This window comes from Nicotiana tomentosiformis, chromosome 10, assembly GCF_000390325.3.
Source record: "Nicotiana tomentosiformis chromosome 10, ASM39032v3, whole genome shotgun sequence".
Classification (NCBI taxonomy): domain Eukaryota; kingdom Viridiplantae; phylum Streptophyta; class Magnoliopsida; order Solanales; family Solanaceae; genus Nicotiana; species Nicotiana tomentosiformis.
In genome coordinates, this window is record NC_090821.1 from 33472292 (window position 1) to 33544380 (window position 72089).

Sequence of the window (72089 nt, forward strand, 5' to 3'; positions counted from 1 at the left end):
TCGGATGGGCTACATGTCATTTCCTTCTATTTTTGAACTACTGAATCTGTCATCTAATTTTTCCTTAATCGCGTCCGCGTCATCTCCTTCGCGTTCGCGAAGAGTTATTGTGGAGGAGAAAGTATTTGTTCTACGCATTCGCGAACCTCCATACGCGATCGCAAAGGTCTGCCTTCCCCTTCATCGCGTTCGCAGCTCCACATTCGCGTTCACGTAGTGTTATTTTGGAAGGGGGATTATTTGTTCTTCGCGTTTGTGAGCTTACTTCTGGGATCGCGTATTTCTGCCTTTCCCTTATTCGCGTTCGCAGCTCTCTCTTCGCATTCTCGTAGAAGAAAATAGGAGCTGGGCACTGGTGACTACTTCCTCTTCGTGTTCGCGTCCTTCATTCCGCGTTCGCGAAGGTATGCCATCCCATTTTTCGCATTCGCGTACTATTTCCCGCGTTCGCGTAGGCCAGTCGTGAGCCATTAATTTTTCTTCTCCGCGTTCACGAGCGTGTTGTCGCGTTCGCAAAGCACAAGCTAGGCAACACTCTTTTCGTTCTTCGCGATCGCGTTTGATGTTCCGCGATCGCGATGCTTTGATGCCTAGGAAAAAATATTAAGTTCTGAAAATGGGACTTCGTCCTATTTTCCATTTTTGACGGATTGGAGCTCGGGAAGAGGCGATATTTGGGAGTTTTTCAAGGAAAATAACGGGGTAAGTGTTCTTAACTCAATATTGGATAATTACCCGAATCCATGGTTATTTTTAACATTTAATCGGTGAATTTAGTTGGAAAAATTGTGAAAACCCTCTTGGTTTAAATTTAAGAGTTGGAGGTCGATTTGTTATTGGAATTCGATAAAATTGGTATGGTTGAACTCGTATCGGAATGGGTGTTTAGATTTCATGAAAATTATGTCTAGTTCCGAGGGGCGGTCCCCGTGTTGACTTTTGTTGACTTTTTGGAATAAATTTTTAAGTCGACTTATTATTATCCGAAATTATTTCCGATGAATTTTAATGAAGTTATACAATTAATTTGGATAAATTTAAGCTGTCCAGAGGTCAATTCAAGCAAGAAGGCGATTTTTGGTATATCGGCATAACTTCAGAAAGGTAAGTGTCTTGCTTAACCTCGAGTGGGGGAATTACCCCTTAGGTATCGAGTCTTATGTGCCATTTGTAAAATGTGAAAAGCCGTGTATACGAGTTGACGAGTACGTACTCGGACTTATATGTTCAAAATTAATTCAGATAAAGTCTTAGGCATATTGTGTAGTAAATTGGATAATTATTGGCATATATTTAATCATCTATTTGTCGTGCCTAAATTCTTGTTGTTGAATCTGTTGTTATATGACAATTTGATGTGATTGTTACTTGATTATTTATGTAACTCCGCGAATTTATTGATTGATAATTCTTGGAACTTAATTTTCATTATGAATTTTCCCTATGCAAATAATTAATTAAGCAAGCTTAAGAAGATGTGCTAACATAATTATCTAAATTTGGATTATTGAAGGCTTTGCTTTATGCTGAATAATTTCTATCTTTATTGATTATTTTTGTGGTGTTATACACATTGTGTGGAGCCTTTGGCTATTTGTTGTGAAAGTAATTGATTTGGTTGTATCTTTGTAATTTTGGTTGTGGCCATTGGGCAAATTGTGATATGAATTGATTTTGTTATGATGCCGTGATAATTTTCCGTGTAAAATGTTGTGTTGTGTGAGTTATTATTTTGGGGAGATAAGGGCGGCATTTTACCGTTGATATTATGTGGGTATAAGGGTGGCATTTCACTGGTGTTCTGTTTGTTGGAATATTGTTTGGGTGGAGCGATAAGGGTGGCTATAGGAGCGATAAGGATGGAAATAACAGCGATAAGGGTGGCAATAGGAGTGATAAGGGCGGCTATTGTCAGGGACGATATGTGATGATGTGGAGTTGTGGTATTGGTGATTTTCATGTGATGTTGTGATTTTCTTGTGTTTATTTTATACCTTGTGCAATTTGTCTTGTTGTTGGTAAATCGATAACAATCTGATTTATGTTGAAATTGAGAGCCTGTGGCTATTGCCAGGCGGATTATAAAATGAAATGTGGGCACGAGGTGCCGTGAGTAAATAATGAAGAAATTGGCACGTGAATTGTCCGTGCAATTGTGATATGAAATGTGGGCACAAGGTGCTGTGATTAAATAATAATAATATGGGCACGTGAACTGTCTGTGTAGCTATGATATGAAAAGTGGGCACGAGGTGCCGAGGAACTATGATAATTTAATTATGGGCACGAAGTGCCGTGAAAATATGAAAATGGGCTGAGACCCGTGTTGACGAAAAATATGAAAATGGGCTGAGACCCGTATTTTTATGATTATGAAATGAGATGTCACATGGTGACTTTTTAATTGAAAGAATTTTATTCAAAATATTTATTTTGAAGGATTTTTATTCAAAAAGAATTATATGAAAGAATTGTATTTGAAAGATATTTATTTGAGGAAATTATATTTGAAAAAGAGTTTTATTCATAAGAATTATATGCGAAAAATATTTAATTGAAGAACTTGATTTAACTGGGTGTAATTGTATTTATCAATTTTTGAGCGATATTAATGGTGATTTTATTGTCTTACTGTGCATATTACTGGTTGTTTTATGTTGCCCTTGTTGTTATCTGCTTCCTATTATTTTGTATATTATATTGCACAAGCTATTAGACTAGTGAGTGTCTTGACTGTACCTCGTCTCTACTCCACTGAGGTTAGTATTTTTACTTACTGGGTACCGACCGTGGTGTACTCATACTACACTTCTGCACATTTTTGTGCAGAGCCAGGTATTGGAGATATCGGATTTGAGTAGAGTTAAAGCGGGATCTTAAGGATTCAAGGTAGAGCTGCTTGGTCGTCGCAGTCCCTTGGAGTCTTCTTATTTCATTCTACTGTTAAATTTGAATCAAACAGTATTGTATATACGGTCCACGTGATCATCCCATGTATTCATTTAGAGTTCTTGACTCAGTACTACCAGTCTTGGGAGGTTTTATTCATACTTGTTTCGCTGTTAGTTTTGATTACTTATTCATATTCAAAAAACAAAATGGCTTCAAAATGTAATGGAAATCGGCTTAACTAGTCTTAGAGACTAGGTGCCGTCACGACGCCTGTGGTGGGATTTTGGGTCGTGACAAGTTGGTATCAGAACTCTAGGTTCATAGGTTCTACGAGTCACGAACGAGTCTAGTAGAGTCTTGCGGATCGGTACGGAGACGCCTGTACTTATCTTCGAGAGGCTACAGAACTGTTAGGAAATTTCCACTTCTTTCATTCCTGTCATGCGAAATTTGTTGAATTTGAAATTTTGAGCCTTTGTATCTCTATTCTCTCACAGATGGTGAGGACACATGCTACCGGGTTAGCCGAGCAGGCATCCACACATACTGATAGGGCTGTAAGAGGCCGAGGCCGGGGTAGAGGCCGAGGCAGAGGTCGAGGAAGGGCACGTGTCGCGACTAGAGCACCTTTCAGAACAGCAGTTGAGGAGCCGCCAGTATCTCGAGTTGGGGGACAGGTATCAGAAACACCTATTGTTACCCCCGGACTTCAGGAGACTTTAGCACAGTTCCTGAGTATGTTTGGTACATTAACTCAGACGGGATTAATCTCTGTTGCACCGAATATTTCGCGGATTGGGGGAGTAGCTCAGACTCCTACCACAACTCCAGAGCAGCAGGTTCACGTTGGTCAGATTCCGGGTGTAGTACCGGTACAACCTATTATTCCGGTTCGTCCTAAGGTCAAGCCAGAGGCATCAGAAGAAGAACAAAAGAGACTTGAGAGGTTTAAGAGGTATAGTCCACCTACTTTCAGTGGCACAGCTACAGAGGATGCCCAATGATTTCTAGAAAATTGTCACCGTATTCTCTGCACCATGGGTATTGTGGAAGTGAGCGGAGTTGCCTTTACTACATTTCAACTATCAGGCGCAGCGTATCGGTGGTGGAAAATCTATGAAGAAGGTAGATCAGCCGATACAACACCACCAACTTGGGCTCAATTTTCGGAAATGTTCTTGGAAGAGTTTGTTCCCCAGACTCTCCGAGATGCATGGCGCACAGAGTTTGGACGGTTGCGTCAGGGCACTATGACAGTGTCAGAAAATGCTATCAGGTTCAGTAAGTTAGCCCGTCATGTACATATATTGGTTCCTACAGTCAGAAAACGGGTTCGCAGATTCATTGAGGGGCTTGATTATGATATTAAAATATGCATGGCTTGAGAGTTGCAAACTGATACTCCATTTCAACAAGTAGTGGAGATTGCAAGGAAGATTAAGAGTGTTTTAGGTGAGGAAAGGGAGTCTAAGGAGGCTAAAAGGTCTCGAAGATCTGGAGGGTTCAGTGGATTTTACTCTTCAGCTAGGACCCATTATAGCGGAGGCTCGAGAAGTCGGCCAGCTCAGTCCACACATCAGATTACTCGGAGTGCTCCAGTAAGTTCTTACGATGCACTACCGGCACAGGATTTCTATAATGGTTATTCCAGTTATAGGGGTTGTTATGAATGTGGTGATACTAGGCACATCATGAGAGATTGTCCCAGACTTGGTAGGGGTGGATTTCATCAGAACACTCAAGCTACAAGCTTTATTCCAGTTAATACTCCACGTACACAGTCAGTTAGAGGTGGAGGACATGCGAGTAGAGGGCGCCTAAGAGGTGGAGGCCCAACCCGTTGATATGATCGCTATGATTTGGCTGAGGCCAATATACCAGATGGTGTCGTTATAGGTACGATCCTAATTCTGTGATAAAAAGATATTTTTCCTTTAATTTGATTCGGTTATGAATATTGAGGTGAGCCCTCCTATTATGCTCCGCTTATGGGTGAGCTTCATAATATTTGTGACCCACTTATATGTTTATCCCTGTTGGGAGATTTGAAGATGTGAGCTCATGTCTGTCATTTTATTTTTTTACACCATTGATGGCTATAAGTTCAAAAGTAATTTTTATTATTCATTACAGTGGGTTTAATGTGTTTTGGAATAATTGATTCCAATTTTTATGAATTATATGCCCTACCGGTATGAGGGTTCATTATGTGCTGTGAAAATTGTTTATGAAATATATTGAAAAGAAGAAAGAAAGGAAATTAAAATTTCAGTTGGCACAATATGCAAAATACTTATTATTCGGAGTTGAGGACGAGATCCTCGCATTTTTATATGATGTGAAATATTTAAACCGGGCTACAAGCCGATGTGGAAGTTATATAAGGACGAGGTCCTTGTGGTGAAATATTTATGAGTTTAATCCTTATCCTTGAATAGAGTTGAGTTTCCTAGGATGCTATCTTTCTCCTCTTCTTGAAGAAAATTCGTCCTCGAATTTGGACCTTGCAATAAAAAGAAGACACGCACTAGTAAGTATCATCCACTAATATGAAAAAGTGATAGGAATAAAACAAGATAGTGACCCTGTGTCCACTTAAGGAATAAAACAAGATAGTGACCCTGTGTCCACTTAATCCAATTAAGCCTAATAGGTATAAATACTCCCTTATCAAGCATATGAACATCATCATCCCAATAAAATTTATGCCTAGTTAGATTAGTACAATAAAAACATCTCTTAGATGCACTATGAAAGGAAACTTTCAATTCAAACTCGTCAATAAGGTAGTCCAAAAATATGCATAACAAAGAAATTACAAAAGATTGATAATGCATCCATTTAAAATAAGTATCTCTACCACACGTATCAAATAAAACACTTTTATGATATAGCCAAGTATCAATTACAAATCCCACGGATTCTTCTACATGTAAGTTATTCAAAGAAGTACATAAATTCTCAAGAATGTTAGAAGAATCCATAATTCCCAAAATGAAAGTTTCAATTCATTCAAGCTCATGATTATAACTTTCCCTTATAATATTCCCAACATCAATGGATTTTAAACAATTGCTTAAACTGTCACGGAAAGAGTCATAGATAAGCTCATGCAAGAGTATTTGATCACTAACGTCACAATAATCATGCATAGCCTCTTTACTAGTAGCAAACACTTTTGCAGGCTCACAATCAATATGATTGGAAGAATAACTTCCCATCACACAACAAAAATCACATTCTAATAATTTATCACATGAAAACTCATTAGACACTTGAATAGGAGATGAAAGAACATTTAACTCCTTCGCAAACCTCTTCTCATAAATTTTATGCCTCTTCGCACCAAGTTGGAATACATAATCATCTATATCATACTGAATTTCGAAAGGAAGTAAATTACTCTTGCACTTGAACTTAGATATTATAGTTAATGACTTGATATGCATCAAAATATCATCATCCACAAAAATAATAAAGTCACCAATATAAGAAATAAGAGTATAGTTCATTAGCTCCAAATATAGCTTAGGTGTTCTAGAAAGGCCAAAAATACGAATAAACTAATATACCTATCATACTTGGGATTTATTTACCAATGGAACATCATCACCTTGTATTCTCTTATGCAATGGCCCCAACTTAGCAAAGCCTTTAGTGAACTTCAGTTCATAAACCTCTAAATAAGGATCAAAACAATCAAAAGGTTCAACAACAAAGAAATTAACCAAGCTTCCACCATCAAGCAAGAATTGATTTTTCCAAATTCATCTTGGAATCCAATTTAATCCTTTGCCACCATCTCTCACACCTCATATCCCCTTTCAAAAGGTCTTTCAACATTTGGTTGTACAAAATCACAAGAACTAATACAAGAAATAGTTAATGGGTTAGGAAGTAAAGAAAATTATTTCTTGCTTACACTCTCTTTGGCTTTTATCACAAGACTAACTTCTCCCACACCCTTAGCCTCTTTTCTCCCACTAAAGTTTTTTTTCTTTTTCTTCACTTAAACCTCTTGTTTTTGTCTTTCTACCTCGCTGACTTTTTTTTATCTCATTGCAAACTCACTCTTTTTCTCCCTTGACATCCTATTCTATTTTCTCAATACAACCTCTCCTTTCTCATCTCTTGGGATGTGAGGGAGTCAAAGGACCAAGAATGAGTTTCTTCCCATTAACCTCAAAAGAGTATCTATTTCTTCCATGCTATATGAAGCTCTTCTATAGACATACCATGGCTTTCCCAACAAGACATGAAAACTATTCATGGGCACGACACCAGATCACATCCTCATACCTTCCAATAGAAAATGGCAATGACACTCTTTTATCTATATTTAATCCTTTCAATATGTAGGGTTCAATATGCTCCACACAAGATAAGTTCAATTTCTCAACAATACAAGTGCTAATTAAGTTATAGCCAAACTCTTTGTCAATTCTAAGGGCACATATCTTAGATAGCACTTTCGCTCTAGTTTGAAAAATAACTTTTCCATTGTCTTCCTTCCATTCGGCATACTGAAAGTTCGACTTCAATTTGTTGAGTCATAGTTCACCTCCTTTCTTTATAACTACCTGTTTGAGATATCTTGAACAAAGATTAGAAGAAATATGTTATCACGACCCTAAACCGACCCGTCGTAATGGCATCTATCATGGTACTAGGAAAGCCAACTATTCAGACATTTCCAACATTTTAAATCTTTGAAATATACTAAAACAGTTTAAATAACGGAAAATCTCTTAAAACAGGATAAGAAATCACAATTCAATACATAATTCTTCCCAAAACCGGGGTGTCACTGAGTACATGAGCATCTGTGAATTTACAAGGTCTAGTACACTGTCTGGAAGTAACAACAGAATAAATAAACTTAAAGATAAGGGAGGAGAGTCAAGGTCTGCGAATGCCAAGCAGCTATCTCGATGATCTCTGAAGGTCTGGCCTCTGCAAATCAACAACCACCGAAATCGGAAACATCTGGATCTGCACACGAGGTGTAGGGTGTAGCGTGAGTACAACCAACTCAATAAGTAACAAATCTAACCTTTGGACTGAAAGTAGTGACAAGTTAAATTATTACGGTATGCTTTCAATATTTAACATTACAGACAGTTACAGAAAATATAACAATGACATCTCAGATATTTATATTCTACAAGTGAAGGTGCAAGAAATTTAGACATGCTTTCAACAAGAACATATACATGCTTTCATATTTCACAACAAAACTTAACACCTAACAGGGCAGATCCAGCCCAGGGTAGATCCAGCCCACATGCAAATAAAACGGGGCAGATCCAGCCCAAATGCAAGTAAACAGGGCAGATCTAGCCCAAATGTCATGACTGCTAGCATTGCACCCACTGTGGGTGCCCAGACTCCGGAGGGAATGATCCAGCCCAAGCGCTATAATAAGCCAAATCCTGGCATCAATTAATAAAGCCTGCTGCGACGTGCAGCCCGATCCCATAAATATCACTCATAATAGGCCCTCAACCCCACTCAGTCAATAACCTCTCCAGTGTCTCGGGCTCACCAGAATCATGATAATCAGCCCAACAGATACTGAGACATATTATGCAAGTTATAACTATGACTGAGTACAAATTGACAGATTAAACAATTAGTTCTACAACAAAGAACGACCACTGTGGGTCCCAATAGTACCATCATATAGTCTAAGCAGGGTTTCTAACATGACTGACAGCTCAATAGATCTAGCACATGGTGAAAATACGGGTAACAACAAGATTTAACAACTATTCAATTCCATGGAATCGAACAAGTCACAATTCTTATGGTATACGCCTACATGCCCGTCACTTAGCACATGCGTCACCTCAACACCAATCACCTAATACAAAGTTTGGGGTTTCATATACTCAAAACTAAGCTTAGAAGTGTTACTTACCTCAAACCATGCAACTCTCTACTCCAACACGCCCTTGCCTCGCGAATCGACCTCCAAATGCCTCAAATCTAGCCACAAATAGTTCGATACAATTAACACGGGCTAAAGGAATCAATTTAATAAGAAAATACTAAGTTATTAATCAAAAGTCAAAAGTCGACTCAACAGCCGGTGCCTGGGCTCACATCTCGGAATCCGATAAAAGTCACAAAACCTGAAAGCCCATTCAACCACGAGTCCAACCATACCAAATTTACTAAATTCCGACACCAAATCGTCACCCAAATTCCCAAATTCCACCCTCCAAATCCCTACCCTCAAACTCCTAAATTCTACCTTAAATACATACAAACTAGGTGGGGAAATCCAATGGGGAAATAAGATTATTGATTAAAAATGAACACAAGAGACTTACCTCAAGAAACCCCTCGAAAATCCTCTAAACAATCGTCCAATCCCGAGCATAAAATGTTAAAAATGAAGAAAAACTGGAACCCTTGATTGGCCCTATTTTGCAAGCTCTGGTGGAAATTTAGAACTAAACCAACACTTTGGAGTTCATTCATGAGCCAAGCATATTGTAAAAAGATGAATGCAATGGGCGTGCCATAGAGAAATGGATCTCATATTTGGAGGAAAATGCTTGAATGTAGGGATGCAATTGAGCACAAATCATATGGCAAACAAGAATGGGCTCATCATTATTTTGGTTTGACAATTGGACAGGGTTGGGTGCTTTGAATTATACAACTCCTTCAGATTTTTATTATGATGAGTCAATCCATAATGTATATGATGTAGTCATGGAGGCTGCTTGGAATGAAGTCAGATTAATGCTGATTCTGCCTCAAGACTTAGCAGCTCATATCATTGACAACATCAAGCCTCCAGTACTTACTGATGAATTGGATAAGCCATTCTGGATGATGGAACCAAGAGGCAACTTTACTGTAAAATCAGCATGGGATTATTTACGAAGGAAGAGGGATCCTAATGTTGTGTTTACAAATATTTGGGTCAAGGGATTACCTTTCAAGATTACATTTTTCATGTGGAATATTTGGAAGCGCATGATACCATTCGATGATTTCTTTAGGAGGTTGGGATATTTTATGCCATCTAGGTGCTGGTGTTGTCGAGAGCCATATGAAGAAACTTTGTCGCATTTGTTTTTCAGATCATTTGCAGCACATACAGTGTGGTATTATTTCCTTGCAAATGCTGGAATCTCCATAGCTGGTTTGTCATTACAACAAGCAATTGTCAAATGCTGGACAGTGCAAGTTGTCCCTCGACTAAAACCTGCTTTTCAAGTATTGCCTTCGATCATTTTGTGGGAGTTGTGGAAGAGAAGAAATTGTTATAAACATGGGGAGGTTATTACTGTTAGTAGGGTGATATATCAGGTATCAACTACATTACAAGCTCAAGTCAAAACTAGAAAGCCAAGCTTACAAAATGTCCCACATAAATGGCCTGATCTGTTACATCTGTTAGAACATTATATGCCAATGTTGAATGTAACAAAGGTCTTGTGGGAGCTTCCTAAACAGGACTGGATAAAGGTAAACACGGATGGGGACTCAAGGGGTAATCTAGGTAGGAGTTCGATTGGTTATGTAATTAGAGATAGTGAGGGTGATGTGAGATATGCAAGGGGAAAGGAGATACAAGAGGTTACAAATGTTGAAGCTGAAGCTATTGCAATCCTGGAGGCAGTAAAATTTTGTGCGCAGTATGGTTACACAAATATCCTCATACAAACAGATTCTTTATTGATGAAGAATGTGGTCGATGGCACATGTGATTCATCTTGGAATGTAGATGTATATGTACAGGAGATTAGGGAATATATGAGGAGAAGTAACTGTATGATATCACACATCATGCGAAAAGGCAATAAATTGGCAGATTACTTAGCAAATTATGCATTGGATAATGGAGATTATGAGGCAAACAACTTTGCACAACTGGAGGTTCAAGGAAGGAGAATTGTTAATAGTGATAAGATGCAATGCCCATATTTACGTATAAGAGTGGACATGAGATAACGTGGAGTAAGGAGTGCATGAGCAGGGAAAGAATGATGGGGGATTACAAGAAAGTAGGAGAGAAAGGGGATGGAGAAAACTACAAGGAGAGCACTGCACACAACTATCATGATCAAATCCTTAGGGAGGAGAACATGATAATCTTTTATAATAACCATGGGTTCTTTTTTGCAGGGAACGTTACTGTAGCTATGCCTTATTCATTGACAAACCTTCAAATAGTGGTATTAGTACTTTGTACTCATTCCATTGAAGGGGAATCATGGATAAGCACATGCATAGCAATAAGGATAGCAAAGGGCAAATCAGGTTCCCAGTTATAATACATGGATGGCCACTCAAAGTACTGGATTGGAGAAGCTTTCTGGGCAAAATGGATGCATTGAGGAACAAATTCTCAGTGCAGCACTCAAAACCAACAACCTAGAAGCTAAACCATACAAAGGTCTCAACAAGAATCATAGGGACTACACACGAAATTGGATGCAAAAACAATGTACCTGAACACTGCTGGACAGGGTGGCTGTCATGGCCTTTTTTGCAATACATTTCGAATATATTGGACTCAAAGTGGGCTGATATCTCAATGCAGCATACTAGTAGGACAAACCAGGATGGAATTCATGCAGGGGTCTCAACAAATTACGTAAGGAGATCACACAAAAATGAGTGTAAAAACAGTGTACTCGGACAGTTCTGGCAGTACACTTCATCAAAATTATGAGAGGTTCAGATTACTATTACATATGCAAGTGTAATTGGGAGGAAATATTGGATAGCTGGAATGAAAAGGCACGAGGAAAGACATCACAAGTGCAAGGGAAGGAATTTTATATCACCATCATATGGACAGTGTTTACTTTGCAAAAAGAACTGGGTTATTTATGCAAACAGTGGAGTTGGGCAGTGATCTATACGGAACGAGGCTATTTGTGCAAGCAGCGTACAATGTTCATTAACACGGGCTATTTATGCAATAGTGGAGATGGACAACGCAAAAGAAATTGGCCTATTTGTGCACGCAGTGTCATATAGGATTGGACATAAAATGCTATGGACTTCGAGGGCAAGTTTTTATTTTTAATAACTACATTAGAACTCATGTACTATCATTGTTGAGTATCTTACTCAACTTTGATAATAGGATTGATGTAGTTACCATATTTTATTTCCTTCATCGTTTAGGACATCATGACACATTGTCTTTTATTTTATTATAAATATAAAAATAGCCCTAGGCACCTTGCCTAGTGGATTTGCTAAAAAATAAAAAAGGTTCTGTCCAGCCTTTTCGCTCCTGCGAAAACTTAACCGTATCTGCGGTTCCGCTTTTGCAGAAAATCCACCGCCTCCGGTCCTGCCGGGGCTCCACTGCCTCCGCTTTTAAGATCGTGCTTCCGCTTTTGCGGACTCGCTTCTGCGAGAAGCAGTCCGCTTCTGCGGACACCTGCGCTTTTGCGACCCCACGTCCACATCTGCGATCACGCAGGTACGGAATTGCCCTCGCACTTACGGCCACTGCCCTACTCACTCCTTTTTGCTTCTACGCTGCCATGATCACTTCTGCGAGCTCGCACCTGCGATAAAAAATCCGCAGGTGCGATTACACCAGCAGACCCCCATCTTCAATAATCATCCCAACTCCAAATTCGATCTGTTAACCATCCGAAATCAACCTGAGGCCCCCAGGACCTCAACCAAACATACCAACAAGTACTAAAACATGGTACAAACTTAGTCGAGCCCTCAAATCACCTTAAACAACATCAAAAACACGAATCACACCCTAATTCAAGCCTATTGAAACGAAGAAAATTCCAACTTCCACAAACGATGCCAAAACCTATCAACTCACGTCTGATTAACCCCAAATTTTGCACACAAGTCACAAATGACACAACGGACCTATTCCAACTCTCGGAACTCCAATACAAGCCCGGTAACTACAAAGTCCACTCTCGGTCAAATTTCCAACTTCCGTCATTTCAAGCATAATTCTACTACGGACCTCCAAATCAGAATCCAAACACGCTCCTAAGCACAAAATCACCCAACGGAGCTAACGGAACCATCAAAACTCCATTCCGAAGTCGTTTACACATAAGTCAATATCCAATCAACCTTTTTAACTTAAGCTTCCAACCTTGAGACTAAGTGTCTCAATTCATTCCAAAACCTCTTCGGACCCAAACCAACTACCCCCGACAAGTCACATAATAACTGTAAAGTAAACAATGAGCAGTAAATGAGGGAAACGGGGCTACAACTCTCAAAACGACCGGTCGGGTCGTTACATCCTCCCCCTTTTAAACAAACGTTCGTCCTCGAACGGGTCTAGAAACATACCTGGAGTCTCAAATAGGAGTGGATATCTGCTCCGTATCTCCCGCTCGATCTCCCAAGTAGCCTCCTCGACTGGTTGACCTTTCCACTGCACCTTCACTGAAGCTATGTTCTTTGACCTCAACTTTCGAACCTGCCGATCAAAAATGACCATCGGCTCCACATCGTAAGTCAAATCACCATCTAACTTAATCGTGCTGAAATCCAAAACATGAGGCAGATCGCCGACGTACTTCCGGAGCATAGAAACATGAAACACTGGATGCACACTCGACAAACTAGGTGGCAAGGCAAGCTTGTAAGCCACCTCTCCAATCCTGTGAAGTACCTCAAATGGCCCAATATACCGAGGGCTCAACTTGCCCTTCTTCCCGAACCTCATAACACCCTTCATGGGTGAAACCTTGAGAAGTACCTTCTCCCCAACCATGAAAGCAACATCACGAACCTTCCTATCGGTGTAGCTCTTCTGTCTGGATTGCGCCGTGCGAAGCCGATCATGAATCAATTTAACCTTGTCCAAAGCATCCTGAACCAAGTCAGTACACAATAGCCTAGCCTCCCCAAGCTCAAACCAATCCACCAGAGATCGACACAGTCTCCCATACAAAGCCTCATACAAAGCCATCTGAATTCTCGGTTGGTAGTTGTTGTAGGCAAACTCCGCGAGCGGCAAAAACTGATCCTAAGAATCCCTGAACTCAATGACACAAGTGTGTAGCATATCCTCCAATATCTGAATAGTGCCCTTGGTCTATCCGTCCGTCTGAGGGTGAAATGCTGTACTCAACTTAACCTGGGTGCCCAACTCTCACTGCACGGCTCTCCAAAGCTGTGATGTAAACTGTGTGCCCCGATCTGAAATGAGGGACACTGGTATACCGTGAAGGCGAACAATCTCGCGAATGTAAATCTCATCCAACCGCTCTGAAGAATAAGTAGTCCCAACTGGAATGAAGTGCGCAGACTTGGTTAGCCGATCCATAATCACCCAAATAGCATCGAACTTCCTCGAAGTCTGTGGGAGTCCAACTACAAAATCCATGGTGATCCGCTCCCATTTCCACTCTGGAATCTCAAGCCTCTGAAGCAATCCACCCGGTCTCTGATGCTCATACTTTACCTGCTGACAGTTAAGGAACCGAGCTACAAACCCCACTATATCCTTCTTCATTCTCCTCTACCAATATGCTACCTCAAGTCCTGGTACATCTTCGTGGTACCTGGATGAATGGAATACCGTGAACTGTGGGCTTCCTCAAGAATCAACTCACGTAGCCCATCTATGTTAGGCACACAAATTCGACCCTGCATCCTCAACACCCCATCATCCCTAATAGTAACATCCCTGGAATCACCGTGCTAAACCATGTCCTTAAGGACAAACAAACAGGGATCATCATACTGGCGCTTTCTGATGCGATCATATAAGGAAGACCGAAAAACCACACAAGCTAGAACCCGTCTGGGCTCCGAAACATCTAATCTCATGAACTGGTTGGCCAAGGCCTGAACATCAACTGCAAGCAATCTCTCACCAATAAGAATGAATGCAAGGCTACTCATACTCACCGTCTTTCTACTCAAGGCATCGGCCACCATATTGGCCTTCCCGGGATGATACAGAATAGTGATATCATAGTCCTTTAGCAGCTCCAACCATTTATGCTGCCTCAAATTTAGATCCTTTTGTTTGAACAAGTGTTACAGACTTTGATGATCCGTAAATACCTCACAAGACACACCGTAGAGATAATGCCTCCAAATCTTCAATGCATGAATGATGGTAGCCAACTCTAAATCATGAACAGGGTAGTTCTTCTCATGAGGCTTCAACTGACGCGAAGCATAAGCAATCACTCTACCTCCCTGCATCAAGACACACCCAATACCGATCCGAGAAGCATTACAATACACTGTATAAGAGCCTGAAGCTGAAGACAAAACTAGAACTGGAGCTGTGGTCAAGGCTATCTTGAGCTTCTGAAAGCTCTCCTTACACTCGTCCAACCACCGGAAAGGAGCACCCTTCTGGGTTAATTTGGTCAAAGGCGATGCGATAGATGAGAAACCCTTCATGAAGCGATGATAATAACCGGCCAAGCCGAGAAAGCTCCGAATCTCTTTAGCCGAGGATGGTCTGGGCCAACTCTAAACCGCCTCTATCTTTTTTGGATCCACCTGAATCCCCTCACTGGACACCACGTGCCCCAAGAACACCACTAAACTAAGACAAAACTCACACTTGGAGAACTTGACATAAAGCTTCTCATCCCTCAAATGTTGGGCATGCTCCTCCTGGCTATGAAAGTACACCAAGATGTCATCAATGAATACTATAACAAACGAGTCGAGATAAAGCTGAAATACATTATTCATCAGATGGATGAATGTTGCTGGGGTGTTGGTCAGCTAAAAGACATAACAAGGAACTCATAATGACCATAACGGGTTCTGAATGTTGTCTTTAGAATATTCGAGTCCCGAATCTTTAACTGGTGATACCTAGACCTCAAGTCAATCTTAGAGAACAACCTCGCTCCCTGAAGCTGGTCAAATAGATCATCAATGTGTGGCAAAGGATACTTGTTCTTGATTGTAACTTTGTTCAACGGCCTATAGTCGATGCATATCCGGTTAGTACCATCCTTCTTCTTCACAAACAAAACTGGTGCACCCCAAGGCGACACACTAGGAGTAATAAACCCCTTATCAAGAAGTTCCTGAAGTTGTTCTTTCAATTCCTCCAACTCAGTCGATGCCATACGATACGGAGGAATAGAAATGGGCTGAGTGTCCGACACCAAGTCAATATCCCTATCGGGTGGCATGCCCGACATGTCTACAGGAAACACATCCAGAAAGTCTCGTACCACCGGAACAGAATCAATAGTAGGGGTATCAGCACCAACATCCCTTACAAAGGCCAAATAAGATAAATGTGTCTCCCATGTGCTCCTACTTCCATCAGGATCAGAACTTTTGTGCCGTATATGAGAGAAAAATGTGTCTCCCATGTGCTCCTACTTTCATCGGGATCAGAACTTTTGTGCCTTATACGAGAGAAAAATGTGTCTCCCTTGTGCTCGACTTGGCCATCATCCGATATGCCCAGAGCACTCTCAGTAACTCTTCGGGTCACTTGCCCTTAGTTGTTTCCAACCTCTTTTGAGATTTTGAATAATCACCTTATTGGTTGACTCCGCCTACCCATTTGCGCTCAGATGGTATGGTGAAGATGTGATTCTTTTAATTTTCAGGTCTTCAAGAAATTTTGTGACTTTGGAGCCTATGAATTGTGGTTCATTGTCGCAGGCAATCTCCTTCGGGATTTTGAACCTGCAAATTATGTTTTCCCACGGGAAATTGACCACTTCGCGCTCACCGATCTTTTGGTAGGGACCTGCCTCAACCCATTTAGTAAAGTAATCAGTTAAAATTAAAAGAAATCTTACCTTCCCGGGACCCAGTGGCAGCGGCCCAACTATATCCATCCCCCATTTTATGAATGGCCATGGGGACAGTACCGAATGTAGGAGTTTTGCCGATTGGTGCACCAATTGTGCATGGCCAATAGTATCCTGCTCTAACTAACTTTAGTACCAACGAATCTGCAATGAAATGATTCCCACAGATCTCTTTATGAACCTCTCTCATGTCGTAATCTACCTCTGAAGCTCCTAAACATCAGGCCAATGGGCCTTGGAACGACCTTCTATATAGCTCCCCCCCCTCCCAAGAGACTGTAGTGAGCTGCTTTGGTGCAGAGTGCCCGTAATGCATTCGGGTCTTAGGGCAGCTTGCTATGCTGAAGGTAATCGATGAACTCATTCCTTCAGTCCTAGACTAGGTTGGTTGTATTTACTTCACAATAACCGTCCACATCCAGTATCGAATGCATAAGTTGCACAACAGTATCGGAATCTGATCCCTTCATCTATGTGGACAACCCCAAATTGGCTAATGCATCTACTTCTACATTTTCTTCTTTTGGAATATGGGTGATCGACTAATCCTTGAACCGTGTGAGCAAAGTTTGAAATTTAATCACATACTGTTGCATGCGTTCCTCCTTTGTGTCAAAGATCCCATAAAGTTGGTTTACCACTAACTGCGAATCACATTTGATCTCAATGATCTCGGAGCCAAGTCCCCGGTCCAATTCAAGTCCTGCAATCAATGCCTCATACTCGGATTCATTGTTAGTTAAAGGAACAGTTTTACGGTCTGCCTCAGGGTTTCTCCCGAGGGCGTGATTAAGATCATCCCGAGCCCGGACCCTTTCATATTGGAAGCTCTGTCCGTGAACAAGGTCCAAACTCCTTATGTCGTTTCCTATACCATCACCACTTCTTTTGCAGCCAAAGGCAATAGCACTGAGCTCGACCACAAAGTCGGCCAAAACCTGTGACTTGATCGCATTCCTAGGCTTATATTCAATATCAAATTCACTAATTTAAATTTCCCATTTGGCCAACTGACCTGAAAACTCAGGTTTGTGAAGGACATTTCGCAAGGTCACCACGACTATCGAGGACTGAAAATAAGGCCTAAGCTTTATAGAGGCGATTGCGAGATCTAAGGATAATTTTTCGAGGTACGGATAACGAGTTTCCGCACCCGACAAATTTTGCTAACATAATAGACATGATATTGCCTACCTTCATCCTCCCGGACTAGAACGACACTTACCGCTACCTCCGAGACCACTAAGTATATCAGCAACTGTTTGCCTTCCTCTGATTTTGATAGTAGTGGAGGGCTTGATAGATAATGTTTCAGGCCTTTTAAGGCCTTTTGGCATTCTGGAGTCCATTCGAAGTTCTTCTTCTTCTTTAGAAGTGAGAAGAAGTGATGACAATTTTTTGAAGACCGAGAAATAAACTTTTTAAGAGCGGCCAATCTTTCGATTAGCCTTTGGACTTCTTTCATGCTTGTTAGCTGGTCTGGGATGTCCTCGATGGCTTTGATCTTATTGGGATTTACCTCGATCCATCTTTGTGACACCAGGAAATCCAAGAATTTACCAGAGCGAACTCTGAATGTGCATTTTTCGGGGTTGAGCTTCATGTTGTGCTTCCTTAGGATATCAAAGGTTTCCTGGAGGTGTTTTAAATGGTCATCTGCATTTAAATACTTGACCAACATATCATCTATGTATACTTCGATTGTTTTACCTATTTGGTTTTCGAACATCTTGTTCACGAGCCTCTGATAAGTGGCTCCAGCATTTTTAAGACCGAAGGGCATTACATTATAACAATATGTGCCAAAGTTCGTTACGAACGAAGTTTTTTCTTGATCCTCGGGGGTTCATCTTAATTTGATTGTACCCAAAATAGGCATCAAGGAAACTCATTAGCGTGACTGGCCATGGTGTCAATCATTTGATCGATGTTCGGTAGTGGGAACGAGTCTTTCGGGAACGCCTTATTCAAGTCCTTATAATCTACGCACATTCAAAATTTATTATTCTTTTTCGGAACTACAACTACATTAGCTAGCCAGTCGGGATAATTTACCTCCCGGATTGAACCGATGTCAAGTAACTGAGTTACCTCTTCTTTGACAAACATGTTTCTGACCTCGGCTATTGGGCGCTTCTTCTGCCTTACCGGTGGGACGCTTGGGTCCAGGCTTAGCTTGTGCACAACCACTTCTAGTTAGATACATGTCATATCCGCGTGCGACCATGCAAAACAGTCAACTTTAGTTTTAAGGAAATCAATAAATCCTGACCTGAGCTCGGGGTTGAGCTTGTCCCCAAGTGAAATTTTCTCTCTAGGAATTTTTCGAACAAAGCCACTTGTTCGAGTCCTTCTATCGTGGACTTGGTCGCGTCTGTTTCTTCTGGTACCTGAAAATATCTTGGTACCTGGCGGGATTCCGACTCCTCCTCCCCTTTGTCATCTTCGCTCGGTTCGGGAGTAGGCATCGGTTCCTATACTTGCTATGTGTTGAGTTCCTTCCATTTACTGTTGGACACCGATATCGCATTCATTTCCATTGCTGCCGGTTGATCTCCTCTTATTTGCTTGATTCCCCCTGGGGTCGAGAATTTCAACAGTTGGTGATATGTCGATGGTATGGCCTTTATCTCATACAACCATGGTCTGTCGAGAATTATGTTGTATCCCATGTTGCCGTCCACCACTTCGAATAAGGTGGTCTTCGTGACTCCTACGGCATTCGTGGGAAGCAAGATCTCCCCCCGGGTTGTCACACTCGCTAAGTTGAACCAGGCGAGGACCTTTGTTGCCAATATGATGCTTCCAATTAGTTTGGCTTGTTCCAGCACTCTCCATTACATGATGTTGGCTGGACTTCCTAGGTCAACCAAAACACTTTTAATCTTGAAATCTAGAACGTTAAAAGAAATTATCAGGGCATCGTTGTGCGGCAGAAGAAGTCCATCGGTGTCTTCTTCTGTGAAGGTGATATCGTTTTCGGTGACTTCCCGGAGCCTCTTTCTATGAGTCACAGATACCTTTATCTTTTTGGCTGTCGAGAAGGTTATACCGTTGATCTCGCTCACCCCGAAAATCATGTTGATAGTTAGTCGAGGTGGGTCTTCCCTATCTTCGAGGGTTTTACGTTGTCTCGGTTGCGGTTGCAATTGTCCTTAGACTGATCGCTTAAGAATTCCCTGAGATGGTTCTTCAACAGCGTCGCCACCTTTTCGTGCAGATGTCGACAGTCCCCAGTTCAGTGGACATGAGTCCCATGATATTCACACCATAAATTAGGATCCTTCTGGCTGGGATCAGATCTGATCTGCCTCGGGAACCGTGCTTCCTTAATGTTTCTCATTACTGATACCAGCTCCACTACACTAACGTTGAAATTATACTCTGATAGCCTGGGATAAGTGGAATCCTGAGAGCTCGATACATCTTTGTCCTGCAACGGCCTGTTGTTTGGGCCGCGGTCAGTTCTTCTATCAGGGAGAACCTATCCGCTGACCGAAATCCTTTGCTATTGCGTCCTTCGGCCCTCTCGTAAGGAAATAATCGGCCCTTAGACGATCACCGATCTGCATCAAAATCATCTTTAGATTTATCCCTGGTCTTTTCTCGATCCCGGCCCTTGGTTGGTACCGGAAACCCGAGCTGATCATCTTCTATCCTTATCTTTGATTCATAACGGTTATGGAGATCCGCCCATGTGGGTGTTTGGAACTCGAGCATACTTTCTTTCAGTTTTCGAGAGGCATCGGAGCTCCTCGGGTTCAACCCCTTAGTAAATGCCTCAGCTTCCCATTCGTCTGGCACGGCCGGTAATAACATCCTTTCTTTCTGGAACCTGACCACAAATTCATGTAGCAATTCAGATTCTCCTTGCGAAATTCTGAATATGTCCGCCTTCCGGGCTTGGACCTTTCCGGCCCCGAAATGGCCTTGATGAAGGAATCTGCGAGCATCTCAAAAGAATTAATTGAATGTTCGGGTAAAAGCGAATACCATGTCAAGGCCCCCTTCGTGAGGGTTTCTCCGAATTTCTTCAGCAGGACTGACTCAATCTCTTGTTGGGCAAAGTCGTTTCCTTTCACCGTTGTTGTATAAGTTGTGATATGCTCCTGAGGGTCTGAAGTCCCATCATACTTCGGTATGTCTGGAATTTTGAACAGTTTCAGAATCACTTCTGGTCCTGCGCTCGGTTTGAACAGCAATTGGATGTACTTCTTCGAGTCCGGGCCCTTCAATACTTGTGGTGCGCCCGGAATTCGGTCCATTCGAGCGTGGAAATCCTTCGCGTTCTGATTCATCCGCTCATTCATTTCCCTCATGAATCTCATGAGTTCTGCTTTGAAGGGATCATTGTTGTTGTCGTTACCGGATCCGTTGCCGATCCCCCCTTCCCCGGCTTCGTCGAAGCCGACCTCACCCCTCCGGGTGTTGTTATCAACTCTTCAAACTGTTTGATTTGCGGGAGCGCCAGGAGGAACAAGGTCTCCTCCATTCGTGTTGTTGGAAGCGCCTGAGAATGCTTGCTTTAGTTTTGTCATGACCTGGTCTTACCTTGAGAGATGGCCCATGATGGCCTTTTGCTGCTCTCTCAAGATACTTACCATTTCCGCAATGTGCTCGTCCTCAACGTCATCAGGAGTTGTCTCTCGCATATGTCGGGGATATTGCCCGCCATTGACCGGAGTTGCTACGTCCCCCTCGTTGCGGGTGTCACTGATTGAATCCTCATGTTAAGGCAGATTTTCGTGTGCCTCAATGTTGTGTGTGATGTTGACATCATTAACTGCCATTTTTTCAATTTTGCTATGAAACAAAGAATAAAACAAGATAGTAATAGACGCAAGGATCAACTCAATTACGCAGCTGTATAAGCCCCACTGTGGGCGCCAAATTGTTTACCCGTAAAATAGTTAAATTTGTTGCGTGATTTATAGACAAGTGAACTGATTTGATCCCAAAATGATAAATAAATTAAATGAAATATAAGACTTAGCATTGAAATCGAAAGAAATAGCAAACCTGGTTCCGGGAGCAAGGCTTCCGAAGACACCGATAAGAATAGTACTAGACAAAAAATAAAGTTATATCATTCAGCTCGATAGTAAAATGTAACATAAATTTTGCCAAAGATTTCGTGTCTACAGTGGTTGTTGAAGCCCCCATTTATAGCTATACCTTGGGAACAAGATCCTAGGATCATGCCCCTCTTAAATGACAATAATGGGGGCCATTGATGAATGTGTAACGGTAGGCCATGAATGCCAAAATTCTCTGCAACGCTTGCATTTTTAATACTGAGGAATATTCTTCATTAAATGTCATCTGGTGACAAACATTCGTTTGCTTCTGTTGACTGTGTTCTCTTCGGGATCTACCCGATACTAACCGAAGTTATTGTCCTCGGTCTTGATTTTCACTCCCTTCATCTTCCGTCTGCTTCCGGTTCCACGTGTCATATAATCATTCGAGCATTTAATATAAACCAATTTTACCATATACAATGACATGTCCCAACAATACGATTAATGTAAGGATTCGCCATGAAATTGCCTACCACGACTTTTTTTTTAAATCCGGACTTAAATCGGTAATATGAGTTCACACACACTGAGTTGATTTTTAAGTGACTGAACATTAACCTCAAATCAGCCTTCTTTCGTGTCAAAACATGAATTGAGTTCAACAAAAATTTGTAACATCCTTGATTTTTGTAAATAGAAATTATTATTGATGAAAGATCCTACAATCCCTGCGAGCAAACTCTAGCAAATTAAGACCTACACTAAAACTCTAATGCACCAAATGGTTTTACCTTCAACTTTACGAAATGAACAATCCAATTCTTCGTTCTTCAAAGCACTTGCCACCATAAATCATTTCTCGAATACCATTTCAATTTCCTCTAATATTAATGGAGCTACCTTTACTTTTATTTGAGACCTTCTACTCCTTTTCTATCGAAAGATTAAAAAACAAATCCATCGATGAAATCTCTTGAAAAATTTCTGTTTATACTGCAATGTTAGAAATGGGTCAATATTTATGCATTCTAAATTTTTTCTCCTTTAGACATGCTACCTTTTTTTCTTGATCAAGAAAGATTACAGACAATACCTTACCAGCCAAAAAGAAAGAAGAGTTTTGAACTAAGCATGTTAGTTCAAAAACTTAGAATTTTGGGCATTTCTGAACGGGGTGTTATTGAGGCCAAGAAAAAAAATACCAATCCTTGATGCCCATGAACTACGAAAAGACATGACTAAGACAGGCTTCCTCTGAACAGAGCCAGTGTAACTTGTGTACAATCCAAAAGGCTCGTTTTACTTTGAACAATTAATGTCCTATATCATTTATCTGATTATTTTTCTTACAAGTATCACAATAAATATACAGCAGGTGGAAATTTGAAAGAAAAAAAAAAAAGAAAAAGCAGAAGAAATAATAAAAATGAATTACAAGAAGAGAACAAGAGAAAAGAACAAAATACTGGGAGTTCAAAGAAAATACTATTATCAAAAGTAAGAGAAGAGTGAGGCGGTCAAAGAAGGGGTTCGGAAAGTTCCATTTCATTGGCACTCTCTTGTAGTGTCTCTACACGTCTCGTACCTACCAAATCTAAGCCAAGCCATTGCCATGGCCAGCATATGTATCTTGGCCTGTTTAGAGCAGTTCTGGATGTTTCCCTGCCATCTAGCTCTTCCAGCTGACGAGTGAGCTCTTCCACTTTATCCCTCAGCCTCGATGCTCTTAAATCTGCCAGTCTCAATGATTTCTCAGCTGCATCTCTTGCAGCCATGGCTGCATCAGCTGTTTCTTCTTTGAATTTGAGTTTCTTCTCAGACTCTAGTACGGCCTCCTTCGCTGCCTCAAGCTCCTGGCGTACAGCCGACAACTGCAAGAACCATCGAAAAAAAATAGTCGATGAGGCAGTAACCGGAATGGCAGAACATGCAGCAGTTTATTTACAAGAAATTGCTGGAGAATTGGAAAAAAAAACATAGGCATACTGCTCGCTTTTGTATTCTACTAATAAATTATAAAGTATGAAATCAGAACCCCATTAATGTTAAATTATTTGGTTGATAGGTTATTATAGAGTTCTCAATATCTCTAAACCACGATCCATGGACAATTTCATAAACTGAGATGTATTCCTATTTGCATAGGGGACAAATGGTCAATGGTGCAAAACCCAATTGTCCATTCATTTCGATAAAGAGTTATCCTGTTGATTAAGAAATAAAATGTGATATTGTCCACTTCCATGGCTGCACTGTTTCTAGTAGAAGAACATCTAAGTGCATGACTCCAATATAAAGTGCTGTTCTGAGCTTTAGTAGAATCTGATTCTCTCCGATAACGGCTATAAAATTCGCTTTGACATTTGAGGTTCAAAGAATTACATAAAACCTGCATTACAAATTGACATAAAGAGAGATTTCTCCTGTGTCTATGGTGAGTGATGCTTGGTCATTGATATTGTTTAAGTTATCTTGTTAATTAAGTAAATAAATGTGACATTGTCTGTGCAATGCTCGGTATGCATTATTTTTCAAGTAGAATCAGACATCCAAGTGTCTTACCCAGTGTAAAAGTGCTTTCTTGAGCTTTACTAGATTGTAGATTCTGATTTTTCAAAATAGCGACCCAAAAATTTGGTATTACATTTGAGAGCTAAAGCTGGAATAAAGGCAATAACTTCTGGACGTTAAACTCTGACCTTGCATCTTAGCTTAATGTATGTATGTAACAAGGCATAGTTAATTGCAACCCAGTGAATAGTATCAAACACCCAAGTTGCAGTTCTTCTGAAACGGCATGCCAAAGTTCATACCCCTTAGCAAGCTTTCATACATCCATACATCACATCATGAATCGCTACTACTATCTTGATACATAGGACACCCTAGTCTTCATATCGAGCACTCTACTCACTCTAATTCTCTTCCACTCTTTGTAGCCATAGTTGCTATGATATTATAACCCAACCGGTCGTTTTGAGTTCTAGAACCGCGTTCCCTTATTTGAGACTTCTCATAGGTTCATTTGGTGATTTATGACTAGCAAGTGCGGGTAGCACGGTCCCGAAGCGTTCGGAAGCGTTTTGGGAGACTTGAACTTGAATTGGAAGCCTAAAGTGCTTAGATTTGACCAAAGTCAACATTTTGAATAAACGAGCTTAGATTTATGGTTTGAAGGTTCCAATAGGTTCAAATGATTTTGTACTTATACGTATGTTAGGATTAGGACCCAAGGGGCTTGGGTGCATTTCGGCAAAAGTTTAAGATTCTTAACTTGATTTGAGTTGTCGATTTGATTTATAGCGCTCCGCTTTGTGTTTGGAGCCTTTGGATAAGTTTATATAGAGTATTTGGACTTGTTGGGATGATTTGAAAGGGTCTCCGACACTCGGGTGAGTTTCGGGGTGTTTTGGGAAGGTTTTTAAGGCAAAAACCAGCAATAAAATTGCAGCAGCACCCATTTCAGTCATTTTCTGTAATTTCAGCCACTTTTCAGTCATGATGACTTTGGATATTGTAGACGGATTAGAGTTGAGGAGGTCGAGGGAATTATGCGTAAGATGAGCAGGGGAAAAGCTACCGGACCAGATGAAATTCCGGTGGAGTTTTGGAAGAGTGTGGGCAGGGAGGGCTTGGAGTGGCTCACTAGATTATTTAATGTCATTTTTAGGACGAAAAAGATGTCCGATGAATGGAGGTGGAGTAGGATGGTTCCTGTGTACAAGAACAAGGGTGATATCCAAAACTGCAACGACTATCGGGGTATCAAGCTGCTTAGCCATACTATGAAAATCTGGGAGAGGGTGGTGGAGCTGAGGGTGAGGAGGAGAGTGTCTATTTCCGAGAACCAATTCGGGTTTATGCTGGGGCGCTCGACTACGGAAGCCATTCACCTTGTTAGGAGATTGATGGAGCAGTATAGGGAGAGGAAAAAGGGACTTGCATATGATTTTCAACGACTTAGAAAAGGCTTACGATAAAGTCCCGAGGGAGGTCCTGCGGAGATGTCTAGAGGCTAGAGGTGTACTTGTTGCTTACTTAGGGCGATTAAGAACATGTATGAGGGAGTTAGGACCAGGGTGAGGACAGTAGGAGGGAATTCAAATCACTTTCCAGTCATGATGGGGTTGCACCAAGGGTCGGCTCTTAGCCTTTTTTTGTTTGCCCTGGCGACAGACGAATTGACGCTAGGTGCCGTGGTGCATGTCATTTGCAGATGACATAGTATTGATTGATCAGGCGCGAGATGGCGTTAACGCGAGGTTAGAAATGTGGAGACAGACCCTGGAGTCTAAAGGTTTCACGTTGAGTAGGACTAAGTCGGAATACCTGGAATGTAAGTTCAGTGGGATGACTCACGAAGTGGAAGGGGAGGTGAGGCTAGATTCACAAGTCATCCCTAGGAGAGGAGGTTTTAAGTACCTTGGGTCCATTATACAGGGGGGTGGAGAGATCGACGAAGATGTCAGGGGCGGAATGGATGAAATGGAGACTTGCTTCTGGTGTCTTGTGTGATATGAAGGTCCCAGCAAAACTCAAAGGTAAGTTTTGCAGAGCGGTAGTCAGGCCGACTATGTAGTATGGGGCTGAATGTTAGCCAGTCAAGAGCTCCCATGTCCAGAAGATGAAAGTAGCAGAGATGAGGATATTGAGATGGGTGTGCGGGCACACAAGGTTAGATATGATTAGGAATGAAGTTATTCGAGACAAGGTGGGTGTGGCCCCAATTGAGGACAAGATGCGGGAAGCGAGGCTTAGATGGTTTGGACATGTGAGGAGGCGGAGCACAGACGCTCCGGTAGGTGCGCGTCAGGAGGTGTGAGAGGTTGACATTGGAAGGCCTAAGGAGAGGTAGAGGCAGGCCGAAAAAGAATTGGGGTGAGGTGATTAGACAAGACATGGCACAGCTTCAGCTGACCAAGGATATGACCCTTGATGAAGGTGTGAAGGTCGAAGATTAGGGTAGTAGGATAATTAGTTTAGTGTTCTCCCTGTCATACCGGTAGTATTAGCACGTACTACTTTAGTATTCTGTTGGCATTAGATTTCTATGACTACCTGTCATTTCTTTCATTGCGGTCTCCTGATTATTTGGTTGTTATTTATGCTGCTTTTACATCGCTTTTCACTATTGCGGTTTTTGTTTTTCTCTTCTTTAATGTGGTGCGTATGCTTCTCTGAGCTCAGGGTCTATTGGAAACATAGTCTCTATCTCCACAAGGTAGGGGTAAGGCTGCGTACACACTATCCTCCCCAGACCCCACTATGTGGGATTATACTGGGTTTGTTGTTGTTGCTTTCAGCACTTGTAAATAACCTCATTTCATACTTAGAATTCATTTCACCATTATGGGAGCTAAGGAGCTCGGATTGAGGTGATTTTGAGGGGATTTTCATCTACCTCATTAGGGTAAGTAATTCTAACTTGCATCTATGATTATCAAATGAATCTATTTTCGATTTTGCCTTAGAATCAAGGATTTCAGGGAGGGAAAAAGGGATTTTGAACCAAAATTTTGAAAAGTGAATTTTGAGGTTTTGAACACCGATTTGGACTCAAATTTGAAAATAAATTATATATTTGGACTCGGGAGGCTATAGGTCACCGGATTTGGTTTTGATCTTGGGTTTTGACCATGTGGGCTCGGGTAGATTTTTTGTTGACTTTTGAGATTCTGATAAAGATTGAGTCTTTTTCATATGTGATTGATTCTTATAGCCTTATTTGACCTCGTTAGGTATTATTTGGCTAGATTTTAGACGTTTGGACGCCATAGAGAAAGGAAAGGCGCTTTTGACTTGAAGCTTATTTCGGAGAAGGTAAGTATCTTAGCTAACCTTGACTTGAGGAAAGTTTTCCAAAAAATGGACTTATATACTACATGCTATATGTTGGGGGTGACATATATAAGAGGTGACGAGCGTATATACTCATACCGATGTTGTACTATGTTTGGGTAAGATTTTAGGCTTCTTTAAGCTTTGTTTTGATCATGTTCTACTTGTGACGTGCTTTACTTGTTTGTATGACTACCTGAGCATCTTATTCATGCTAGAGATAGGTTCATGTATATTGGACTATATGAGTTACTTGTTAGTCATACATTGATCATTATTATTCTTTGAGTCATGACTACATGTGCATCATCACATACTAGTTTAACATGATAGGATATTGTATGTCATAACCAGTTGTTGTACGACCATTTAAGCATCTTATTCATGCTAGAATAATTTTATAGGCATCCTTCATATGCTAATTTAATATTATGGATTTCATGTACTGGATTTAGATCGTAGAACTGTGTAGTCATACACTCTTTCAAATATGCACTTTGTTAGCTTATATACTTGCTCTCATTACTTATTTGAGACTGTTGTGAGCCATTGAGTTGATTAAACGTGTGAATTTACGCTCCTGTTTTGAGGTATCAGTTAGGGCGTACGGATTCACGTTCCTGTTTTGAGATATCAGTTAAGGCCTTAGTTAGATTCACATTCCTTTTGAGATATCGATTAGGGCATGTCATATCACGCTCCTATAGGGTATATAGATTTACGTTCCCGATGTGTGTGGATATGGATCCATACCTCTAGAGTCACTGAACACCGAAATCACGCCTGCAGTGTGTGCGCAAGTTTAGGGACCAATAGATTTCCTATTTTGATTTTGATACCGGTTGATGAGTTTGAGCATAAAGGTGGAAGCTTTATTTTGTTTAAATGAATCCACTATGCCCATTCATGCATTTTTACATGTTGTGTTCATGCATATCATCTATATGTGCTTTTCGGTGCATTTTACACATGCATGAGGCTTGTTAGCAGGTTGTTGGACACTTGTGAAGTGTCGGTTTGATGTAAAGGTTGAGCCTTTATCGTACATCACTGATATTAGGCTCTTATTGATGCATCCTTTGTATGTGGATTTGATGCATTGGCATATGCTTTTGATCATATTATCTGAGAAAGCATGCTTATTATATGCTACTTTGATTGTAGACCTTATTATTTATATTTGATGTTCCTTGTTTGTTTCTCTATTATTGTGAGCTGCACATGTTATGGAAAGTGAGCATCTTTTATCAAAACCTCGCCACTATTTCGTTGAGGTTAGACTTGATACTTACTGAGTACACGTGGATTATTGTGCTCATGCTATACTTCTGCACATTTGTGTGCAAACTCTGTTCCTAGTACTAGCGAGACCCAGAAGATAGCATCATGCTAACACTTGGGGACTTCGTGGTGAGCTGCCTTGCTTGGATCCGCAACTTTTGGAGTCACCGCCTCTCTTATCTATTTTTGTCCTTTATTTCAGACAGTTATATTTTGAGAATGTTGTAGTTCTCCATCTTTAGTCGCTCATGACTTGTATTACCAGTCCTTGAGGATTGTATTTGGAGTATTCCGCACTAATGTATTATCAGATTTAGACTTATGTTATGATCTTATCCATGTTTAGACTTGTTTATGTCTCTATGGTATTCGGATTATTTGGTTATGCTTGTTGGTTCGCCTAGCAGTTTGGGTTAGGTGTCATAACAACCTTGGTGAGACTATGGATCATGACAAATATTCATATTTTAAACTATTTTTAGACCTTCATATTCAACTGTAGAGAGACAGAGAGGAGAGTATATCATAAAAATATAAAACAGCACTCACATACTTGTTTGCTTAAGCATGTTGCTCTAGCAAAGGGCAATGCTCTTCTATTTTATTTCAGTTAATTTTTTGAGACAGGCGATGACAACGCTCTTCTATTTCTGTAGCGGACTTCTATTTCTTCTGGGTTTTTTTCCAGATCTATTATTCCTTCCTTCTTTGATAAGTAACACTATATAACAGGAAAAATCACAAGTATCTCTTGTCAGAAGAGAGAACTCATTGGGTATGGCATTCTTTTTCCCAGATGTATTGTTCTGATCGTCTGGCCTTTCTAAAGGAACAAACTCTTGACCGGGAGAATAAAAAGAAACCTGACAGCAAAGGGATCTCAATTATCTAAGGAAATTCTATCTCTCAAGAGAGCCAGCAGACATATCACACCAGAATCCAAATCAATCAATCAATCAATCTACTTGACCTCAAAGCCCAACTAGTTGGGCCTGTTTGTGGGAATCTTCTATATCCTTTCGGCTCTATACACATTCATTGAATAAATTGCTGGTTCCTAAAAGCATAGCTTACATAAGAGGGTCGAGCCCACTACACATGGTAGGTTCTTGTGTGCTTTTACATGCTTTTGCCAACTTTCTTGATAATATGAAATTCCACCTCTCTTTCCTTTTTATATCACAATGTACTTCCTCCTGCTAGCAACAAAAAATTACTCAAGACTTTGGAGTTGATTTTTTTTTTTTTGAAACAGAACTTTGAAATTGAATATCTCTTTTTGGCTTTCTTATCTTTAAATCTCATTCAAAATTGAGATAGATCGCAACGCAATTTGAGAACTTTTTTGACCCAAAGCTTTCTAAAATTACCTCTAGCATTAAATGTTTAGCTATAAGCTGTTAGAAGAGCAGTATCACTGTACTCTAGGCTAAGAGGCACACTCTCAAATCCCGAAGCCAAAATATCCATTTTACAACATTACATTGTCATCTTTACTTAATAGCAGGATAATATAGATTTGACACAGAATTTTGTTCCTCCACATGCCCCCAAGTAAAAATTAAGCATCAACATGCCTGACAAACTCACAAAAGGGAGATTCAGCGACTAAAAATTGAGAAACGCAAGCCAAGAACCACCTCTTCACACTGACAACCACCACCACCACCACACCCCCACCCCCCCCCCCAAAAAAAAAAAAAAAAGAGGAAAGAGAAGAACATTACTAAAACAACTTTTAAGATCCATCTCTTTTCATGAAGTAGTAAATATCTTTTATCATTCCAAGAGGTTTAATTTAAAGGCCAAAAGAAACAAGGGTTACACTTCAAACCCATGAAAAGGTGTCTGGTTGGAAGAAAAATCTGCCCGAAGCAGATGATTTATCTTCTCTCTAAAATACAATAGTTAATACAGAAGTTGAAAGACTTTGGCAGTACTGATGAAGTAACCAGTTTCAGCCTCACAAATAAGTCAGAAATTTGCTAACAGTTTCTTAGCAACTGAATAAACAACCACAACTGTGACAGCTTGTGTCTAGTGGAAAACAGAACAGCATAAAAACAGAAACCCCCAGCACGACAAAAGTTTTCCCGGACCAGTTTAATAGAGATCAGATTCCACTCGTTAGAAATGCATTTATGACTTTCACAATCATTAGTTAAATTACATTAAGAGCGTTTAGGCATCAATTACCTGTGCCTCACACTCTTGTTCAACAGCTTTACCTGCAGCAGCTTCTTGCTGTGCAGCGACTTTCCACCGTGTAATTTCTTCTTCAGCGGCAGTGATGTCCATCATAAGCCCTTCAACCTACAATGAGAAAGTTATTTGTAAGATAATAAGACATTGCATATGAGCTTTCCAGAATTCTCGTACACAAACCTCCACAAATGACATCAAACTCTATGAACCAAATACCAGTATCATGAAATAATATATTGAGATTTAGCAGAGCATTACATTTTCATTTGCCACCCTCTCCTTTTCTTCAAGTTCCTCCACGCGTTGCTTCCATTGACTGAGTTCCTTCACTTGAGTTTCCACATGTTCCTTCAATAAACTTGACTCTGCTCTTTGATTCAGCAAAGCAAAATGATAAAACAACAAAGTCAGGATAAGGATGGGCTAAGTCATACTCAAGTTTTTCTAGAGGAGAAAAAGAAGACGAAGGGGCCATGCATCAGATCCGCTTGCTCAAACCGAGTAGCATCACATAGTGAAGAAATGCGGCTCAAAAAACAGTTAACCCAATATAAGCTTGAACAGGAGGTACCTTAGTTCTTCCACAGTATGTTTTAGGTCAATGATCTCAACCTGAGACTGCCTAATTATATTTTCTAATGCACCAGCCTACATCAAGAACATCAATTAGTTAATAAAATAACAAGAAACTCTGAAACGAATTAGTACCAAAAAAGACTTACCAAAGCATATACTTCATCCTCTTCTGTATCCGCTGCATCCTTTTTATTATCAGAAGCAGGGATCTTGCCATCGCCAACACGATTATTGAACTTGTAATTTATCCCAGCTTCTCTCAATCCATTTTCCGCTATCTTAAACAATTCATTTGTTTTGGATGATAAATCCACTGAAATTCTCTTTGAAAGAGCACTTCTCAGTAAAGACCCAATTTGTTCTTTTTCTTTTACTAACTGAGAAACTGACTCATTTAGGTTTTTCACTTCACGACTCCTCTCCTCTAGCAAATCCCTCGTTTTATGGACAACGAATTCACTCATTTCATATATAGATTCCAATCCCGCTAAAACTGCCCTTATATTCTCTTCCATGTCCATCTCTTGCGCAAGAAACAAGGATTCCGACAACTCAGATGCCTTCCTCGCATCAACAACCTTAACAGCATTATAAATCTGTCCGTGTATATTCCCAACATATTTCAGTTGCTCAGCAAGTAATGGTCTTTGCATTTCCAGCTTTGTTTCTGAACTGCTTAACCTACCCTCGTATTCACTCACCAAATCCCTCAATCCAACCACTTCACTCTCCAATGCATTTTGCTTCTCACACATCACTCCTTCCAACTCCGATAGTTTCTCATCCTTTTCACTTACAGATTTCTCTAAACTGTCGACAACTGAAGCTTTCTTCGCAACCTCCTCTCTCAAACCACTAATCTTTGCCTCTAACTCTGAAACTTCAATAGCAATTTCATAATTCCTATGTTCCATTTGTTCCCGTGCCTCGTTCCTTGACTTTGTTGTTGATTCAATCTGTCTTAAAAGCTCCTCTACAATCTCATTCGTCCGTTTGATCACGCCATACGAGACAGCTGGCAATCCTGTGTATTTCTGTGACCTAGGTAATCCACCATCTACAAAATTCTTAAATTGACTAACTTTTCCAGATATTTTATCAATTCCACTAACTAACATTGAACCAGAAGTTTCCATCTCAGTTCTCATTGATTCTTTAGCTTTTTTCACTTCCTCTAACTGCTTAGCAAAATCATCTTTCTGCTTAATTGCTTCTTTTAGTTCATCCGTTACCTTCTCGACTGTTCTAGAAACTTCTTCCTTTTCCCGTAATGCTTCATCGCGTTGTCTCGAGTGCTCATCGCGCTTTTTGATTGCTTCATGAGCGAGAACTCTCAATCTGTTAAACGAAACTTGCAATTCCGATTTAGAATTCTCTGCGGCTAATCGAGCTTGCCGCTCTCGATCCAGCTCCGCAAGAATCTCATGGAATTTCTCAATTGAGACATCTTCCGGTGGCGGAGAATTTATATCAATAGGTAGCGGATCATCCGCCTCGACGTCGCTCAGTACAGCGTCGTTGTCTTCCTCACCGGCGCTCGCCATGAATTAACCGCAAAATTTTACAATCTAAAACTTTGACATGACTAGTTACTTACAAATTGCTGCATCAATTCGATAACTCAAAATCCTCAAACCCTAGAATTAAGATAAAGCTGAAGTCAACTAAGTGCAAAACAAAAGGAAAGCGATCTCGAAGATATGGTGATCGCCGGAGATTACGTCGAAAGCAGTGGATTTGTATATTGTAAGGATAATCGGGGATTGATGATCGGCGAGATTTTAGTTCGGAGAAATTAAGTGCAGCAAATGAAAAGAATGAAACTTTGGGGGTTCAATTATGCCACCGACTAGTCTCTAGTTCTTGTTGGTTTTTTTTGTTTTTGTTTTTGTTTTTTTGATGTTGGGTTTTTAATTCAGTTTTATGTTTCCTGAAAACCGGAAGGAAAAAATGTGACTCGTGCACTTGTGTCTTTTGGCTTTTACGGCCGGAAAAGGAAGCTTCTTTTTTTTTTTTTTTTTTTGGGTAATAACGTGGTTGTGTAATTACTAAGATAGTAATTATACGCTCCGATAATTATATACTATCAGATTTAGTATACGTGTGTTGCACGTGAACTTTGCGTGTATTAATAAAATAATGTATAAATATAAAATAATATGAATTATTGTGTAATACTCATGTGAGTATATAAATATAAAATAATATAACTACGTTAGTATTTAGATATTTTCTCAAACGTAAATCATCTTTTAACCCAAAGTATTAACCAACATAATCTTTTATCCTAAAAAAATGAATTGGATGGTGAAAAGAATAAGACTTAAGCGGAAAATAATTCTTCCAAAATCCTATAAAAGCATCAAAAACAAAAGTAACAACAAACTAAACCAAGAAAAAACTGTCAAATGTTACAATAATATTCTATAAAACAAAAAAAAATAAAAAAGATTAAGGGACTCACATGCTAAAGCGTAACTCATATCTCGTTTGGTGAGGAACAAAATAAATAATAAGTTACCTCGATATACTTTGTTGTGTTAGTTTTAAAAGATCCAAAAACTTCTAAGATATAGAATTAGCAACCTAAAACTTGGAGAAAGAAAACACAAAGGTTAGACAATGCCAAGTTAAGAACATAAAAGAAGATGGTAAATAAAAGCAAAAGCACTAATAAGCAATAAAAGAGTATGATCACAATCAATGACTAAGACTTAATGAAAACATCAAACTTGTCATATGGCAAACTAAAAAGAACATAAAAGAGAATTCAAAGCAAGACTATTTTCAAGTTAAAGCAGCAATCAACAATGAAAAACAAGCAAGGTAAAAGACACAAAAAATCACTCTTAAAACAATAATGAAATCTTTAACCAAGAGAGATTAAACCCTGGTGTCATTGAAAATTGGTAGCGTTTATAACGTCCTTTAATAGGGATATTCCTGCTTATTCTTTTAATTTTTTCCCCTTTTGAACCCAATAATTCGATGTTACTTTTAATTTTGCCAAATACAAGGAGTATTCTACTTTTGTGTCATATATAACTTATGTTTGCCTATTTTTAATAGCTTTAAAGTAGTGCTAATCTACAGAAAAAATATAGTACAAATATGAGTACTTAATTTCTAAGTTTTGAATGATAAAAAAAATTATAGTTTACTACAACTTTAATATTAATGTGCTTGAAATAAGGAAACCTATATAAAATAAAATTTAATTGCTTTTAGAATCCTAAATATAAAGATTCTCTACATAATTCAACTATGAAAATTTTTAATAATCAGATATAGTTGATTTCAATGTCCCAGATATTAAAAAAATAATTAAATGATCATTCTTACATATTAGAAAAATATTAAAATTATTATTTTATCCAATGTGAACTCTATTTTTAAAGGGTAAAAAAGGCGAACGACATTTCGCTAAGGGACTGATAGCATCAAGGACAAGGATAGAGTTTTGGAAGCTCCAAGGCCATTTACAAGATCTCAAGCTAAAGAGTTGCACTCTAAGATTGCTGGACTTCAATGGCAAATAAAGAAGCTTTTAATTGTAGAGGAAGAGCTCAAGCCCAAAGTAAATGAATTATCCAAGTTTTATAATTATTTGGTGATCAAAATTGAAGTCCAAGAGGAGGAAGATTGGGCCACCAAATCAGCCCTTGAAGTCCACCAAAGGGGCTCAAAATGAGCTTAAAAGAGGTCCAAAAGGGGGTATTTCAAAGGAAGCCCAATTGGAGTCCAAATCAATGGCCCAAACTAGTAGTTTTAAGGTCCAAATCTGCCCCAAAGGGATTTGGCCGACCCCACCTAATTGTAATGACTTTTCTTACTCCTTAGCAATCACCCTACCTAATTGTAATGACTTTTTATGCCTTAGCAATCACCCTACCTAATTTTAAAGACTTTTTGTGCCTTAGTACTCCTATAAATAAGGAGTTCTTCTCATTCATTGAGACAACTTCATTATTGATTAAGTATATCATACTTTGAGAGTTCTTTTGAACCTTTGTTACTTGTGCTTTGAGATTTATCTTTCAACCTTTACTAGTTCATAGTTCAAGGTAGTAAGATTACTTCTCTATTGTGATATCTTTGATTCCTTTGTGGTATTCTTAGAAGGCGATTAATACTAGTTATTAATTGTTGTCTCAAGTTACTCGTAAAGCGGTCAAGATCGGAATCTATTGTTTTGATTTGCTTTTAAGTAAAGGCGTTTGATTTCTTCAATAAATCAAGACGTTGTTGCTTTGATCTTGTCAAGGCTATAGAACTTGCGTTCTTGGAAGTTCTTGGAATTCTTTCCTCGAATTTTCCCATATCCTTTATTTTCTGCCCTTAAGTGCTAGTTGTTCAATTCCTTATTGTTATTGCTTCCGCATTTACTTTTCAAATTCTTACTCTAGTTTGAATTCCCGACCTTGTCGTTATCAAGTGGTATCAGAGCGGTTCTATCAAGGTTTCGTTCTTGATAATTCTGGGGATTTCTTGAATACTAAAAGCTATAAAAAAAAAGTTAAAAAAAAAACAGAAAAAAATGAAAATTAAATTAAAAAATAAATTGCTTGCTCTCTAGGAACTTTCTTTTGTATCTAATTTATTTTCAAAAACTATTAAAGGAAACAAGAAGAGGGGATCCCAGATTTCAAAGATAAGACAAAAATTTAATTTTTCTTACTCTTTCTAATCTAAATATATAATCATTTCCTTTTTGTTCGTGTCTTGTTTCAACCGAGCCTAATAGTTCTAGGATTTGGTTCTTCTTTTATTTGTTTCCCAAAAATCTATATTTTACTACTAAGAACTTTATACGAGTTGGGTTTAACTATAAATCTACAAAGTATTTCGTTCAAAGGTTATTTTGAGAGAGAGAAAAAAAGGGCAAAGTGTGTGTGAGAACAATTGAGGAAAAATTTAATTTTCTGATACAGTTTAATTATTTAAGATGTCACATACAGGTAGTGATGATGAACGAAGGGTTCTTCAAGAAGCCGAAATCAAAGCAAGAAATGATTTTACCTTGCAAGCTATGCATCAACAATTCGAAAGGTGGAATTTGCAACTCCAAGAGATGAGGGACACCATTGCTGAGCAAAATGATACAATAGCTGAACTTAGAAGGGAAAATAATGTTAGGCCCTAAGCTAGGAGAAATGTACCCCTTGCCCCCATTGTAAACCAAGAAAACCCAATAGATGATTTTAATGATATCGATTTTGATAGGGTGGGAAGAGATAGGAGGGGACAAAGAGGTAGAGTAGAAGATGATAATATAAGCAGTATAAAGATGAAGATGCCATCTTTCAAGGGAACAAGGGATCCAGACTTGTACCTTGATTGGGAGAGAAAGGTTGAAGCCATATTTGACTGTCACAACTACTCTGAGGGTAAGAAGGTTAAACTTGCTATTGTTGAGTTTTCTGACTATGCTGCTATTTGGTGGAAAAAGCTTACTAGGGACAGATTGCAAGAAGGACAAGCATCAATTGCTACTTGGGTTGAGATGAAGAGGGTGATGAGAAAGAGATTCATACCATCACACTTTCAAAGAGAGCTACAACAACGCCTTCAAACATTGAAGCAAGGGTCCATGTCTGTGGATGAGTACTTTAAGGCTATGGATATGGCTATGATCCAAGCTAATTGTATGGAGGAAGAAGAGGCTACAATGGCTACGTTTTTAAATGGTTTAAATAAGGAAATAGCTGATGTAGTAGAATTACAACAATATGTAACAATAGATGAGTTAATTGATTTGTCTGTAAAGGTAGAAAATCAAAATAAAAGAAAGCAAGCTAGCTCATGGAAAGGTCGGTCAAACACCATCTCCAAGAAGCCATGGTCGAATCAAGAGATGAAGAGTTCTTCTAGACCTCAAGAATACAAGGATAAAGGTAAATTTGAGAACAAAGAGGGAGGTAAAATCTTTAACCCTAAACCTTTTACACCTTCTAGTTCTATTCAGTGTCATAAATGTAAAGGAAGGGGACATATGATGCATGAATGTCCAAGTAGAAGAAACATCATTCTTAGAGAAGATGGAGGATATGAGAGTGAAAAAAGTGAGGGAGAAGAAGAGGGAGATGTGAGTAATGATGATGATATAGAACTACCTAATGATGGCATGATTGGGGTAGTTAGAAGGATTATGACTATCAATTTGGGAAGCAATAGTGAAGAACAAAGGGAGAATATATTACATACTAGGTGTGGGATAAAAGGAAAAACTTGTTCTATGATCATTGATAGTGGTAGTTGTGCTAATGTGGTGAGTTCATACTTTGTGGAAAAATTGGGACTTGCATGCATGAAATACCCTACTCCCTATAGACTCCAATGGTTAAATGATAGTGGTGAACTAAAGGTAAACAAACAATGCATGATTTCATTCAATGTTGGTAGATATGAGGATGATATTCTTTGTGACATAGTCCCTATGCAAGCTTGTCATATCTTACTGGGTCGTCCTTGGCAGTATGATAGGAATGTTTTTCATGATGGAAGGAAGAATAGATATTCTCTTGAGCTAAATGGCAGGAAATTTACTCTTGCACCTTTATCTCCTTCTCAAGTGTTTGAAGATCAAAAGAGATTAAGGGAAACAATGGAAAAACCAAGGGGAGGGATAAAAAGTGAGCTTGAGGAAAAAGAAAAGAAAGGAGGCCAAGAGTTGGAAAAAAAGAGAGATGGCCGAGAGAAAGAGAGAGAGGGCAACAATTTGAGAGAAGAGATAAAAAGGGGCTTGAATGAAAAAATAGAAAGTCTTGGTGAGAGGAAAGAGGCTAAGGAAATAAAAAAAAAGAGTTTTGATATAAAAGCCAAAGAGTGTTTAAATGCAAGAAAAGAGGGGTTGCCCATAATATTACTCACTTACAAAGAAGTTTTGATTAATTCTGAGTTACTAACTTCTTCGTTGCCAAGAAGTATTTCTTCTCTTTTGCAGGATTTTGAAGATGTCTTTCCTGAAGATATTCCTAATGGATTGCCACCTTTACGTGGTATTGAGCATCAAATTGATTTCGTGCCTGGATCACTAATCCCAAATAGGCCTGCTTATAGGAGTAATCCAGAAGAGACAAAAGAGCTTCAAAGGCAAGTTGAGGAGCTGCTTGAGAAAGGCTTTGTGAGAGAGAGCATGAGCCCTTACTCTGTTCCCGTCCTATTGGTACCCAAAAAGGATGGAACTTAGAGGATGTGCGTGGATTGTAGAGCAATCAACAAGATAATGGTAAAGTATCGCCATCCTATTCCTCGTCTTGATGACATGTTGGATCAATTACATAGATCCAAAATCTTTTCTAAAATTGATCTAAAAAGTGGTTACCATCAGATTCGAATGAATCCTGGAGATGAATGGAAAACTGCTTTTAAGACCAAATATGGGCTTTATGAGTGGTTAGTTATGCCTTTTGGCTTGACTAATGCACCTAGCACTTTCATGAGATTAATGAATCATATCTTTAAGGATTTTCATGGAAAATTTGTTGTAGTGTACTTCGATGATATCTTGATCTTTTCTAACACTTTAGAAGAGCATGTAGAACACCTAAAACAAGTTTTTGAAGTTCTTAGAAAGCAACTCTTATTTGCTAATCTTAAAAAGTGTACTTTTTGTGTGGATCGTGTGATTTTCTTGGGTTTTGTGGTTAGTTCTAAAGGAGTTGAGGTTGATGAAGAGAAAATCAAAGCAATAAAAGAATGGCCAAAACCTAAGAGTGTAACTGAAGTTAGGAGTTTTCATGGACTTGCTAGTTTTTATAGGAGGTTTGTGAGAGACTTTAGCACCATTGCTTCTCATTTAACTGAAATTATTAAAAAGGATAAGATTTTTACATGGGGGAAAGAACAAGATGATGCTTTTAACTTGTTAAAAGAAAAGTTATGTTCTGCTCCATTGTTACAATTGCCCGATTTTTCTAAATCTTTTGAAATTGAATGTGATGCTTCTGGTAAAGGAATAGGTGCTGTTTTGATGCAAGATTCTAAACCTATTGCCTACTTTAGTGAGAAGTTGAGTGGAGCCACATTGAACTATTTCACTTATGACAAAGAGCTATATGCTTTGGTAAGGGCTTTAGCCACATGGCAACATTACTTGTGGCCAAGAGAGTTTGTCATTAAAACTGACCATGAATCCTTGAAATACTTGAAGAGTCAAGGTAAGCTTAGTAGAAGGCATGCTAAGTGGGTTGAATTCATTGAAACTTTTCCTTATGTAATTTCTTACAAACAAGGGAAAGAGAATGTTGTTGCGGATGCACTTTCAAGAAGGTATGTCTTAGTTTCTACCCTGACTTCTAAATTGATGGGTTTTGATCAAATCAAGGGACTTTATGCTAATGATGTTGATTTTGGCAAGATTTTTGCAGATTGTAAGTTGGGTCCTTTTGAGAGGTTTAACCTCCAAGATGGGTTTCTCTTTAAGGAAAATAAGTTGTGTATCCCTAATTGCTCTTTACGTGAAGTATTTGTAAGGGAAACACATTGTGGAGGGCTTATGGGTCACTTTGGAGTCCCAAAGACGCTAGACATACTTGCTGAAAATTTCTTTTGTCCTGGAATGAGAAAAGATGTTGAAAAAATGTGTGCACAGTGTTTGGAATGTAAACAAGCTAAATCTAAAGTGTTACCACATGGTCTTTACACGCCACTACCTGTTCCTACTTCACCTTGGATTGATATTTCTATGGATTTTGTATTAGGTTTGCCTAGAACAAGGTATGGTAAGGATAGTATATATGTTGTGGTAGATAGGTTCTCCAAAATGGCTCGTTTTATTCCTTATTTAAAGACTAATGATGCTTCACATGTTGCTGATCTTTTTGTAAAAGAAGTTGTCAAATTGCATGGTATACCTAGAACTATTGTTAGTGATAGGGATGCTAAGTTTTTGAGCCACTTTTGGCATGTATTTTGGGGGAAGTTAGGCACTAAATTGTTGTTTTCTACTTCTTGTCACCCACAAACTGATGGGCAAACTAAAGTAGTTAATAGAACCTTAGGAAACATGTTGAGGGCTGTTTTGAAAGGTAAATTAACTTCTTGGGAGGCTCACTTACCTATGATTGAATTTGCTTACAATAGAACAATCCATTCTTCTACAGGTATGTCTCCTTTTGAGGTTGTTTATGGTTTTAATCCCTTCACTCCCCTTGATTTATTACCATTACCTACTAATGATATTGTTAATCTTGATGGTAGGACAAAGGCTGAGATGATGAAAAAAATTCATGAACAAACAAGGCTTGCAATTGAGAAGAAAAATGAGCAAACTGCCTTGAGAAAGAATAAGGGTCGAAAACAAGTAATTTTTAAACCTGGAGATTTAGTTTGGGTTCACTTTAGAAAGGAGAGATTTCCCTCCAAAAGGAAGTCAAAGTTGCACCCTAGAGGAGATGGCCCATTTCAAGTCCTTGAAAGGATTGGAGACAATGCTTACAAGCTGGACCTACCTGGTGAGTTCCAAGTAAGTGCTACATTCAATGTTGCTGACTTGTCTTTGTTTGATGTAGGATCGAATTCGGGGACGAATTCTTTTCAAGAAGAGGGGAATGATAGCATCAAGGACAAGGATAGAGTTTTGGAAGCTCCAAGGCCATTTACAAGATCTCAAGCTAAAGAGTTGCACTCTAAGATTGCTGGACTTCAATGGCAAATAAAGAAGCTTTTAATTGTAGAGGAAGAGCTCAAGCCCAAAGTAAATGAATTATCCAAGTTTTACAATTATTTGGTGATCAAAATTGAAGTCCAAGAGGAGGAAGATTGGGCCACCAAATCAGCCCTTGAAGTCCACCAAAGGGGCTCAAAATGAGCTTAAAAGAGGTCCAAAAGGGGGTATTTCAAAGGGAGCCCAATTGGAGTCCAAATCAATGGCCCAAACTAGTAGTTTTAAGGTCCAAATCTGCCCCAAAGGGATTTGGCCGCCCCCCACCTAATTGTAATGACTTTTCTTACTCCTTAGCAATCACCCTACCTAATTGTAATGACTTTTTATGCCTTAGCAATCACCCTACCTAATTTTAAAGACTTTTTGTGCCTTAGTACTCCTATAAATAAGGAGTTCTTCTCATTCATTGAGACACTTCATTATTGATTAAGTATATCATACTTTGAGAGTTCTTTTGAACCTTTGTTACTTGTGCTTTGAGATTTATCTTTCAACCTTTACTAGTTCATAGTTCAAGGTAGTAAGATTACTTCTCTATTGTGATATCTTTGATTCCTTTGTGGTATTCTTAGAAGGCGATTAATACTAATTATTAATTGTTGTCTCAAGTTACTCGTAAAGCGGTCAAGATCCGAATCTATTATTTTGATTTGCTTTTAAGTAAAGGCGTTTGATTTCTTCAATAAATCAAGACGTTGTTGCTTTGATCTTGTCAAGGCTATAGAACTTGCGTTCTTGGAAGTTCTTGGAATTCTTTCCTCGAATTTTCCCATATCCTTTATTTTCTGCCCTTAAGTGCTAGTTGTTCAATTCCTTATTGTTATTGCTTCCACATTTACTTTTCAAATTCTTACTCTAGTTTGGATTCCCGACCTTGTCGTTATCAGGGGCTTTGTGCTTTTAATATAGTATAGACTAGTATGGTAATTATAATAAATTATAATATAATTTTCACTGTCATGTTTGGTTGGACAAGTGTAATTACATAGTTAAATAAATTTTTTTTCAGATTAGCCTATTGAAATATATTAAATAATATATTAAAATTTAAAAATTTATAAATAATATCTTAAAGTAGTAGTAAGTATCTTCCAAATAAATAATATTATTACTTAAATGAATTAATAAAAATTGCAACAACGATTTAATTTTTACTAACTCATTAATTTATGATAAATACATGTATATATTAAAAAAATGCTAGATATTATTTACAATAAGGTATTATTATGATGACCCAAAATGTCATCTTTAAATTTAATAATTAATTATATATTTTAAGACCTCGAAAAGCTCTATTTATTATTTCTCGACTTGCGTGCACAGTCCGTAAAATTTTCCAGAAAGTTTTCAGGTGAAAAATGGATTAAAATGTGCATTAGAGCTTTAAAACTCAACTGAGTTGACTTTGGTCAACATTTTGAGCAAACAGACTCGGATCAGTATTTTGATAGTTTCAGTAAGTCCGTATCGTGATTTGGGACTTAGGCGTATGCCTGGAATCAAATTCCGAGGTCCCTAGCCCGAGATATGGAATTTTGATAAAAAATTAAAAGTTTAAGTTCAAATAGTAACCGGATGTCAAATTATATGCAAACGACCCCGGAATAGAATTTTGATGATTCCAATAGCTCCGTATGATGATTTTGGAGTTAGTAGCGTGATCGAAATTTTATTTGGAAGTCCGTAGTGAAATTAGGCTTGAAATGCCAAAAGTTGATTTTTTGGGAAGTTTGACCGGGGGGTTGACTTTTTGATATCGAGGTTGGAATCTAATTCTAAAAATTGGAATAGGTCTGTTATGTCATTTATGACTTGTGTGCAAAATTTAAAGTCATTCCGAATTGATTTGATGTGTTTCGGCACAAGATATAAAATTTGAAAGTTCAAAGTTCATAGATTTTGATTTGAGGTACGATTCGTCGTTTTGATGTTGTTTGATGTGGTTTGAAACCTCGACTAAGTTCGTATGGTATTTTGGGACATGTTGGAATAATTGGTTAAGGTCCCGAGGGTCTCGAGTGGATTTCGGTAGGTAAACGGAATGGATTTCGGACAAAGAGTGCTGGAAATTTCTATTGCAGAAATTTCGCCAGATATTTTTGGTGCGTGGAGCCAACTTTGAAAGCTTATATCTCACAATTCATATGGAATAAAAAAATTTGCAAAACATAAAAGATGTAGTCGTTTGATTCTAGTTTCTAAAAAGTTAAACCATTCATTATTGGGACATTTGTACAGAAAGTTATGACGGATTGAATGAAGGCTGATAGAGCAGTTTCGCCAGAAATTTTGCCAGACATTTCTGATGCATGGAGCCGACTTTAGAAGCTTATATCTCGCAATTCATAATGATTCAAAAAATTTGCAAAACATGAAAGTTGTAGTCGTTTGATTCTAGTTTTCAGAAAGTTAAACCATTCATCATTTGGACATTGGTACATAAAGGTATAATCGATTGAAAGAAGGCTGGTAGAGCAGTTTCTGGTGGACTTATAGTGACGGAAAATAGACTTTTAGTGACGGAAAATGGACTTTTAATGACAGATGGGCAGAAACTTAAGGACCAAAAATGGTCATTTTCTTCATTTCGTTTTGAATTTTTGGAGCACGGTTCTTGAGCGATTTTTGGGCGATTTTCCCGGAAAAATATTGGGGTAAGTGTTTCTTATCCTATATTGTTTATATTTCATGATTCCATACTCATTTACATCATGAATCCGTGAATTTATGGAAGAAAAATCAAGATTTTTGCAAAATCTTCCAAAAACGAAAATTTAAGATTTGTAGGTCGAGTTGTTATTGGAATTTGATAAAATTCGTATGGATGGACTCGTAATTGAATGGGTTGTCGGATTTTGTATGTTTCTCCGAATTCCGAGATATGGGTCCCACGGACAAATTTTGAGCTAATTTCGGATTTTATTAAAAAAATATTATATTTTCTTATGAAATTGATTACTATAATTTTTGTTGATTGTATCGAATTAATTATGACTAGATACGAGTCGATCGGAGTCGGAAAAATTAAGGAAAAAGTATAATACTTGGTTAAATTGGAGCAAGTCGAGGTAAGTGACTTGTCTAACCTTGTGTGGGGGAAATTCCTTTAGGATTGATAATTATAATGTGTGAAAAGTCGTGTACACGAGGTGACGAGTGTGTACACGGGCTAAATGTGAAAGATTATATTTTAAATTGTGTAGATCACTGTTGCGCATTAATTAAATTATTTTATTTTGTTATATTCTTCATTATTGATTTAATGTTTATATTTTTAAATTTGCTTGACTTTTTCCCGCTAATTGTTTTATCTGTTTAGTTGGAACTTAGTTTCTTTTATTCTGTGCATTATTTGAATGTTGATTTTCTTTAAATTAAATATTATTAATATGAAGTATTTGACATTTTTAAACTTGATATTGAAGCAACATATTAAAGATTTTGAAATATTATTTTCCTGAATTATTTACTCCTGAATATTTTTGTAAGATTTTCGTACTCATTGTGATGGAGCAGTGAGCTCTTTATTGTAGAAAAATATTATTGTTGAATTATTTTGACATGAGCGTGAGCTCTTTATTGTGGAAAAATATTATTATTGAATTATTTTGACATGAGCCGTGAGCTCATTATTGTGGAAAAATATTATTGTTGAGTATTTTGACATGAGTCGTGAGCTCTTTATTGTGGAAAAATATTGTTGATGAATTATTTTGGCAAGTTAAATTATTTAAGCACCTGAGGTGCAAATTGTGATATATTGTGATATTGATACGCATGCGGTGGTATAAGGTATGGGTATTGAAACGCATGCGGTGGGATAAGGGTGGCTTGATATGCGTGGCTAGTAGGGAGAACTAATATAAATCATGCGGTGTGATAAGGATGGCTAAAAAATGGGATGCTATTTCGGAAAAAATATTTTCTTTAAAATAAATTATGAAGGCTCCCACGGTGAGATAAGAAAATGAGATATTGTGAATTTGTTTATGATTTGGGACTACGAGGCGGTACCTCGGGAGTGCCCTTGTTGATTTTGATTTATGGCCGCGGTTGCCTTTGATTATTGTTGTGATTTTCTTAAAGTTAAAAAGAATTGTGTTTTATTTCCACGAGGTATTTATTTGCCATTATTTGATGTAATTAAATGTGACATATTACTTGATTCATTTCCATTGTCATTTTATCTTATAGTATTGTTTAAACATTCTACCATGCCATTATTTATTTTTCAGTAGGGCTTGACCTGACCTCGTCACTACTCTACCGAGGTTAGGATTGACACTTACTGGGTACCGCTGTGGTGTACTCATACTATGCTTCTGCACATCTTTTTGTGCAAATCCAGGTATATTTTATCAGACCACGCATCAGTAAACTAGCTGTATGAGGAGACTTCGAGGTATATCTGCCAGCGTCCGCAAACTCCGGAGTCCCCTTCTATCTTACTATGTTGTCTTCCTTATTTGCTTTAGACTCTGATGTATAGAGACATAGAGAATAAATTCTTAGAAGCTTGTGACTTATTTCTACCGGGTTTTGGGAGTCAAAATTGTTTGAATTTTAGTTTATTTATTTCAGATATTTATTATTATTCCGTATTGATAGGCTTACATAGTCTTAGAGACTAGGTGCCATTACGACATACTACGGAGGGAATTTGGGGTCGTGACAAGTTGGTATCAGAGCTCTAGGTTCATAGGTGTCATGAGTCACAAGCAGGTTTAGTAGAGTCTTGCGGATCGGTACGAAGACGTCTGTACTTATCTTCGAGAGGCTATGGAACTGTTAGAAAATATTCACTTCTTTGACTCCTTATCGTGCGTCATTGATTTAGCTTGAAACATATATCTTATATTCCTTTGTATCCACCTGTGGATGACATTGCGCACTCGGTATCAGTTGTGCGTCGACGATTCGTGATGCCGTAGATGGACTATGAGGGAGACAGAGATGCTCAAACATTTCCTCAACGTGTGGTTCCGACTGAAGATGCGGGCGTATTGAGAGATCACCTAGTGAATCATGTGGGGGTGCAACGGACGTTGGCATCTGGTTGATTTATACAAGCTGTGAAGGTTATTATTGTGGATCATCGGATGTTGTGACCTATGACTTCGCGCCGAGTGGGGGGAGTCCACTACCAATGGGTGGATTGCGGGGTCATGTGTTATATCAGTTTTGGCCTGAAATGTATATACGTAGTACTGAAAGGTTCCCTAAACTTTACACGTTTAAGACCTGAGATTTTGTAGAGGATAAGGTTGGGACTTGCGGTATGTCCGCCTCCTTAATAATCCTCTACTTCAATACCAAAGGAGTTATAGAAATAACTCTAAATTTGTAGAAGGTCTACTCAGCGTGGACGTCACTGTTGCGGATTTTGGGGTGCTTCGGAGGAAGTACACTTGTTGATGAGAGTCTGGACTATGTGGTTCGTGACAAGATTTATCTGTATGGAGCTTTACTTTTGTGATCGTTGTGTATAAATAGGGGTAATGGTTACCCCAAAGAAGAATCGAAGAGTATGATAAGAAATTGGTCAGCTCAACAGTGTTGAGTCAGCATAACAAAAGAAGAAATTTGCCTTGGGAGAGATAATTCTCCACTAGTGTTCGTGGAAAGCCTATGAAAAGGGCAGACCAGCCAATGCAACATCGCCCACTTGGCTCAGTTCTCAGAAACACTTTTGAAAGAGTTTGTTTTCCGGACTCTCCGTAATGCGTGACGCATAAGGTTTAAATGGTTGCGTCAGGTCACCATTGACGGTGTTAGAATATGCCATCAAGTTCAATAAGTTAGCCCGTCATACTCCTACTTTGCTTCCTACAACCAGAGGGCGAGTCCACAGACTCATTAAAGGACTCAATTATGATCGTAAAATTTTGTACGACTCGGGAGCTATAAGCTGATACTTCATTTCTGCTAGTTATACAAATTACCAAGATATTAGAATGTGTTCGGGGTTAGGAAAAAGAAAACTAAGGAGACCAAGACGTCTCGAGGTTCTAGGGGATTCAGTGGATTCTACTCTGCAAGTATAAATCATTATGGCGGGGGCTCGAGCAGTCGGCCAGCCCAGTCCGCACATCGGATTACTCGGGGTGCTCCAGTAAGTTCTTTTAATGCACTATCGACATGAGTTCCTACAATGGTTATTCCAATTATCTGGCACAGACTCAATATGAGCAGCCTAACCCGCAAAGGGGTTGTTATGAATATGGTGATACTAGGCACATCATGAGAAAATTGTCCCAAACTTGGGAGAGACTTATTTCATCAAAGCACTCATGCTACGTGCCCCATTGCAGTTACTATACCACCCACACGATTGGTTAGGGGTGGAGGACAGACAGGTAGAAGGCGTCCTAGAGGTGGAGACCCAGCCGTTGATATATTTGTTTTATGGTATGGCGGAGGTCGCTACATCAGTTGGTGTCATTACAGGTACGACCTTGATATAATATAAAGGAATAATTTCCTTAACTTGATTCGGTCCTGAGTATCGAGATGAGTCCTCCTATTGTTCTTCACTTATGAGTGAGTTTCATAATTCTATAATCTACTTATGTGTTTACTCCTGTTGGGAGATTCCATGAAGATAACTACGCATATCATTCCATGTTGGTCACTAATAAGACTTGTGAGGCTAAATGTGATTTTCTGTTACTCATTTCGGTAAGTTTTGATGTAATTTACGGATAATTAATTACAAATTGTGAATTATATGCCCTACCGGTGCGGGGTTCATTATGTGTTGTGATTTTGTTTTAATGAAAATTATTTAGGAGCAAAAGAAAAGTTTCGATTGGCACGATGTGCATATTACTTGTGATTCAGAACCGAGGACGAGATCCTCGCATTTTTAATATAAACTGATATGTTTAAACCGGGCTACGAGCTGCGGTGGAAGTTGTATAAGGACGAGATCCTTGTGAGGAAAATTCTTATGTTTAAGTTCTCCCTTGTGAATTTTAATTTGTACTATAGTACTAATAGGGAGTCATGCCTGTTAGGCTTATTTGAAAATTCTATATGAAATTCTCTGTGCATACTTACCAATTTTGTGTTGTAATTATTGAGTTTTAACCTACGAGGTAGGTTCCAGCCCAGGTGATGTTAAATGTGACTCATTAATTCAGGTAAATAATTATGAGGTCTTCATGCCTCGTATCTCATTATCAGTATTGTGAAGGTTTAAAACGAGATTTTTGTTAACATGAAGTTAATTGACGATTTTGTAATTGGTTATGAACAACTATTAAGACCAGATTGACCCAGAAGGATGCTCCGTTCATATGGGCCTAGGAATGTGAGGAGAGATTCCAAAAGCTCAAGACAGCTTTGACTACAGCCCCAATGTTGGTATTACCTACAGGTTCAGGGTCTTATATTGTGTATTGTGATGCGTCGCGTATTGACCTCGGTGCAGTATTGATGCAAGACGGTAGGGTGATTGCCTTCGCGTCCAGACAGTTAAAGGTTCATGAGAAGAATTATCCTGTACACAACTTTGAGTTAGCAGCTATTGTTCATGCCTTAAAGATTTGGCGGCATTATTTGTACGGTGTCCATTGCGAGGTCTATACCGATCACCGAAGTCTACAACATCTGTTTAAACAGAAGGATCTTAATTTGCGTCAGCGGAGATGGTTGGAGTTGCTTAAGGATTATGATATCACCATTCTCTATCATCTTGGGAAGGCCAATGTAGTGGCTGATGCCTTGAGTCATAAGGCGGAGAGTTTGGCAGCTTAGCATATTTAACGCTAGCAGAGAGGCCTTTAGCCTTGGATGTTCAGGCCTTGGCCAACCAGTTTGTTAGACTGGATGTTTCCGAGTCGAGCCGAGTTGTGGCTTGTGTGGTTTCTCAGTCTTCTCTTTATGACCGTGTCAGGGAATGTCAGTATGATGACCCCCATCTTCTTGTCCTTAAGGACACAGTTCAGCACAGCGATGCCAAGGAAGTCACTATTGGAGATGAAGATGTATTACAGATGCAGGGCAGGCTATGTGTGCCAAATGTAGATGGTTTACACGACTTGATTTTCCAGGAGGCTCACAGTTCGCGGTACTCCATTCATCCGGGTGCTGCAAAGATGTATCAAGACTTTGAGAGCACTATTGGTGGAGGCGGATGAAGAAAGACATAGTGGAATATGTAGCTCGGTGCCTAAATTGTCAGCAGGTGAAATATGAGCATCAACAACCGGGTGGATTGCTTTAGAAGTTGGAAATTCCAGAATGAAAATGGGAACGGATCACTATGGATTTCATTGTTGGGCTCCTACGGACTCGGAGGAAGTTCGATGCAGTTTGGGTGATTGTGGATAGATTGACCAAGTCAGCTCATTTCATTCCTGTAATTACTACTTACTCTTCAGAGCAGCTGGCTCAGGTATATATTCGTGAGATTGTCAGACTTCACGGTGTATCGATATCTATCATCTCTGACCGGGGTACACAGTTTACCTCACAGTTTTGGAGGGCTGTACATCGAGAGTTGGGTACTCGTGTGGAGTTGAGTATAATATTTCACCCTCAGACGGACGGGCAGTCCGAACGCACTATTCAGATATTGGAGGATATGCTTCGTGCGTGTGTGATAGATTTTGGGGGTGCTTGGGATCAGTTCTTACCACTTGCGGAGTTTTCTTACAACAACAGTTGCCAGTCAAGCATTCAGATGGCTCCATATGAGGTCTTGTATGGTAGGCGGTGCCGGTCCCTAGTGGGTTGGTTCGAACCGGACGAGGCTAGACTATTAGGTACAGACTTGGTTCAGGATGCCTTGGAAAAGGTTAAGGTGATTCAGGATCGACTTCGTACAGCCCAATCTAGACAGAAGAGTTATACGGATCGGAAGGTTCGTGATGTTGCATTCATGGTTGGTGAGCGAGTATTGTTCCGAGTTTTGCCTATGAAGGGTGTGATGAGGTTCGGGAAGAAGGGCAAGTTGAGCCCTAGGTATATTGGGCCTTTTGAGATTCTCGAGAGAGTTGGAGAGATGGCTTACAAACTTGCACTACCGCCTAGTCTCTCTGGGGTTCATCTGGTATTCCATGTTTCCATGCTTCGGAAATATCACGGAGATCCGTCTCATGTATTAGACTTCAGTTCGGTTCAGTTGGACAAGGATCTATCTTATATTGAGGAACCAATGGCTATTTTAGATAGGCAGGTTCGAAAGCTGAGGTCAAAGAACATTGCTTTCGTGAAGGTTCAGTGGAGGGGTCATTCGGTCGAGGAGGCGACTTAGGAGAACGAGCATGATATGCGAAGCTGTTATCCATACTTATTCACCAGCTCAGGTACTTTTTCTAACTCCGTTCGAGGATGAACGTTTGTTTTAGAGGTGGAGAATATGATGACCCAAAATGTCATCTTTAAATTTAATAATTAATTATGTGTTCTAAGACCTCAAAAAGCACTATTTATCATTCCTCGACTTACGTGCACAGTCCGTAAAATTTTCCAGAAAGTTTTCAGGTGAAAAATGGATTAAAATGTGAATTAGAGCTTTAAAACTCAACCGAGTTGACTTTGGTCAACATTTTGAGCAAACAGACTCGGATTAGTATTTTGATAGTTCTAGTAAGTCCATATAGTGATTTGGGACTTAGGCGTATGCCCGGAATCAAATTCCGAGATCCCTAGCCCGAGATATGGAATTTTGATGAAAAATTAAAAGTTTAAGTTTAAATAGTAACCAGATGTCAAATTATGTGAAAACGACCCCGGAATAGAATTTTGATGATTCCAATAGCTCCGTATGGTGATTTTGGAGTTAGTAGAGTGATCGGAATTTTATTTGAAAGTCCGTAGTGGAATTAGGCTTGAAATGCCAAAAGCTGATTTTTTGGGAAGTTTGACCGGGGGGTTGACTTTTTGATATCGAGGTCGGAATCCAATTCTGATAATTGGAATAGGTCTGTTATGTCATTTATGACTTGTGTGCAAAATTAGAAGTCATTCCGAATTGATTTGATGTGTTTCGGCACAAGATATAGAATTTGAAAGTTCAAAGTTCATAGATTTTGATTTGAGGTACGATTCGTCGTTTTGATGTTGTTTGATGTGGTTTGAAACCTCGACTAAGTTCGTATGGTATTTTGGGACATGTTGGAATAATTAGTTAAGGTCTCGAGAGTCTCGGGTGGATTTCGTAGGTAAACGGAATGGATTTCGGACAAAGAGTGCTGGAAATTTCTGTTGCAGAAATTTCGCCAGAAATTTCTGGTGCGTGGAGCCAATTTTGGAAGCTTATATCTCGCAATTCATACAGAATCAAAACATTTACAAAACATGAAAGTTGTAGTCGTTTAATTCTAGTTTCCAGAAAGTTAAACCATTCATTATTAGGATATTTGTACAAAAAGTTATGATGGATTGAGTGAAGTCTGATAGAGCAGTTTCGCCAGAAATTTTGCTAGAAATTTCTGATGCATGGAGCCGACTTTAGAAGCTTATATCTCGCAATTCATAATGACTCGGAAAATTTGCAAAACATGAAAGTTGTAGTCGTTTGATTCTAGTTTTCAGAAAGTTAAACCATTCATCATTTGGACATTGGTACATAAAGGTATAATCGATTGAAGGAAGGCTGGTAGAGCAGTTTTTGGTGGACTTATAGTGACGGAAAATAGACTTTTAGTGACGGAAAATGGACTTTTAATGACGGATGGGCAGAAACTTAAGGACCAAAAATGGTCATTTTCTTCATTTTATTTTGGATTTTTGGAGAACGGTTCTTGGACGATTTTTGGGCGATTTTCACGGGAAAACATTGGGGTAAGTGTTTCTTATCCTATATTGTTTATATTTCATGATTCCATACTCATTTACATCATGAATCTGTGAATTTATGGAAGAAAAATCAAGATTTTTGCAAAATCTTCCAAAAACGAAAATTTAAGATTTGGAGGTCGAGTTGTTATCGGAATTTGATAAAATTAGTATGGGTGGACTCGTAATTGAATGGGTTGTCGGAATTTGTATGTTTCGCCAGATTCCGAAATGTGGGCCCCACGGGCAAATTTTGAGCTAATTTCGAATTTTATTAAAAAAATATTATATTTTCTTATGAAATTGATTACTATAATTTTTGTTGATTGTATCGAATTACTTATGACTAAATACGAGTCGATCGGAGTCGAAAAAATCGAGAAAAAAGCATAATACTTGATTAAATTGGAGCAAGTCGAGGTAAGTGACTTGTCTAACCTTGTGTGGGGGAAATTCCCCTAGGATTGATAATCGTAATGTATGGAAAGTCGTGTACACGAGGTGACGAGTGCGTACACGGGCTAAATGTGAAAGATTATGTTTTAAATTGTGTAGATCACTGTTGCGCATTAATTAAATTATTTTATTTTGTTATGTTCTTCATTATTGATTTAATGTTTATATTTTTAAATTTGCTTGACCTTTTCCCGCTAATTGTTTTATCTGTTTAGTTGGAACTTGGTTTCTTTTATTCTGTGCATTATTTGAAGGTTGATTTTCTTTAAATTAAATATTATTAATATAAAGTATTTGATATTTTTAAACTTGATATTGAAGCAGCGTATTAAAGATTTTAAAATATTATTTTTCAGAATTATTTACTCCTGAATATTTTTGTAATATTTTCGTACTCATTGTGATGGAGCAGTGAGCTCTTTATTGTGGAAAAATATTATTGTTGAATTATTTTGACATGAGCCGTGAGCTCTTTATTGTGGAAAAATATTATTGTTGAATTATTTTGACATGAGCCATGAGCTCTTTATTGTGGAAAAATATTATTGTTGAATTATTTTTACATGATTCGTGAGCTCTTTATTGTGGAAAAATATTATTGTTGAGTATTTTGACATGAGTCATGAGCTCTTTATTGTGGAACAATATTGTTGATGAATTATTTTGTCAAGTTAAATTATTTGAGCACCTGAGGTGCAAATTGTGATATATTGTGATATTGATACGCATGCAGTGGTATAAGGTCTGGGTATTGAAATGCATGCAGTGAGATAAGGGTGGCTTGATATGCGTGGCTAGTAGAGGGAACTAATAGAAGTCATGCGGTGTGATAAGGATGGCTAAAACGCGGGATGCTATTTCGGGAAAAATATTTTCTTTAAAATAAATTGTGAAGGCTCCCGCGGAAAGATAAGGAAATGAGATATTGTGAATTTTTTTATGATTTGGGACTACGAGACGGTACCTCGGGAGTGCCCTTGTTGATATTGATTTATGGCCGCGATTGCCTTTGATTATTGTTGTGATTTTCTTAAAGTTGAAATGAATTGTGTTTTGTTTCCACGAGGTATTTATATGCCATTATTTGATGTAATTAAATGTGACATACTACTTGATTCATTTCCATTGTCATTTTATTTTATAATATTATTTAAACATTTTACCATGCCATTATTTATTCTCCAGTAGGGCCTGACCTGACCTCGTCACTACTCTACCGAGGTTAGGATTGACACTTACTGAATACCATTGTGGTGTACTCATACTACGCTTCTGCGCATCTTTTTGTGCAGATCCAGGTACATCTTATCAAACCACGCATTAGTAAACTAGTTGTACGAGGAGACTTCGAGGTATATCTGCCAGCGTCCGCAGACTCCGGAGTCCCCTTCTATCTTACTATGTCGTCTTCCTTATTTGCTTTAGACTCTGATATATAGAGATATAGAGAATAAATTCTTTGAAACTTGTGACTTATTTCTACCGGGTTTTGGGAGTCGAAATTATTTGAATGTTAGTTTATTTATTTCAGATATTTATTATTATTCCGTATTGATAGGCTTACCTAGTCTTAGAGACTAAGTGCCATCACGACATCCTACGGAGGGAATTTGGGGTCGTGACAATTATACAATATTTTAAGAAAATAAAAATATTAATAATTATAGATTAGTAACTAATATCGAACAAAATTATCGCGATCTTGACTATCTTTTAAATAAATAATATCTTAACTTATAATAATTAATAAAAATTTGAATTATGAATTTAAAATTTTACCAACTCATATTAGTAAAATATAAAATTTATAATTTGTTGTATTTTATTAAATAACAAAAATATAAATATGAGTTTAAAAGGTATTTTTCTTAATAATTATTTTATACCAATGAATATAAAATAAACCTAGTAAAATACGAAAATGTGTTTAACAACTAAGAAAACAAAGAAAATAGAAAAAGAAGAAGCAAAATATGTGAAGTTCAAAATTATATGGAAGCACACCATAAGCAACATTTTGGAAGGCTAAAAAATGAGAATAAAAGAAATAGAAAAGAAATATTATAAATGTTTATCCGTAAAATGGTACAGTTGAATTTGTTACGTGGTTTATAGACAAGCGAACTGATTTGATCCAAAATGATAAATAGACAAGATTAAAAGTAAGATTTAGCGATTAGAATCGAAAGAAATGACAAGCCTGGCTCCGGGAGCAATGCCTCCGAGGACAGAAATAAGAGCAATATGCAAGAACAAGTAAAGTTATCTTATTTAGCTTGAGAATAGAATGTAGCATAAGTTTTGCCCAAGATTTCGTGTCGTACAATGGCTGTTGAATTTACTATTTATAGTTATAGCTATACCTGGGGAAACAAGATCCTAGGATCAAGTCCCCCCTTAAATGACAATAAAGAGGGCCATTGATGAATATGTAACGGCATGCCATGAATGCAAATATTCTCTACAACGGTTGCCTATTTAATGCCAGGGAATATTCTTCATTGAACGCTATCCGATGGCAAGCATTTGATTATGTTCACGTTAATCATGTTCCCTTTGGGGTCAGCCCGATGGCATTTGCAGCTGTTGTTTTCGGTCTTGGTTCTTACTTAATTTATCTTCCGCCTGTCTCCGATTCCACAAGTCACGCTATCATTTAATCATTTAATATAAACTAATTTTACCCTGTACAAATAGTCCCCCTACTTTCCGGTGGCATATCTTTGTGTCACCGGGAAGTTGGTGAAGATCCCTTTCTTGGCGCTTGATAGGATGCATGTCTTCTCACATTTAATACTCTGAACACGTGTTGTCCCACGATTCAGTAATATTTTCGCCGGTTCTCGAGGCAATCATAACCACAATTTTTGCCATCTATATCTTTACTTATACTCATCATTTTACTTCTTTCACTTCCAAAATTTTCATAAGTTCAAAATCTCCTCTGCACTTAACCTTCTTCTACTTTCCTCTCTTTCTGATTTTCTTTCAAAAACTCTATTATCTTCTTATTATTATGGTTTCTTTCACTGAGTCTTATAAGAACTCTGGTCCTCTTCGGTGGAGGCCCGAAGAGAAGAAGAGATAAAGAGGTTGATGTCGATGCTGATCCTCATACAGTAAGCACCATCAATGACTTCCAAGAGAAGTTCCCCTCCGCGTCTTCACGAACTTGGGCCGTTGGAAGATATCCTTCTTCCATTCGTCTTTCTAGTATTCCTACTGTGAAGGAGGATTGCAACTGCCCAAATCTTAACATCATCGCTCCTGACTTGATAGAGCGAGTTACCTTCTCCAAGAAGGCTTTACGTGTGTTTATATGTATCCCTTCACTTTGGGTCCTTCTTTGAGCAATCGTGATCTTAGATTTTTTCCATCGGTACCAGGTCTTCTTGGCATAAGTGGGCCCCTCTGTATGACGAACAATGGCTTGTCTGCGCCAACTGCGCACGGAGACAGGGAAAACCCTAACCCTGGCATATATGATGAACCTCTTCTCCCCCAAAATTTTCCGTGGGAGAGTAATAAATTTCAGTAAGCGTGGCCACTACGCTCTTCTCACCAGCGTAGATGATGACAGTGACCGTGGATAGATGGAGCGGTTTGACATTATTGCTACCAGGGATATCATCCCGGCTATGACTCTATCCTTTCCTGAATCATGGAACCGTTCATGTAAGTTTGTATTTTATTCTTTCCTTCGTAAAAAGAATCATTCCTTGTTATTGATGACCCCTTTGTTCTCATTCGTTTAGCTGCTCGGTGGACACCATCAAGGGTTCAAGACCTGGACCAATGGGTTCAGAAGATTCTTGATATTACAATGCTAGAAACCCGTCGGTGGAAGGAGATGGCTCCATTACCTGTCCCGAAGTGGATGTTTTGGCCGATCCTGCGAAGGCTGTGAGATTGCTGCAAGATGCTCTCACTCGGAGCGGTGCCCTAGGATCTGCCTCTAGTGGAGGTGCTTCCTCTTGGAGTCCTTAGCTAGAGAACAAGCAACCAAAAAGGCGGCATTCTTCCTCGGTTGGGGATAACAATAAGAAAATAAAGAAGGCCATGCCTGAGCCGGCTGCGACCACTATAGTCATCGATGATGACGGGAAAGCTGGTGATGAAGAGGCTTCCCTTCAACGGAGACAACGATCTTCATCATCTCAACCAAATGCTCAATCGAGAGAGCTTAGAACCCCAACTGAAGGTGAAGTCTGAGCGTTTTGGGGTGAAATAGAGATAGTAGAGAATGCCAATTCTCGCATTTCGACCCCTGTTGCCGCTTCCGGTCCTGTGAGATCGAAAATCGGGCCTCTTCTGCCTTTGGTTGATAACCAACCAATAATCAGCACTTCCCCTGTCGCAGCTACTTCTCAACCTACAACACCATCAACTTCATCCCCCTCTATACTAGCTACGCCTTCGCCACCAACAACTGTTTCATCTCCTCCATCGGCTATAGATACCGGAGAGGAGGGTGTTTCTCCTCCCTTGTATCCCAACCAGGGGAATTTGGGGCATAATTATTCACCCCTTCTCCAGATCCCCAAGGGAAGAGGAATGTCACTCTCTCGGTCTCGAAAGGGTGCCATCTGTTATCCAGGCCGGTGGAACTTGCCAATTACCTGAAGCCGCTGGCTTAAGAGGAGGATAAGAAGAAAATACACTCCCTTTTAGGGGAGTGCATGTTGAATAACGCTTGCATAACGCGGAAGCAGTATTATATTTGCTCTCTTACTGCTTGAGTTTTACTTATCTGTCGTGACGAAGTTTTTAAATTCGATATACTTTTTTGTAGGCCAACTTCCTTTCTTCCGAAGGCCTTCAGAGATTGATCCTTGATAAAGAAGGACTTATTTTCGAACGGGATCAGCTGTTGGCCGAGAGAGACTAGTTTGCTGCTCGCCTCCCGGTGTTGGAGGCAAAGGCTGCTGAAGCGGGCGAGCTTGAGGCCCGGTTGAATCTAAGTGAACAAGAAGTGATGGCCCTTAGCCAAGAAGCCACTCAATCAAATGTACAGTTTCAAGAGGCTAAGGCTAAATCGGCAGAGGTTCAAGATGTTGTGCTCGCTGCTACCGAGCGTGAGTCTGCCTCCATTGAAAAAGTGAATAATTTGGAGGCAGCCCTGAGCTCAAAAACTAAAGAGGCTTCTGCCGCCAAGGAGAAGAGATGTTTAAGAAGATCATGGAGCAAAATCGGCTTCATGTCTCTACATTCCGTGACCTTGATTCTAAGCTTAGCGCCATAAGGTCCGAGAGGGATGGACTTCAAGCCGAGGTTGACAAGTTTAAATCGAAGCTCTAATTCCAAGGGGATTCTATCATATTCAAAAAGACATATGCAATGTATCACATGAGGAGAAAAACCTTGTAAGAGGCCAAAGCGGGCATCGTTGCTATTGATGATTGCATCGCCAAGGCCCAAGCACTGGAGTTAACTGCTCGAGAATGTCTCCCTACTCAACCTGCCGCTACTGACTCTTCAATCATCAGTTCTGAATTTTTGGGAACCGAGGATGAAGCTGGAGAGAATGAAGATGAAGGCCCGGGGTCCAAACTAGCGGCTGATTTGCCCACTTCCCCTGGGGGAGGGGGCGGTAGATGCCTCTCTCCCCCGAGTTCTGTCGGTGATAATGTTTAGCTTTTTCTTCTTTTCTTTTGTTGTCTTTTTTTGGATCTTTGTACTTATGCCGTTTGGCAATTTGATAAATAAAGAAGACTTTTGCTTAAGTGTTGCACAAAGTTTATTCTTTATTTGCATTGAATTAGATAAGGTTTCGGGTGTATTTGCGTCCGATAGCTTTTTGTTCCGGGCATAAACTCTTCCGAAACCAACCTTTTACTATGAGGGTTTCATAAGAGAGGGCCCTCTTATGTTTACGGTGCTCTTGAAGAGGACGTCTCATGTTCATTCCAGCACAAGCATTTTGAAGTTTTCTGCTAACTTTCAAATAATAAAATTAACTCATCGTTTGGACAAGAAACAAGATAAAAACAAAAGGACTTTATTTTATTCCTTCCATCTTTAAAAGTAAAGCATTTTATTGCTAAAGAAAAGAATTTGCCAATACATGTGGCTAACTTGTACAACTTATTTTTACGGGGTTGACTGTGCAGTCCCCGATCCCGATGAGACATTATTGTTCCCGTGTCTCGTAGTCCCGATTTTTATGGCATCCTTGCTGCCATATCCAATACTATCCCCCCAGTGTTCGAATGCGAAGTATGCGAATTGGAACACTGGAGGTCTTGTTTTCTCGGTTAAAACACTTGTGAACGGTTGAATAACCTTTGGTTTGATGGTAAGCTTTACTTCCCATTAGGAACTTGCCATCGAGCCAAAGACTATTTAACCATATCGTAGTTATGTGTCATGAGGGTAGTGCCATTGCACGAGACTCTAATCTTCGGAGTACTGCTCAAAGACTTAGCTCATAATAATACTTTAATTATTTTCAGGAAGTACCTTAAAAAGATAGTCAAGTATGGGAAGTATAGCTCATGACTAAGGCAGATAAGAGAACTATGGTGAAAGAAGTTCACCGCTTAGCCAAGCTAGGAGTTCGACTTTCAGACTCTAAAGATGGTGAAGTTGTTGTCCAAAACAGGACTTGTTCCTCCTTAGTAGCCAAAGTGAAGGAGAAACAATTTGATGATCCCTACTTGTTATAGCTGAAAGAGGGGATTCACAGGCATAAGACGATGGCTTTTGAACAAGGGGGAGATGATGGTACTATGAGGTACCAAGACCGACTGTGTGTTCCAGGCATAAATGAACTTAGAGAGGGAGGATCATGTTAGAAGCCCATAATTTCAGGTATTCTTTCCATCCAGGTTCCCCAAAGATGTATCATTCTCAAGGAGATTTATTGGTGGAACGACATAAAAAAGAACATCGCAGAATTTGTGGCCAAGTGTCCGAATTATCAGCAAATGAAAGTCGAGCAGCAGAAAGCCAGTGTTTTACCACAGAATACACATATTCTTGAGTGGAGATGGTAAATATGGATTTTATAACAGGATTATCTCGCTCATTTTGAAAGCATGATTTGATTGGGTGATTGTAGATCGACTTACCAAGTCAGCGCACTTCTTGCTAGTAAAGACCACGGATTCAACAGAAGACTATGCGTAGTTGTACATTTAGGAGATCGTTCAATTGCACGAGACTCTGTTCATCATTTCAGATTGTGGTGCTCATTTTACAATGAACTTTTATAAGACATTTTAGAAAGGATTAGGCACAAGAGTAACCTCAGCATAGTTTTTCATCCTTAGACAGATAGCCAGGTAGAGTGCACTATTCAGACACTTGAGGATATGTCCTTGATCTTAAAGGTAATTTGGATGATCACATACCTCTCGTTGAGTTTGCTTATAATAATAGTTACCATTCTAGTATCAAGATGGCACCGTACGAAGCTCTGTGTGGGCAAATGTGTAGATCGCCAATTGGTTGGTTCGAAGTTGGCGAAGTAAAGTTATTGGGACAAAATTTGGTCTATCAGGCTATGGAGAAAGTCAAATTGATTCAAGAGCATTTGAAGACGGCTCAGAGCTGCCAAAAGTCCTATTTGGACGTGTGGCGAAGAGACCTAGAGTTTCAAGTTGATGATTGGGTGTTTCTGAAAGTTTCGCCTATGAAAGGTGTTATAATATTTGGGAAGAAAAGAAAGCTCAGTCCCAGATACATTAGGTCGTATAGGATCTTACGAAGGATCGGACAAGTAGCTTATGAGTTAGAGTTGCCACCAGAATTGGCGGCTATACACCCAGTATTTCTCGTATCATGTTATAACATTCAAGTTTCCAGTATTCATGTATTCATGTTAGTTCAGTACTCAGCTACTCATGTCAATTCAGTACTCAAATATTTATGTCAGTCCAGTACTCAGATATTTATGCCAGCTTAGTACTCAAATATTGATGTCAGTTCAGTACTCAAATATTTGTGCTAGTTCAATTATCATATATCCATGTTAATTCAGTATTCACGTATCCATCGCAAATCAATATTCATGTATTTGTTTCATGTTATGCCATGTGAGGCTTGTATTAGCTGGCAGGTGTTTTGGAGAAATTGTTACACCCCGTACTTTAGATGTCACTGTCATTATAGGATTATCTAATGTAAGCTCAAAAAGGATGAAATCCTTCTACAAGGATAATAAAGGTTTATCAAAGTTTTAAGTAAGTTAATATGAATGAGACTTGGAAAAAACAAATAAGATAATTGTTACATCCTGTGCATCCCAAGGTGATATATAATGAATATGAGACTTGTTAATCATGATTTAAATAAGTTTAAAGTCATAATATGACTATATATGATGTTTGGATATAAACTATAAAGTTTGGAAAAAATCGAATTTATCTTACGGAAAAATCGAGTTAAGATTTGCCTTGTAATGAGCCATTTTGAGAAATTAAATTCGTATGCTTTATGATGTTATTTTGGGACATATCTCATACAAAAATGAAGGTCTTGGAACCTAGTTTCCAATGGTCCAACCCATTTATTCATACGACATTGGGGTAGAGAAATATGAATTTTTAAAGTAGGATCGCCAAGTCACGTCGCCGCACTTTGGAAAAACTAGCAGGTTTATAGGCCAGGTTGCAAGGCAGTTTTCTCCCAATCTATTGAGACTTATAGGGAGATATTTATTTGGAAATAAATCTCCATGTGTCTAGTTTCCAACGCTGCAAACCGTTTGTCAATACGATATCGGAGTAGAGAGATACAAGCGTCCGAAGTTGCACCGCTCAAGCTGCCAAGCAGGCAGCTTACCCACCTGCTTGGAGAATTAAGACGGTGGGCTTATAAGTGATCTTTTCCCCTTTTTATCTCGTCAATATACAGAGAGTACTTACACCAAAATACTTTCAAGCTCTCCAAGGTTATTCCAAGAAATTCCAAGCAAGATCAAAATCCCTTTCACGAAATTAAGAAGCGATAATATTAGAACGATCCCTACGACATAAGTATCATTATACCACCTCTCTTTTTCTTTGTAATTTGAGTTTTGGAAGGTACATCATGGTTAAGAAAACACCTACTTTCTGTATTTAAGATTTTTAAATCTCAAGGAAGGTTGATGAATTCATTTTCTAATAGTCAGAACTCACGGGACGGTGATCGGATGTCGTGAGTTCGATTTATTCCACTTATAGTGGACTGTTTTGTAGTCCACTCATGTTGGCCTCTTGTGCTGCTAATTTATGGAGTTTGAAAGGATAAAGGGCATGGAGAAATGCCACATGTGCTAGGATAGTGGGTTGGTCGCTCGTCATTGCAATTTCAAGCTAATCAATATTTGGGCTTTTTGTTGTATTAAAGGTCCCGAATTGTAGTTAGGTTGTTTTTGTGTTGCTTATTGTATTGTGTTGTTGTCTCGCCTATAGTTTGCTTGAGGAAGCAGTAAAATCAGGTGAAATGCTGCCCATTTTGTTACAGATTAAGTTACTTTCGTTATATAAATGAGAGAGTCATTTGTAGCTTGACAATAGTTTCACTGTCATTGTTATAGATTAAGGTGCAGTGAGCTGGGTTTAGCATTGTTATTGGATAGATTTCTATAAGGTATGTTAAGGCTATCCCTTTTTTCCTTTTGGTATGATCCATATGATACAAACGTAACGAGCAAACGCACAACTTTCATAAATGACTCTATTCATAGAAGTACTAGGGGCGCCTATGTTCTTGATTCCCCATGTGTCCTGTTATTATATTGTCTGTTCATGGGTCTCAGATAATACATAAGTTGATGAAGTTTATATCATGATATTAACCGAAGGCATATTGATCTTATGACATTCCGAGAGATCTTATCGACTTACTTCGTTATGTATTGCATTCATTTATACATGTATATTGACCCATGACCAGATGGCATTATATACGCGTATATTATAGGTATATGGGGTATGGGAAAAGGTTACGGCGTTATATACGCACCACCACCTGATCAGTTGGTATACGTTGATGATTTCGCCCATGGAGGCTGAGATGATATGATGGGATGCCCTCAAGGTTTGATGATGTTATGTGCGCATATAACTATGCATGATATGACATTTATATACATATGCATGACATTATAAACGTTTCATGATTCACAGAATTATTCAGACTTACAGGTTGAGTTCTTTACTCCATGTTTCTTTCATGTCTTTTATATACTGCTTTCATGCCTTACATACTCGGTACTTTATTTGTAATGACGTCCCTTTTGCCTGGGGATGCTGCGTTTCATGCTCGCAGGTCCTGATAGATAAGTTGACAGTCCTCCTAGTAGGCTATCAGCTCAGCGAAAGGTGTTGGTGCACTCCACTTGCTCCGGAGTTGCCTATTTGGTCAATATGATATGGGCATGTATTGATTGGTATGGCGGGCCCCTGTCCTGACCTTTATGACGTTTATGTACTCTTAGAGGCTTTAAACAGATGTCATGTATATGGATACTTGTATGGCCTTGTCGGCCTATGTTTTGAGTGTACAATTGATCTTGTCGGCCTTATATGCCCATATGTCATATGTATAAGTTTCTATATCATGTTGGGTCGTCCTATATCTAGTATTCCCTTATATTTTATTCTGGTTATCTCATGACGGCCCTTCTGGCCCATTTACCCATGATAGTATGATAAGAAGGATACATTACGTTGGTACTCGGTTGAGTTAGGCATCGGGTGCTCGTCACGGCCCTTCGGTTTGGGTCATGACAAAAGTGGTATCAGAGTAGTTCTGTCCTAGGGAGTCTACAAGCCGTGTCTAGTAAAGTCTTGTTTATGGGTATGTTGTGCACCACACTTATAAGCAAGAGGCTACATGGCATTTAGGACTGTCACTCTTTCTTCTTACTCTAGATCGTGTGGTAGAGCTCAGTTGTATGAATTCAAATTCCTAAATTCTATTTTATTCGTAATACAACAATACCTACATCCAGAAAGACAGTTGGTAAGAGATTGAATGTGGCTGTGGAAGAATTGAGTAAGAGGAACTCGATTTTGCATCATGCTTATGATGAGTAAATGTGAGGTCTTCAGCAGATTATGTGTGTACTAAGATATGTAAGCTTCTTGATAAGGAGCCCTAAGGCATGAATACATATTTACCCATATGGTAAAAAATAATAAGAGAATCAGAAGGTAGATACAAGTTTCAATAAGTAAAAGAAGCAAGGTGAAGAAATTCAGGTAGAGAAATATAAGCATTTTGAGTTACCTTCAATAGTAATAGAGGTATGTACAATTGGCCACACCCATATCAGTTATGCCCTATGGGAGCTAACTGATATAGTTTAAGAGAAGGGCGGGATATCAAGATCTAATTGGGGTTAGAGTAACCCAAAATGGTGGATGGATTGTTAGCGTTAGCTGACATTTTCGAAGAATATTGCAAACATGATAATAGTTATCTTTTTGAGACACCCAGATGGTGCAGTCTAGAATAGTAGAGTTAGATATGAATACTAGCATGTTCATAAAATTCAGAAGATAGGCACTGGTCCTAGAAAGGATAAATATTTACCTTAGTATGGCTCCCGTCCCTAGTTAAGAGAGAATGTTAGGCAACCCGAAGAGCCAGTGGATGGAGCAAGGGGAGCTAAAAGTGAAAGAATATTTTATTGAAGTTTTCAGAATAAAGTGATAGATAGAAATATTAGCAGGAGAATAAGAAGAGAGTAAATTAAGCATTATGAGTAAGATGTGATAAATGAGTGATAATAATAAATCAAAATATGACAGGATGACAGAGTCTACAGTCAAGTGAAGGGAAAGACAAGAGGAGACATGCCTTGAAACAATAAAAGAGTATAAGCCATAAAGTCATATCCTTATTTCGAGAAATAAGTTGGTGACTCCAACCTGATTACCAGAAGGAAAAGTTAGACCCCAGAGTAATAGAAATCAGTATGGGCTGGTGAACAAGATAAACTGAACATGAATTAGGGACCAAATAATTTGATAATAGTCGGCATCATGAGAATTTTAGAGATCGCATTACCGCGATAATAGAATGGACAACAGAAGAATAACCTTTAAAGGTCATTCAGGAAGATGCTTCCCTAAAGCGAGCATTGTGAGCAAAGTTAAGCTTAAGAGACTAAGTATGCCAGTTACACTAGGTTTCACCCTCATGCGTAAGAACTTCAGTTATCTTTGGTACAGAAGGGTTACCGCAAGACGATTAAGATGTTAGTGAAGATGTGAAAAAATGCCAAAGATGATAAGGTAACTATGGAATAGTAAAGGAAGAATGCGGTAAAAAGGCGAAAGGAACGAGATTGCAGTTATTCAGATCCTATAGATATGCTACGATTCTAGAATATTATGCAAGCACGACATCGGGGAGAGGAAGTAAGGGTTCCCCCCCGAGATGTTATTGATAAATAAGGAGCCAATGCGAGAGGTAAGTTAAGACAAAGGATATAACCCAAGAGAGATTACGTGGAATATAGATATGAGAATGGACCAACAAGTAGTTAGCAGTTGATTCAGGAAGAGTCTAGTTATAGCTATACAAGAGGATATAGAAAAATCAACAGATAATGCAAGATAAACGTAGTGAACCCTAATATAGAGAATTCAGTCTCGCAGATATAATGACATCGTGATCCTTGAGAAATATTCAGATATGAGTTGGGGTAGTTAAAGGTACCGTATAAGTGTTACGAAAATAAAAGAAAGTTCCACTGGGGAGATAGTCAAAAATTTCAGTTCAGAAGCAACCCTACGAGCATAAGGGCGCGGAGGTAAGTAACTATGGATAATTATAGGCGATTAAGAACATCAAAAACTCCATTTGGTATACGATGTAATAAGCTTGCAATTTTACAAGAGTCATAGGGTCTCCCCTAAGTACTACAACAAAAGACTAGCTGAGGAAATAAGGATGAAGTCTTCAACATAAGCATAGTAACTTGAAGAAGAAATGATCTTGTAACAACAGTATCACTATAACATTGTATGCACTCCATAAGAAAGTAGCACCTATCGTGACTATTGAATGGGAAGTAAAAATCTACTGTGATATTTGAGATCATATGAGTTACAGGGAATTCCAGTATTCGTGGATACTAAGATAAGCCAAGTATCTATGCATCGAGCGGCAGAACGACCAAGAAAAGTAATTATTTATGTTTGAAGACAACTGAGAAGGCACGAAAGGAAATCTATGGTGCTAGCAAGTTAAAGGAAGGTTGCGAGTAGTATAAATTGATATGTATAGGTCACAAGCTAAACTATGGTAGAGTGACAAGGGTTTAGGTAGATAGGAGTAAGGATAAGAAAATGTGAGTGATAAGGTGACAAGAATAGGTAAGGCTTCGGAATTAAGCCCATCAAAATATGAGAGCTGATGGTTTTCGTAAGTTATAGAAAGCTCAGTATAGCTTGGATAAACTCGGAGGAGTTTAAGACCAGGAGCATTTAGAAGAAATGGAATGCTGCCCTGGTAGTAGAATATGAGTGTGAGTGTGATAAGCGATAAGAGGATGCTGTTTAGGAATATAGCCTTCAATTGAAGTAATGATTTAATGAAAAGGTATTTCATGAATTGCACGGGATTAGAATATCCCATAAGATGAATCACAATGGGATGCTATGAAATACGGTTATTGAAGTATAGTATCGTCCCTAAGGTGGATCAAGCAAATCACTTCAGATGTTCTCCGATGAGACATGAGCCCTAGTGACAATGTATTATGTAAGAAGTTTCAAGTTATCAGTGCTAGATTATGGATCAACATTAAGGTGAATCAACAATGGATGGATAGAAATTACAAAGTATGAGATGAGATTAGGCCGTCATTCTTAAGATGAACAGTAATGAAGAAGAACTAAAGGACTTAGATTTATACATATAAGATAAGCAACGAGAGAGTAACCTGGACTTGGATAACATACCTTGGTAATAATAAACCGAAGTAAGTATTATGGTATAGTATAGCCTACCTAGATGTAGTAAAGCCATAAGCATAGATAACCGAGGCTATGAAAAAAATATAGCAATAGTCGTAAGATCGATAAAGTACCAACCGAAGAACTTCAGTACACCTATAAATGCCCCGAGGGACAACTTGTCATAGTTCTGTATATGTTCACAAAGTGAGGCCAAGAGATTGGCTAAAAGCTGTAAGAAAAAAGAGAGAAGAGTCGCGCATAAAAGGATAGAGTCATACAGGTTGCATCACAGAAGGTAGCAAAAGTTACGAGATTGGAAGAATTTCGACCACAAGTCGTGATGTGAGAAGAGGCCTAAAGGGGGGAATGCCCTGACCGTTGAATTTATTCATAGAACAATTGCCTAGATGGAATGGAAAATATTAAAGTATTCTCAAGAGCTATAGGCTATGAGACTGATAAGCACATCAGTCAATATTCGAGGACGAATGTTCCAAAGGGGGGAATGATATTACACCCCATGTTTTCGTACGTGAAAGTACGCCGTAAGTCAATTGATGTAAGCTCAGAAATGAGATCCTCTTTGAAAGTATACAAAGTTATTTAATGATGTTACACCCCATTTTCGCAAGCCTTTAAGAGTTAACATTCGGGGACGAATATTTCTAAGGGGGGAAGGATGTTACACCCTGTACTTCAGACGTCACTGTCATTATAAGATTATCTAATGTAAGCTCAAAAAGTATGAAATCCTTCTACAAGGATAAGAAAGGTTTATCGAAGTCTTAAGTAAGTTAAGATGAATGAGACTTGGAAAAAATCAAATGAGATAATTGTTACATCCTGTGCGTCCCAAGGTGCCGTATAATGAATATGAGACTTGTTAATCATGATTTAAACGAGTTTAAAGTCATAATATGAATATATATGATGTTTGGATATAAAATATAAAGTTTGGGAAAATCGGATTTAATTTACGGAAAAATCGAGTTAAGATTTGCCTTATAACGAGCCGTTTTGAGAAATTAAATTTGTAAGCTTTATGATGTCATTTTGGAACATATCTCACACAAAAATTAAGGTCTTGGAACCTAGTTTATAACATTTTAAACCATTTATTTATACGACATCGGGGTAGAGAAATATAAATTTTAAAGTAGGGTCACCAAGTCACGTCACCGCACTTCAGAGAAACTGACAGGTTTATAGGCCAGGTTGCGAGGCCGTTTTCTCCCAATCTACTGAGATTTACAGGGAGATATTTAGATGGGATTAAATCCCCATGTGTCTAGTTTCCAACGCTGTAAACCGTTTGTTAATACGATGTCAGAGTAGAGAGATACAAGCGTCCGAAATTGCACCGCTCAAGCTGCCAAGCAGGCAGCTTACCCACCTGCTTGGAGAATTGAGGCAGTGGGCTTATAAGTGATCTTTTTCCCTTATATCTCCTCAATATACAGAGAGTACTTACACCAAAAGACTCTCAAGCTCTCCAAGGCTGTTCCAAGAAATTCCAAGCAAGATCAACACCCCTTTCACGAAATCAAGAAGCGATAACATTAGAACGATCCATACGACGTAAGTATCATTATACCGCTTCTCTTTTTCTTTGTAATTTGAGTTTTTGAAGGTACTTCATGGTTAATAAAATACCTAATTTCTGTATTTATGCTTTTTAAATCTCAAGGAAGTTTGATAAATTCGTTTCCTAATAGTCATAACTCATGGGACGGTGAGCGGAAGCCGTGAGTTTGATTTATTCTACTTGTAGTGGATTGTTTTGCAGTTCACTCTTGTTGGCCTCTTGTGCTGCTGTTTTATGGAGTTTGAAAGGATAAAGGGCGTGGAGAAATACCACAGGTACTAGGTGTCACACCTCCTTTTTCCCGAGGGATAGGAGAGTTTTTCCAATTAAAGTGACATTAATCGAAATGGGATTATTTATTTAATTCAGAGTCGCCACTTGGAATATTTATGGTGTCCCAAGTCACCGGTTTATTTTAAAATCCCAAATTGAGGAAAATCACTCTGTTTTAAAGTCCACGAAACCAGAAGACCGGGTAAGAAATTCTATTAACCCGGGAGAAGGTGTTAGGCACTCCCGGATTTTATTTTTTTTAGCACGGTCGCTTTAATCATACATGGCTTAATTAAATTATTTAAATTACGTATTTTAGAACCTATGTGCGTTTTTACCTTTTATCGCTTTTAATCATGTCGTTATGGATTTATCTTTGAAATGGATCACATGTGCGTAAATTTATTTTATTTGGGGCGCTTAAAATCATGTCATGCGTACGTGTACACAAGTAGTCACGCTTTATTAATTTGTTAAGATTGTTTCGCCAAAGTCGCATGAACGCGTACTTTGTTTAATTTTGGAAATCATAATTATGTCACGCAAACATGTATACAATCACGATAATTTGATTAATATGCGCCTAAAGCACACTAACGTATTTATGAGTTATTTTCCTAAAGCTAAAGTATTGTGCGAAGGTCTTGAGAATTATGAAAAATGATTGTGGATAAAGAGTAAGATTAGCTATTGGATTTATTAGCAAGTTCAATTATCTGACTAAGCTAGAAGGATTCGGATGATCCATTAATCTATAAATAAAACAAAATAGGGCAGTTTTACTCATTTCTTCACAACCCAACTATTGAGCCCAAAAGCATAAAAATCATCTGACCGCCAACACTATTCATTCGTGCCCACTTAATTCCCATTGACTTTAGCCCAATGCTTAGGTCCAATTTTTCTTATCCGATTTGAAATTCTTATCCGACAGTGCTACCCAATTATTTTTCTAATCTTCAACTAAACCCAGAACACAAGATCAATTAATAAATAGATTTATTATTTGGCTAACAATTCAACCACCACAGAAACTAATTGAACCTTAGAATTGAGAAGGATTAAACATGAAACAAAATATAAACATCATCTAAGCAAGTGGGCGGATTATTTCAAACACATAGCAACAGGCTATTCATTCAATAAGTTTATAAACACAAACTAAAGCATTACTAAAAGAACTGGAAAAGAAGATGAACCTCAAGTGATGATTTCTTTCTCTTTTTTGTAGCTCGATCAAGCAGACAACATTGGTTCCAAAGTTTGCAAAAGAGAAACCAGCGAAGAACCTTAGACCAAAGCTCGATAGCGACCTCGACTTTGACTCGAAAACCTTGACATGACTCGACAACTTTGAATAGGTTTGATGTCGTTTTTATGGTGAAGGACACAAGGATTGAAGTGATGATTTTAAAGGAAGGAGGAGGTCACAAACAAGACTGTTTAGGGACTGGTTTTATGCCAGTTTTCATAGAGAGAAGCTGCTAGATATTTGTTGGAGAAGAAGACTTGCGCAACTTTTTCTTCCCTTAGGCCCCTAGGGTTCTCCCTAAGATGAATCTTATATGTAGGGTGTAGGAGTTAATATGGACCATTGGATTGTTAAGGATGGAAGGCTAAGATTAAAAAGGGTCTGGTGGGTTGGGTTGATGGGTCTTGGGTTGTCCGAAATTTGGGCCTCAATTTGGGCTAAAAAGATCAAAACTTGGATAATTTTTGCACTATGACTCAAGAATTCTAAAAATAATAAAATACTACTACTATTAATTTATGCTAATTAAATAAGATTGTTCTAATTGAAAAAATACTAAAATTATACATTGAGGTAACAAATAAGACTATTTTTGTGTTTTTCTTTTCTTTTGTTTCATAGAAATTATATTAAGACAAAGATAGAGATATGTTAAACCATAATAGATTTGAAATAATACTAATGACTTTAAGAAAAAATAAAAATGCATAATAGGATGAAACTATTTTTGTAGTTTTCAATTTTTATGCTTTAAAAATTAGAATTAAAATTAATAATAGAGTGAAATCCTATAGATATAAATTCAAAGAAATATTCTAAAACTACTGAAACTACTAAAGATAATTCTAATGTGCGGGTTAAAAATTATGTACTTACAACTGCCCCTCTTTGCTCGGAAACACGAAGTGTTTTTGAGCAAAGAATCAAGCAAGCGACGTAATTGATTTCTGACCCAACACTTATTCAAAAACAAAATAAAGATGGATAAAATATTGTGACCGACCTCTGGTATCTGAGCTGCCTACATATCCTTGGCTATAAAGGAATCAGGCCACGTGTAGTTCAGAGGTGAATGCAATGATGGAATATGTGGGGAGGATGAGAGAGTCGAGTGAGGTACCGTTCGAGGCTCCAGTCCATAGTCCCTGCCATTTACATCATAAATTGAACGCAAAAATTACAGCATAAATAAAAGAAAAATACAAGATCATATCTACTTCTTGTCTTGAATCTTCCTCAAATCTCCACTTGATCCTTCAACATGAAACTGAAAATTCACCCTATTCTTTAGGTGGGCATCCTGCTGACTTGAATTTGAAGAAAACTGGAAGTTGACCCTGTTCTTCAGGCGGGCATCCTTCTACTTTCACTTGAAATAAACTTGAACTTGAAGTATACTTGAGCTTGCAAACCTTGTTCTTCAGGCGGCTCGTGCTACTTCTGATTTGAATTGAAACAATTGGAGGTTAACCCTATTCTTCAGGAGGGATCCTGCTGCCTCTGACTGGAACTTGAAAACTAGAAGTTGACCCTGTTCTTCAGGCGGGCTCCTGATGCTTCTCTAACTTGAACTTGAAAACTGAAAGTTGACCCTGTTCTTCAAGCGGGATCCTCCTACTTGATCTTGAACGAAACTGAAAGTTGACCCTGTTATTCAGGTGGGCTCCTGGTGCCTCTAACTCAAACTCTAAGTGGATTCTGAAATGACTTCCCTCGTTCTCCAGGTGGGCGCCTGCTGCTGACTTGAAACTTGAAATAACTCTGAAATGAATTCCCTCGTTCTCCAGGTGGGAGCCAGCTAGTGACTTGAAAATTGAAATAACTCTGAAATGAATTCCCTCGTTCTCCAGGTGGGCGCCTACTACTGACTTGAAATTTGAGATAACTATGAAATAAATTCTGAAATGACTTCCCTCGTTCTCCAGGTGGGCACCTGCTACTACAGCAAAACAGACAAAACAAAGGAAACTTTTCATCCCCAGTTTGCACTAGGAAGATTTGTGAGTTGTTTGCAGAACAATAAATCACATATGCTATTGATGAAGGATGCAATGATAAGAGTAAAATTAAAGACTCGACTAGGATGTGCGTCTCTTGTGAGTATAACCAAGAAAATTTTGACTAGCAAATGCGTCTGCTAAAAAAACCTGAATGACCCAAACTAGGAAGTGTGTGTCCTAGGGATGAACTCAAATGACCCAAACTAGGAAGTGCGTCTCCTAGGGATGAAATCTCAATTTAGGAAGTGTGTCTCCTAAAAGTATGACCTGAAAGACTCAGACTAGGAAGTGCATCTCCTAGGGGTGAAACTTGAATGACTCAAACTAGGAAGTGCGTCTCCTAGGGATAAAACTTGTAACCTAAGATTAGAAAGTGCGTTTCATAAAAAGTATGACCTGAAAGACTCAGATTAGGAAGTGCGTCTCCTAGGGATAAAAACTTGAATGACTCAAACTAGGAAGTGCGTCTCCTAGGGATGAACTTAAATGACCAAAACTAGGAAGTGCGTCTCCTAAAAAGTATAATCTGAAAGACCCAGACTAGGAAGTGCGTCTCCTAGTGATAAAACTTGA

At 38.8% G+C, this 72089-nt stretch overlaps 1 protein-coding gene across 1 annotated transcript; it reads right to left on the reverse strand.

Annotated features, from left to right (window-relative positions):
- Positions 1-22968: 22968 nt before the first annotated feature.
- LOC104117688 (uncharacterized protein At3g49055) lies at positions 22969-33485 on the reverse strand. Its single transcript, XM_009628761.4, has 5 exons — positions 31741-33485; positions 31590-31666; positions 31277-31388; positions 31010-31126; positions 22969-23565 (listed from the first exon to the last, which is right to left on the reverse strand). The coding sequence occupies exons 1-5, from the start codon at positions 33136-33138 to the stop codon at positions 23212-23214; spliced, it is 2058 nt and encodes a 685-aa protein (XP_009627056.1). The 5' UTR covers positions 33139-33485; the 3' UTR covers positions 22969-23211.
- Between the last annotated feature and the right edge of the window lie 38604 nt (positions 33486-72089).

Excerpts from the sequence above, each read along its gene's own strand:
- LOC104117688 (XM_009628761.4), bottom strand. The coding sequence starts at position 33,138 with ATGGCGAGCGCCGGTGAGGAAGACAACGACGCTGTACTGAGCGACGTC. Across the intron at positions 31,667-31,740 it reads AGGATGAAGTATATGCTTTG|GCTGGTGCATTAGAAAATAT; the intron begins GTAAGTCTTTTT and ends TTCTTGATGTAG. Across the intron at positions 31,389-31,589 it reads CATACTGTGGAAGAACTAAG|AGCAGAGTCAAGTTTATTGA; the intron begins GTACCTCCTGTT and ends GCTGAATCAAAG.